The following is a 72,089-nucleotide window of genomic DNA, read 5'->3' on the forward strand; positions in this document are numbered from 1 at the left end:
ATAAATCATCTTCTTTTGCATAGTACTTAGCTTCAAAAAATAGCAGAAGAGAAGACAGATTATTCTCCAGCTTCCATGAGCAATCAGCTTAAGCTCAGAAGCCCGAAATGTGATTACTCTCATCATTGTCTAAACTTGCTTAGCAACAAATTTTAATAACAGTTATAAAGCTATACAGTCATTTGCTTAAAGTGACTACCTAAATGATCTCCTGTGGAAAGTTTCCTTCACACGTTAATCGATTAAGAAAGAAAATGGATTGGGGAAGATCTTTTATCCATACTAAATTTACACGTCTTATATTTTATCACATTCTCTTCTTTCCTGTGATACACTCAAATTTGCTTTCATTAAAGTTAATTGAAGCTTTGCTTTTGAAAGTACCATTTGTAAGGATGATATATTTATTTCCATCTGCTTATTCTGGTATCACATATAAAGCTGTCTAGTGGAAAGGAAGATAATTTCTTTTAAAATAAAAAAGGTGAAAAAATATTGAATTATTTAATGGATGTGAACAAAGGTATAACATGTCAAAGCTGTTTCTGAAGTCACTGTATATCTGAGTTGTCTACTATACAGAAGAAATTGTAATATTCTGTCCTACTCAGCATCCTTGTTAGTATCCTCCACCATGTGAATCTTACTTCCACCTTGAAGGGAATAATTAGATCCTCTTAATCACCAAACCAAAGCCAAACAAAATGTGACCATGTGCTTCACAGTGCACCTGAGTGATATAGCAAAACACAGTTAAATCATTGTATTAAATTGCAATTATCTAAAGGACCCAGGGAATAAAATTTATTTTGTTGTTAAAAAGGTGCTGAAATGATCTAGTAGGATCAAAATCTAAAGTCATCTTGATACAGACTGAACATGTGAATTAGAATTCCCACTGATTTTCATAGGATTCTGTTAATGTAAAGAAAGTACATTTTATAAAATAAACTAACTATGCTGTGCTTTAAATGATTTTTTTATGTTGATGATTTTCAGAAATACTGTTGAAGCAGTAGTTTCATTCCTATCAGTACAAACATCTATGACTCTCCCAGTGCATTAGTCTGTGGCAACAGTGTAATTCAAAATAACTATCATTAAAGAGATTTAGTTTCATTACCTTGAAACTGCTCACTGCTAATCTGTAAAGTCCTGGTAATCTCTGTACATGTTTGAACAATATAAAAAATGATGGAAGTGATAAGAAACATATAGAACCATTGTAAACAATTCTTTTATTTTTCTCTTCTCTCTTTCTTTCATTCAGATCTCCAGCATTCTAGAAGTTTAATCCATTTCTTCTGCAGTCACTGAGAATTTTTTTAGTAATTTATCTAGTTTATTTCTTTCCATACTCTTCTCAGTAGATAAAAATGATTGCGGTGACAGGAGTATATCACAAAGGAGGCACTTTTCTCATGGTGTAGTTTGAAGATACAAAAATGTCTGGGCCAAAATATAAGCCTCTTTATTTCATAAAACAGATCTCTGTAACAATGATGGTATTATAAGTAAACCTACAACCAAGCAAGAAATAATCTCAATTCAAATGAAATTCCACGGGTAGAACATTATAGATACTTAATTAACTAATCAAACTAAGCAGAACTTTTTAATTTATAAAAGTGAAGAGTATTTTTTTTTATTAAGAATAGTTTTTGTTTTTGTTTTTGTTTTTGTTTTTGTTTTTGTTTTTGCTTTTTCCTGACATACTAGCTCATTAAAAGCAGGAGTTTTTTATTACCAGTATCTAGCTCATGGTTTTTTCTTTATTTCTTACTTTATAGATTTGGTACTTGAAGAAAGTCTGATTTTCCTTTTTTATTTTTTATTTTTTTAATTAATGAAACTAAATTCAACACTGTTTAATAAATACAGTATACCTGATTTTTTATTTTATTTTTAATTTTTAAAATGAAATTGCTGAAATTGTATATATTGTCCTAAGCTTGGAAGTTACAATAGAGTTCTGGCAATTTATATTAGCTAAGAATCGTCCTTGATTTCTAAGTAGCTTCATGAGTTTCCATACTTACTATGTTTCAATGATTTCCAGATTTTTATGAAAATTGCTTAATACTTATGAAAAGTCAAGTCCTACTACTTTCAATTCTGTTTTAGTTTGGTAATTCTAGAATATTAAACAATAATATTTTATACTCTTAAATCTCTGGTAAAGGATTCATAAGTTATGTGAATCTGGATTTAGGAGTAGAATGTGTCTGAATAATAAAGATAGTGGCAGTATGCCTAATAAGAAAACGTGAAATAAATTTGGGAAGAAAAAAATGCTTGAAATGATATGTAGCCTCTGGAAAAATCTTCAAAGAGCAAAGCCAGTGTATAAATGTTAATGAAAGGAATGCTACTGAATTCTTTGCAGCATTTTACAGAAAACTCCAACCATGCACTGAAATATGATTTTTAATGTGTTTAGTTAAGTGCTGTATGGTCTTAAGAATATTAACAGTCTAATGTTAATCATCTCGAGAATACAATATCTATGATGTCCAGAGGAAAAAAAGAAAGGAATCCTGAATGAATAATATTTTTTAACTACAACGCAACTTCTAAAAAGACTTATTAATGAAATGATGACATATGATAAATTCCACTCATGTACTTAACCAACATAAGCAAACAAGTAATGACTTAGCTTTCTTGTTGTTTCTAGTTTAGAACAGACAAATCCCTTAACATTTATTTCAGATAAGCAAAGAGGAATTTTGTTCCTCAATACATGGAGGTCTCATATCCATCAACAAAGACAGGATGAAATTACTGGCTTGGAAGATTTGAAAAGAGCCATTACTCCTATGAGGATTTCAACACTGAGCACATAGTGTGGTTAATTGAAAAATGGCTGAATGGACAGGCCAATATTGTGGCACAAAGTGGTGTATGCTATAGGTCTACGTTAGCTCTGATTCTGTTCTGTATCTTCACTAATGCACTGGATGATGGGTTAGTTTGTTCACAACCAAAAATTTGAGGAGTGACCGACATAACAGAAGGTTTTGTTACTATCCAGAAGGTCATTGAAAGGTGGGGCTGACAGAAATCTCATGAAGTTAAACAAAGAGTAGTACAAAATCCAGCTGAGGAGAAACAATCCCATAGATCAGTACGTTAGGGAGTCATAGGTTGTCTTAGGTTGGAAGGTCATCCAGTTCCAAGCCTTCTGCCATGCACTGCCCACAGATTCAGGCTACCCTGGGCTCCATCAGCCTGGTCTTGAACCCATTCTGGGATGGGGTCTTATTAGGGTAGAGGGGGACAGTTATCTCCTTTCACTCCTCTTTAGGAGCAGCCAGGCTACAGTTAGTCTTCTGGGCTGAAAGTGCACACTGATGGATCACATAAACCTTTTTGTCCACCAGGATCCCTAAGTCCTTTTCCACTTTCAATGAGATCTTCTCCCAGTCTGTACACATACCTGAGATTGCTATGACCTAAATGCAACACTTTACACTTGGCATTGTTAGACACATTATGTTATTGTGGGCCCGCTTTATAAGCTTGTCCAGGTCCCTTTGGATGGCATCCCCTCCTTTTGTAGTATAAACAGCACCACTTAGCATCATCAGCAAACTCGCTGTGGATACATTCAATCCCACTGTCCATTTCAACGATAAAGATGTTTAAGAGTACTTGTCTTAAGCCACTGTCCACCACCTGGCAGTAGAGCTCTTGACAATAACCCTCTCACTGTGATCATCTAACCAATTCCTTATTGACTGAATAGTCCACCCTTTAAATTCATACTTCTCCAACTTAGAGATAAGCATGTGGTATGGGACCAAAACAAAGGCTTTGTAAAAGCCCAGGTAGATGACAACAGCTCCTCTTTTTTTTTCCACTGCAAGGACAATCCCCACAGGACAATTTGTCCTTGCTGAAGCTGTGCTTGTTGTCTTAGATCATCTCCTTGTCTTACATATGTCTTAACACAGCATTCAGGAGAATCTGTTCCACGATCTACCCTGGCACAGACTGTGTTCCAGGTCTTTCTTTCTTCTTCCTTAAAAATGGGAGTGATGCTTCCCTTTTTTCAGTCACCAGTGATTTCACTCAATAGCCATGATTTTTCAAATCTAATTGATAGTAGGTTGGTAACTCCATCAGCCAACTCTCTCAGGACTCCAGGATGCGTCTCATCTGGACCCTTGAGTTACGATCATTCAGGTTCCACAGATGGTCATGAACTTGGTTTTTGGTTACAGTGGGAAGGGCATTGCTCCACCAGTCCCATCTTCCAAATCATTCTCTCACGGGCTTTGTGAAGAGCAGTTGCCTCAGCAAAGACTGAGGCAAAAAGTTTATTGAGTACTTCAGCCTTCTCCTGGTCCATTGTTAGGGTTAACAACTGATTTTTGAAACATATCAGCCAAGTTTTAATTCTTTAAATTTGTACACAACATTAGTTCTGAATCAAATGAAATAGTTATGGCAAAAGTGCAGGATATGAGTTAAAGATGGAGACTATGAATTTATTAGTATCACTTTATTAGTCTGACTTGTTTTTTCTTCTTTCTTGCTACACATAGGGCATTTCTTACCCTTTATCAATTAGTGAAAGAAGAACCTTCAAAAAAATCATCCGAAGTAACACCATGTGTGGCAGACATTTCTTCTGCTAGTTCATTTTTGTCTTAAAGATTTGCGATAGCAGTTTTACATGACCCAGGCTGAACCTCCATTAACTGGTTTCCTGGAGGAGTAATTAAAAGGAAATGATTTGCTTTTCTGGTCTCTGCTTAGAGTTTACCTTAAGTCTCAGAGGTGAAATGAATAAAAGTGGAAGGAAAATAGGCAAAGCTAAAAATAACACAAAATCACACATTTTCCTTAGTATTTGGTATGTATTGAATTTTATGAGATGGAATTAGACAGTACTATAGTAAAATTCATTCAAATCCTACCGGAATAATCAGCAAAGAACACAAAACAGTTTCTCAGCCTAATGTATCCTTCTTTTTCCTTCTTCTTCTGGCTTTCCAACTTTGCAAGACTATCACTGTATCAGAATAAAATAATAATATGGTTTTAAATATTACCTCCTTTTATGGAACCTTCACTCAAATAGAACTTATTCTTGTTTCCAGAAGCTTATCAATTACTTTACTGTTTACTAGATTCTGGGAAGTAATCTTTACTTTCATTTGGCTGGTGCACTCCACTTGCTACCCCTGCTTCAATGTAAGGAGAATTGTAGCTTCGAGAGTATGTATACTTCGAGAGTATGTGCATGTGTATGTCTATTTCCCTTCTCCATATTCTGAGCTCTGACTGTGGTCTATTACCTGGAGAGAAACTTTAGAAGCTGTATCACAGTTCAGGAAGCAGGAACTGGCTTTTGATAAAAGGCTTCCTTTTTCTCTTCCACAGTACATCTGGGGCCTTTCATAGTTGATTACTGTAATTCTAGCCTAACACAGCACTGACATACAACTGAGAACTTTAACAAAATTTTAATGCTGGAAAGAAAAAAAAACAAACACTAGAAGCAGGTATATTAATAAGCAAAAGGAGGCTTGCTTTGGTTAATTACTAGTCCAAAGTTCCTCATCAGTATTCACTCTATCAGTTTTTTGTTTTTGTTGTTGTTTTGTTTTTTTGAGATTTGCTTAGAAAATAGTTGAGAAATCAGAAATATCAGCTTTCCAGAAAGACATTTGATGCAGTAGAATAATTTTTGTCTGAAACTCCAGATACAACAATAAATTCTACACAATTGAAGAAAAATAAATGCAAATATCTCTATGTAAGCATGAATATATTTACAAGGAAAGGTTTTAACTGCTGATTTTAAGCTGTAGACTTGAGCAAAAAAAAATCTATATTCATTTATAGTAGATAATATCAGAGTAATTTAAGGCTGGGCAAAATACAAGGTCTAAAAAAAAGAGAGAGAAAAAATGGATTTATATTTTTTTTGCCTTAAGTTCTCACAATGGTTTTGTATTTTCACTTTTTCTTGAAAAGCTAGAAGTACATTTCATTCTAATTCACACATATCCTCATATTCTGGCAGAAGAAAATTTTTACCAACTAAAAAAACCTCAAAACATTATAAAACTAAATAACTCAGAATTTCAGCAAACAATTTGTGTTCAAGCAATCTGTCCTTTTGTTACTGTCTCAAGACTTTGTCATAAATTCTGACACAAATTTTTATCTGTGGAATTTATCTGTATCCTCCTTTACTCAAGATAAAAAGTTACATGCTAAATCACATAAATTAGTTGCCTGTCCCTGGGTTTAGGGAACTCATCTTCAGTGTTTACTTGTACTTGGAAAAAAAAATCATGCCTTAATTAATCAACAAAGTGTTCCAGGTAAGCATTAATACAAAACAGGAGAAGAGTTAGCTGATGTTAAACTGATTTGGAGTACATAAATTAAAAGCTAGCAAAAGAAATGTCACTAAATGTAGTGTGCAATAAACTCAAGCTTAGTACTGAAAAGTTCTTGATTTCTTGATGTTTAGAACTGGAGTGGAAAATAAGCCAAAGAAAATGGATGGAGCCCTTTTTTAATTTTTTATTTTTTTTAATATACATTGTAGAATAATATTGAATTGGCAGCAGACTTAAGAATGAGTTGTATCAACTTCAGCTTCATGCTGGCTTCAAAGGGACTACTCGTATATAATATTAAGTGCATGTTCAAGCATTTTGTCAAAGCAGGTCAGAGGTATTTTGTCCATGAAGGATTAAGTCTTGACTTATTAAAAGGGACATAACTCTAGTTAATTAGTAAAGGACTGCTAGATGTCAATGGAAGGAATATTTTTCCGGCACATTTGTCCCTTTTGTATGGGTAGGGAGTGGAAAAAAAATGCTTTAAAACTGCCTTGAGTTGTCAGAGCGTTCAAGTACTAATGATATTGACTCACCTTTCATTGCTTAGGCAATATTTTTGAACTGGTGAAGTTTTTCTTTGAAAATCAGTCTGTTTCAAGAACAGAACTTTATGCTTCATCATTTCCTTTTTTAAAATTAATTCAAAGATACTGAATCTTCCTGTGAACTAGATTTTCTGTCAAATAACACACAGAAACAGCATATTTTGAAAATGATGTTTCATATATGCACTGTAATGTCTTAATTCCATCCTAAGGCAAATATTCCTGTTGATTTTACTTCCATCTCTGTGGTATATATAACAAGAGTCTATGCTGAGCTCCTGCCAGAGTTTGCAGAACATAGATTGAGAATGTATTGCAACATGAGTTTCTTCCGTTCTCAAGTCAGATGTCTACAGGATTTACTTTGAAAGGATGTACTCAACAAACTTTTACTATTCATGGCTAAATAATAAGGAACTTATGGTGTAACAGGCACAGGACCTTCTGCTAATGTCAGAAAGACTAGAGAGATGCCTCTGGAGTCACAGACAGATTCTTAACCTTAGGCTAGGAACAAGGCAGACTTCTGTATGCTACCTGCCTGTAATTAATGCATGTAATTGATGCATGTTCATGAAAATATTAGTGTTTTTTAGTACATGTCTACTTCATTTGAAGTTTCCTAATGAATTATCTTTGAAATGAGCAAGTGAGCTTGTGTTCAAAGATACCAGTCTAGGAAGGTGGTTTAACCTTAGAAGGCGCCTAAGCACTGCACAGCTACTCACTCATTTTTCTCTCATAGGGATGGGAAAAAGTATAGTAAAGGTAGACATGAAAGAACTCATATGTTGAGGTAAAGACAGCTTATTAGATAAAGCAAAAGCTGTGCACACAAGCAAATCAAAACAGGGAATTTATTTGTTGGAAAGCAGATGTTCAGCCATTTCCAGGAAAGCAGAGCTCATCATGCATGATGCTTTATTGGAAAGACAAAGAGATGCCCTCTTCCTCTTTTACCCCAGCTTTGGTAAACATGACACAATGTGATATGAAATATCCCCTTGACAGCTTGAGTAAGCTGCCCTGCTTCTGTACCCTTCCAACTCCTTCTGCACCCCCATACTTGTTACTGGCAAGGCAGTATGGGAAGCTGAAAAGTCCTTGGCTATGTGCAGAACTGTACTACAAGGATTTAAACATTTGTGTTGCAAAGGTGAAAAACAGCATCATACAAGCCTCCACAAAGGTTAACTCTATCCCAGACACTGAACAAGGTGAAATCAAAATGACATTAGAACACTTATGGTAGTTTACTAAAAATACACATAGAAAATAGTCAATGGAAGTTATGCAGGAAGTTATATGTGGGAAAAAAATTCATTTAAATAAATATATATATATAATGTTACTTTAAAATTGTGCCATGTGAGATGCAAAATGCCAAAATACAATATAGTGACAATTCCAAACCACTTTGCAGTTATTCTATAAAGGCTTTAGTGATGATATTGGAATGGAGCATGGGAAAAACAGCCATTTTCTTCAGTTTGTCAGCTGTTTTCAAGCTTTTCTATTCAGATAGGTTTTGCTAGCATTTTAACACCTTGCTTATTTTAAAGTCTACAGGCTTTCTTCTCCCCTTAAAATTTTATGCCCTCTGGCTGCTTGCAATGTTTTTCCTGTAAAACTGATTTCTGAAAAGCTACATAAATAACCAAAGAGTAATGAAACCAAGAGCTTTATGAAAAAACAAACAAAAAAAAAAAAAACTGTCCAACATTGTTTTCTTTCTTTTTTTTTTTTTTTTTTAATTAAAGATAATAACAATAATAAATCCTAAAAACTAATCACAGGTAAAAATAAATCGTTTTAAAAATTTCAGTTCATGATGCAATTTTGTTCTTTTTCTTCATGTTATACTCTTTCATTGTCTATGTCTAAGTTTTAGAATTGGAGGTTGCACACCATACAAAGTATAATTTGCACATGTCTGTGTGCAAATTATACCTATGTGTCTAGGTACAAAATTGTTCCAGTGTCTATGGATTTTTTTGCATCAATCTATGCCTGTAAGATGCTAGATGTTAAAGAAAAGTAAAAGGTACATTTTTATCTCCAAATGAATGTAAGAATAGTGATGTTAAGAACACTGCACTAGGTTTTTAGTAGTTATTGAAGGATTACTCCATGGCTGACAAAGCAGCACATGCTGATTAGACTAAATGCTATCTTATTGGTTGCAGAGTTTTCACTCATTTAAAATCTCTTCTAATTTGTTTTAAACAGTTTGTAGAATCACATGAACTGATTTTCAATTATTTGGGAACATGTACAATAATATTCTTCATTTACTTTAGCTTCTATTTCTCTTTTCATAAGAAATCAGTAGGGAAGTATACCAGGCAGAGAAATAAAGCTCAGAACTATTAGTGAAAAAAAAACACTAAACCTACCTGCTGAAACTTTCTGCATCTTGATAACTAAAGCAGAGAACATATTGGGAAGCCCTTTTGTACTTTAAAGTTTTTAAACTGTAAATCCTCTTTTCTGGCTTCATTTATAGTACAAGCTAATAGTTTATTTTGATTATCACAGATGGACTTTATGCCAAGGAATACATTACTCAAGAAAAGGAGAAAATAAATCCAAAAGAAAGTTTCACATAAATCATGTGCACTTTGAAAGTACAAGCAGCATTAAATTGCCTTCCCTGGGTTTGGATGCCTGAGTGCATAGAAGCCTAAGCTTTTCTTATCTCAGACTTCTTATGTCTTTGAGGCATAATCTGTCATTCATATTCAGTGTCTAAAGAATTTTATTTCACATGTGCAGTTTAGAAGAAACAGAATTTAACTATACTTCTAGCAATCCCTAGAGAAAGCGATCATTCTATACTGGGTCAAGACTATCAGATAGATATTCCTCATGGTACAGCAAAATGTTTAATCTTATGCTTAAGTGCATCACTGTTCTGCAAAGCACTTATTAGGGCATTTAGCCATATGCCTAAAATCAAAAGTTTGAGCACTTTGACGACTATGCAGTTACTACAAGAAGGCAGGGCAGCAAGGTCTTGGACTAAGATGAAGGGTGGCCTGCTTGGACATAATAAGTGTAGAAAAAGAGAAAAGAATTTACTTATCTCAGGAAGGCCTGTACAATCCCGGAGTAGGCAGAGGTCTCCAGACAAGATACTTCTGCCTCCACTACCAACCATTAGATGAGGTCGAGGAAAAGGGGGTGAAGCCAGGGATCCGCCCCTTCTAGTCACTCAGATGCACAGTTTGAACTTGAGGTCTGCAGAGTTGGTCCTTCCTTCCCTCCAGGGGAATCACTGGTTCAAGCTGTAACTTAGAATTTCTATTGTAGTGATGCCTACCAAATCAATGGCTAAGTTGCTGGGTATTGTTTTTGTTTTCAACTATTTGTGAAAGATAATGTCTTTCTTAGATCATTCTCCTACCTGTGTGAACTGCAGGAGTAATAATGTAGTAATCATTTACTTTGAAAATGCCCTCTCTTCCCCATTATCTGCAAAATAAAAACACTGCCAGGCTTTAGGACTTTTTAATTCTTTTCTTATCCTGGAAAAAAAATTCCTATCTTATTTCTGTTGTCTTCTAGAGTTCCTGAATTTACCTAATACTGAAATTGAGTGGGCTAGATAAAACCTTTCAGAATTCAGAGTATTCCTTCAAAATACCTAAATAAATTCCATCTTAGCAATGATGCCTTTCTGACCTGGTCTGTAGATAAAGCATACTCTAAATTCATACTAAATTAGCACTGTATTGTATTACAACAAATTACTGACTAAGAAAGTTTTACCAAAACTGCTCAGCTGAAATGTATGCAGTTAAATCAACAAGCAAACCTTCTAATAGCATCAGATAATCTGATCACAACTCTTTTAGAGCTTTTATGATGGACTAAAACATCAAGCTGTCATTTAAAATGAACTGAAGAGTCATTTTGATAACTTTCCACCATATATTTTACTTAACAAATCTATAAAAGCCACCAAATTTAATATAGCTGATATAATTCACAAAAAGAGTTTCATCAGAATATTGCCGAATGTAGATCTGTTGCAATTTGAGGTGCACTGAACCTAAGGATTGATGTGAGTGAGAATTTTGTTCAATTTTGTATCGTTTCTTCAAAATTAACGTTCATAGTTGTATGTCTTCAGCCTTAATGTTCTTCTATGAACTGTTTTCCTTCACATTGTTTCCCAGTTTTCTTACCATTATGTAAAGACTGTAAAGAACACTGTCAGGCCTGCTTTGCTTCACTCTTACCAGCGTAAGGACATTGCTATTTTGGCAACAGCTAAATCTGAGTTTCTCAGATCAAGGAGGGTACAACTGCAGATCATTTTAGTTGTAGAAAATGCGTACCTACACCACTTGAAATTATGTGAATTTATGCCAGATTCATGAAACAGGCAGGAATTTAGTTAAAATAAATCAAATTGTTTTCCTGTGACATTTTTCAAATTATAGAGTTGTATCTCTACAATGAGAAGGAAATCTTTTTAGGGAGACACACACATGCCTCTATTTTAACACATTTTCTTGGTAGTATGATGATTTATTTTGTATTATATAATTAGACCGGAAAAGTTTACTTTGAGAAGCTTTTGTCTACTTCAGAAAAACAACCCCTCAGCCAACTTTGATGTGATCAAATTAAAGCCATTATTTTTATGTTTGTTTGTCTGTCTGTTTGTTTGTTTGTTTTAGTAGTGAAGCAAATCATCAGCTGATCTACATACTCATATCCAGAAGTGAGAAAAATATATTGTGCGAAACAGCCCTGCAGATACTAAGGTTAGAAAATGACAAATGAGAAGAAATGCTGTAGGTGCCAGAGATTCCTCTGCAGACTGTGTAGAAGCCCATGGTGGAGTAAATACAAATGGTCTGAAGGAACAGCCCATTCAGGAAACGGGGCCACTAGAGAGGAGGTAATGAAGGAAGAGAAGAAAGCATTGAGGAGGAGAGACAAGCAGAGGGAAACTGTAATAGACTGACTGCAACCCCCCCTTACTCCATCTTTCCTATGCCACTCAGGTGTGGGAAGGAGGTAGAGGAGTTGAGAATGAAGAAGTGAAGTTGAACCTGGGAAGAAGGTGGTGGAAAGATTTTAATGTCTGTCATTTTCACTGTCTAAATGTATTCTAACTGGCAATAAATGCATCATATTTGAAAAGTGATGGCTGCCAGGTGAGGTCCCGGATGACTGCAGGGAGGGTCACGTCACTCCCATTTACAAGAAAGGGAGCAAGGAGGACCCGGGGAACTACAGGCCAGTGAGTCTTATCTCTGTGCCTAGGAAGATCATGGAACAGATCATCCTGAATAACATGCTTGATCACATGAGGAATGAGCATGTGATCCAAGACAGCCAGCACAGCTTCACCGGGGAAGGTCACACTTAACCAATCTGGTGGGCTTCTATGATGGAGTGACAGCATTGATGGACAAGGGGAAGGCGACTGATATCATCTACCTGGACTTGAGCAGGGCATTTGACAAGGTCCCCCACGACATCCTTATTTCCAAATTGGAGGGATGTGAATTTGATGGGCAGATGACTTGATGGATAAGAAACTGGTTGAAAGGCTGCAGACAGAGGGTGGTGATTAATGGTTCTATGTCCAGGTGGAGGCCTGGACAAGCAGTGTCCCCCAGGGGTCTATCTTGGAACTGGTGCTCTTTAACATCTTTATCAATGGCACTGAATATGGAACCGAATGCACCCTCAGCAAGTTTGCTGATGACACCAAGCTGAGTGGTGTGGTTGACACAGTGAAAGGAAGGGACATCATTCAGAGGGACTTCAACAGGCTTGAAAACTGGGCCTGGGTGAATCTAATGAGGTTCAACACAGCAAAGTGCAAGGTTTTGCATTTAGGCTGGAAGAATCCCAGGCATCCATACATATTGGAAGGAGCAGACCTTAAGAGCAGCCCTGCTGAGAAAGACCTGGGAGTCTTGATGGATGAAAAGCTTAACATGAGCCAGCAGTGTGCTCTTGCAGATCGGAAAGCAAATGGTATCCTGGGCTCCATCAGAAGAGGGGTGGCCAGCAGGGACAGGGAAGTGATTGTCTCCCTCTACTCTGCTCTTGTGAGGCCCCATCTGGAGTACTGCGTCCAGGTCTGGAGCCCCCAGTACAAGAAAGAGAGTTATTGAAGAGGGTCCAGAGGAGAGCTACAAAGATGACCAGGGGACTGGAGCACCTTCCCTACGAAGACAAGCTGTAGGAGCTGGGCTTGTTCAGTCTGAAGAAAAGAAGGCTGCAGGGTGACCTCATTGCACTCTTTCAGTACCTAAAGGGAGCCTACAAACAGGATGCATATTTACGTACTTTTTTGCCCATAAAACCTCATATCCACGATATTTGTGAATGTTTTAGTGCAAAAAGAAGAAAAAAACACTGAGAAACAGAATAGACTTTGCACTTCAACTTTGCTGGTTTCCTGAATGCTTCTTTAGTATAACTGGGCCACAATTTAAATTTGATTAAGAAATAGAAATTGATGCTAGCAATGAAAAAATTACATAATGATCTCAATTATTAAAGACAGAGTATCTAACTTACTTAATTCTTAAGCATACCAGACCAACTGAAATACAGACTAAGCCATACTTCTTTATATGCTACCAGTATTAAATTGTTAGATCTCTACTACACACCATTTTGAAGAAAGTCAGCAAATGAATGTGTTCTTTCAATAACTACAAATACAAATGACTATAATAATTCACGTCTTGAAAAATGAAAACTGTTAGACAGATATATTGATTGTAACATGCATATGAAATTACTTAGGCAAGCAGAAAGAGACTCCATACAGTAACATCTTGAAGACATATTTTATTGTTTCAAATGAAGCAAGTTTGTGGAAGCATTGGGAAGCAGCCATTACTGCTGCTAACTTCAATGATTGCTCACAAACAACAAAAATATTGTTAGTTTCACTGCATCATCAGTGGGACATTAAGCTATCTAGCAATTTAAAATTTTGAAAAAAAAAAAAAGTTTAATTTTTCTTTGCTTCTCATGCAGTAGAACTTTTAAATCTCAGCCCTCTGATCTCTGCCAGTCAGCAACCAGTTATTATCTTACTGCTGTTTTTATTATCAAAAGCAAGTTTGATTGATTGAACTGGAAGGGTTTTATTTTATTTTTTGAGATTCATAAAAACATAAATATTCAACAGGCATTGAGACAAGTTATTTTGTGCTTCAGACTTTGTAAACTATAAAGTGAAAATGCATAGAAATGACAAAACATAGAAGACTATATACATAAGAAGCCACTTATGTATATAAGAAGCCTATGAACAGGAGGGGAATCAACTCTTTGAAAGGGTAGATAACAGCTGGACAAGGGGAAATGGTTTGAAGTTGAGGAAGGGAAGATTTAGGTTGGGTGTCAGGGGGACTGATACCCTGTCTCCTGTCCTGTTGAGGAGGAAACCTGGATAGACTTCTGATTGCAGTTCAAAGTCCACCTACCACATATAGGTGAAATTTTTGTGCTGTTTCTGTGTTTAAGATTAATAAATGAATTCTTATTATGAATTCTTATTGTGTATTTCTTGACATCCTGCTTCCTGGTATTTATCTTATTTAGTTGTCGCATGTGAAGAGAATGCTAAACCATTATACAGAATATTCTGGAAATAATACTATTACTCTTTATCCTGGTGTTACTGATTCATTATTAATCATTGCATTTCATGCTCTGATTACTCAGGTAAAAAAAATAAGATTAAATTCAGTGTGTTATATTTGTCACCACTGTGGTTATTTCTGCCTTGTTCCCAAAGGAACAAAAATCTGTTAGAGAAATCTGCATTATAAGATGCAAAGATTCTTTAATTCAACCATCTTAGGCAATTAAATTTATATCAAATAACACAATTAGCAATCAACCACTACAGTTTAAGGCAAAGTATTTAAAACTGATGACAACCATAATTGTTTAATAACTGTAAAGATCTAATTATGCTGCTAAAACAAATCCTAATACCTGTACCAGATCCTCTTAGTCTTACTTTCCTTTATGTCAAGATAGGTAAATAATTTAAAACTTTACAATCCCTTGTGACAGTAGTGTTTCCTGAACATAAAATTTGTTTTAGAGAACAGCGTTGCTCAAAATAGAAAAGAGATGTGGGGGGAATTAATATTGAAAACATCAATAACAGGTTTAATTTAGTAGACAGTGTGTAATACAAAATAAAAAATAGATGGGATCTTTTTGAATGGTATCTTTTTCATGTTTGCTCCCTAGCTACTTCCTCTATGGTTTGTATGTCAATTGTCTGTGGTTAGCTTAGATAAATGAGGCTGACTTGTCGCACAGAGCAACAAGAGCACTGGGAGGTCTGTTGGCAATGCCTTCTCAAGTATATGGGGAGAAAAGTCCAGGTAAAGAAGAGGGAGGTAGGAATGGGGATGTGGGTGCAGGAAGGCAACAGCCGCAGCAGAATCTGGGAGACTGCTAAGAAGAGCATCAATTAAATGTATAGCCAAAACTCAGATGTAATGAAAAGAAGCTTTTTCGAGGTATGAAAGGAGAAATGCTGCACTTCAAGATGCCAGTAGAAACAGGATGAAAAGAAATGAAGACTGGAAGAAAGAATATAGCTTACTTAAAAAAATACTTAACAGACATAGGTGGATACTACAAAAAGTCTTAAAACATGAGATTTTGAGGGTGTTCACAGTATGGATCTTCAGAAATAGATCAGAGATATTCACATAGTATGGAAGCTCTGAAACTTCTGAGTTAGAGCTGAATAGGGGTTCCTGCACATTGTGCCAAGCAAATAACCTCAAATAGTTATCTTAGTGCAGGAAGAATAAATAATGAGGCCATATCTGGAGTGACCGAATCTGAGCTTCCCAGCTCAAGACAAAGAATTACTGGAGAGAGTCGAGCAGGGGGACACAAAGATGAATGGAGGCCTGGAGCCTCTCCGTTATGAGGAAAGGCTGAGATATGAGATTGTTCAGCCTTGAGAAGACAAGACAGAGGCATTTATCAGTATTTATAAATATCTAAAGGTATCAAGAGGATGGGGCCAGACTCTCTTCAGTCATGCCCAGCAGCAGAACAAGGGGCAATGGGCATAAACTGTAACACAGAAAGTTCCATCTCAACATGAGAAAAAAACTGTTTTACGTTGAGGGTATCAGAGCACTGGACCAAGCTGTCCAGAGTGGTTGTGGAGTCTCCTTCTCTGGAGATACTCAAAACACACCTTCCCACTGTAGGAAACCTGCTTCAGCAAGGGGTTGGAATGAATGATCTCCAGAGTTCTTTTCCAAGCCCTATGATTCTGTCATTCTGTAATGACTTCGCTTGAATTTTATAGAAGATGTTATATTTATTATTTCTTCATCAGTAAGTAGGCATTAATATTCATATTCTCGCTGTCTGGCATTCTGTGAGTTACTGGACTGAAGTACCAGAAAAGGTTTTACTGACAGAAAACTTTATAGAGCTTTATCTGTAAATCCAACCATTTGCTTGCTATACATTCTAACTTATTGTATGAATTCTTTATATTCACCTTTATTCTCTTTATGAAAACAAGAACCTGAGATATAGGCTATAATGTGATTTCACATGATATGATTCAGCCAGTAAACCACCTGGTCTTCTTCCATGGAGTTCTCCTGGCCTCCTTACTGGCAATCAAACACACCCATCTTTTTAAGATTGGGTGTTTAATCAAACACAGTTTGATTTGTGATCAAACACAGTTTAAAGAGTGTGTTTAATCAAACACACTATCTTTTTAAGTTCCTGGCAAGCACTGAAATTATTTCTTTGTTCAGACTTCTGTCTAGTTCAGCAAACAACACCAACAGCCAACAACAAAAAAGTAAAAAAGGCCTTCACAGGTTTTCTTTCTAGTGAGGATATAATGAATTATGAATTTTAGGCTGCATTTATCACTTTTTTTTTAATTTTATTTCTTTCAGTTAAGCATTTAAGAAAACTGATCAGTTTGTTCTTTATAAACCCTTCCATGGAATACTATTTCTCATAGTCCTGAATTTCAATTGTTTTTTGTTTTGTTTTGTTTTGTTTTGTTTTTGTAGAGTTAGTTAATGTGGAGATGAAGAAACAGGCAAAGGGAGCTGGATTTTTCTCATAGCTCTTATATGGTACCAGGTATTTCACTTTCACAAAATGAAAAATATCAGTGATTTTAATTCTTGTTGGATTTTTGTATGATTTGCTGTTCTTTAGTTTATCTGTGTTTCTTATATCCTTGAAATGGAAACAACTTTGGCATCTGGAGATTTTTCACCACAGGCAATTCTAAATGTTTATTGTGTTTCTCTAGTATCAGTTATTTTTCATTCTGATCTTCCTCCTTTGCCAATAACTTATATTAATTAGCTCTATGACATTTCTTATGTCCAGGATACAGCATCTTATAAATAGAAAACATTTTTATTCCAATTTTGTGTTCATTTGTACACATCTATGACTCACAGTCAAGTAAAATTTCTGATCAGTAAGTATCTCACTGAAACATTCAGTGATGAAAATCTCATTCTTTCTGACTAGAAATAGTATGGTAAATCCCTCTCTACTGTCTGTCTTGAATGTAGGCAGAAAATATGACATGATTAGGCTTCCATAACCATGCAGAATAAGTTTAGACTGATGGCTCACTGGCACAAGAGTGTGAGTGAACTCTGAATACATGTTTTGAGAGAGTGGTGAAAACAACAAAAGGCTGGTTAAATTAGTCATATTTTCTGAAAGAAGCACATTGATCTTTCTGTTGCTGTTAGTTTATGTGAATAGCAACATATATGTATGTGAATGATTTTTCAGTATAAAAGGCGCTCAAATGATAGAGTGGTTAGCATAAAAAATTAATGATATTGCTTGTACCAGTTACTAGGAGAGTAAGAGATAACCCACTTATCAGTCATTCATTGTTGATTTTTTGAGAAAACTGACATTGCTTTGCTATGGAATTACTTAATCAGAAGGACACTGGTTTGCATTAACCATGTATTTAAATTAATTTTTAATGAATATCAGCTTTTCCAATCACTTTTATGAAGGATATTGTAAATCCCTGGAGAAAAGGACAGATTTATTAAGCTAGACAAGCATTTCTTATATTTGAGTGTGTGCTTACTTCAGGATTAATATAACATAGTGAGAACTATTTGTCCTTCCTCTGAATAGTAGAAGGTGAGATTTTAGATTAAAAGAAGACACGCTGAAGGCTAACTGCCTCCAAGTGGAATAGAGTAGAATAGTTCAGTTGAAAGGAACTGTCCAGATCATCTAGAACTGCTTGACAATTTCAGAGATAACCAGAAGTTAAAGCTGATTGTTAAGAAAATTATCCAACTGCCTCTTGAACATGGACAGGCATGGAGAATTAAACACCTAATGTGGAAGCCTGTACCAGAGTTCAGTAAATATTATGGTAAAGAATTTTTTCCTGTTATCCAGTTATCAAGAGATTCCAAATGAACAATATTGACATTTTTTTCTGTTAGACCTTTATTCATTATGAAGATTGCTATTTTTTATCATGACAAATTTCTGTGTACACAAATTTATATACAGGAATTCTTTTCACATTGTTGCTTAAGATTACAGTAAAAAAACATCCTTTCATAAAATACATATTTAATGAACCTATGCTAGAATACCTCTGGTGAATAGGTAATGGAGGCAGTATTGTACAAACACTTAAAAAAGAGAAAGAGCAAGAGAAAGAGAAAAAGAAATATGACCACTGTATTTAAATGTTTTGTTTTGATTTTATGTGACAAATATTTTTTTTTTGCAATTATTTTCAATTTTTTTTTTTCCATCCCTATAGCTTAAGAGAAATTCATGCAGTTCCTGATGGTTATGGTCAGCCACTGATCCTCAACAAAAACTAAAAGGGCTTAAGCTACCTGCCCAGTTATCCTTAATTCCTTGTACTTGCAGCATTACTGCAAGCTCACATGTTAAAAGTATGCTGTGTTGAATACCTCAGCTGCTTTCCAGCTCTTAAAAACCACAAGCCAGGCCCAGATAATTGGTTTCCCAAATAAGTCAAAGAAATGCTTCTGCCTATTTTGGAAATGACCACTTTTTAACCTGTGGCTGACCTGTCAGGCTGAATTACATTTGCTAAGACCACCACAGGCATGATGAGAAGGCAGTAGCAATGGAGAACAAGGTTCACTGTTTTACAAGTAGTCCATTAAATGACTAAATCTGATAGTACAGTTTCAACAGATAGTGAGTCCAGGAACAGGAGAGGAATTGCAATAGTATTCAGCTCTTGAGAGTACTGTCGTGGCACACTGCAAGAACATGCCCTCAATACATTAACTTTTCTAGAAATGCTGTGCTGTTCACTGCCACAACACCTGAAAGCCTTCAACATAAAATCAACATCATGTTCCTTTTGAACCCATGAACTAGGTAATGTCACCATTTTTACTCTTATAACTGTGTTTTTACTCATACAACTGTGATTTTGTTTCAGTATGTAAATCCTATCAAGCTTTCACACAGCTATAGGTTTTCAGATCTGAGTTTTTCATTTGGTCCCAAATCTCTTTAAAAGTCTATAAAATACATTCTTAAATTCTGTGATTAAGAATTCATCCTGCAATGTGCTGAATGCTCTGGCTCTAATCCACTAAATCAGTTAAGATTGTACATAAACAAAGAAGTATCTTTGAAGTCTTAGAAAAATTAGACATGCATTTAGGTGGTTTGTTGGATCACACACATAATACTCAGCATTTTGCAGTATTGAGCTCTGTGCTATGTATATATATACTCACACATATGTGCATACACAAAAGTACATATATGCATATACAATGAATTTTAAAAATCAGCACTGTAATTTGATTTAATTTTACTGATAAAGCATTCTCTGAGCACAATAATTTCTGCTACTCACATACTGTTGTAGGTAAATTTATAATAAGATCCAGAAATTTCAGAAACAGTCTGCTAGCACTTGTTCACTTCTCACGCAATAACTCTAGCTAGATCTAAACAAAATGAATGCTGCTTTTGAGAACCTGAATTCAATAAATTTCCTGTGTCTGAATACAGGAAATGAAGTGGGATGACGTTTCTATCAAATCAAGACAATGTGTTGTATAAGGAAATCCCAAAGAACAAATCAAACCTACTGCAAGAGGACATGCGCTGGCCTGCAGTTTACATTCGACAGTGACACACTGAAGTTTTGCAAGTATATAAAACACTACATTGCCATATTTATTTAAACAATTTTATATCATGTACATTTTCTAGCTCCTGCAAGACTAGCTTCACAATGCAATATTGTTCAGGTTTTATGTCATTTATATCATTAACTGGTTGTTTGGGTTTTTTTGCTTACTGTGTTTTGCGTAGTAAATGTATACAATAAAAGAAACATATTAAGTGAAACAAATAATTTTTCAACTTTTAAAGGCTTTGACTGATAACAACAATCTTCTCTTTTCTTTGGAAATTCTCATTATTGCCGATTTGTAATTAGTTAAATATCCATAGTAAGCTTAACATAATATTTATCAACTATTTTGTCCAGATGAATAATTTTATCTTAGTTATTTTTTGAATCCACTTCCATTTTCATCCAATTATTTGTTCTGGAAAACAAGCACAGTATTAACCCACATAGCCTGCTGTTTGTGGGAGATTCCAATTTATGCTGCTAGTTCTCTATTAGGCAAATGAGAAACTTGAAAATGGATCTCTCTGTCCAATGTAGCCTGTTATATCAAGGTATTATTAAACTGAATCCCATGTAGGCAAGGCAGGCTTCTCTGTCATACAGCTGTGCAAGTAATGCAGATGTGTTTTCAGACCTCTTCCTGGATTAAAGTCTATATCCAGTAAAGCCTTATTTGTTTGAAGTCCTGCAGGGCCTGAGGCATGGCACAAGGTACTGAATAGCTCAGGCAGCCAAGGAGAATAGGGGCTTTGCTAGGGGACTGTCCTGGTTGCCATTGGGATAGAGAGCCAGGTTAAACCTCAACAGACTTAGGTAGAAATATGTGTACCTCAGCCTGCATCCCATGCAAAACTCACTGCTAATGCACACTCCCATGTTAGGGAAATACCAAAAGATGTAAATAAAGAAAGTTGTGCATAGAAGTCACCAAGCATGATTGACAATCCCCACATTAAAAGAAGTTGAGAAGAATGAATTTGTTAACTTCAAGAATGAAGTCATTATCTGTCAAGATTTACAGTCCTAAATCAAGATCAGATTGTGGGAACACTAATAAACCATATTGATTCTGATAGTCTTTGCCTGGATCCTCCATCCAAATGTGAGTTATGTGTAGGTATACGTGTTTCTAGGCCTGTTTCCTGCATTCATTTTGGATGTGACTTGTTACTTTGCTTTTGCCCTTTTGCCTTGAGAGACTGCAATTAGGACTGTCACCAGCTGGCTCTGCTCACCTGGCTTAGACACTGTGGGGCTGTGCCTGGTCCAAATGACCATTACTTACCTGCTTTGCAGCCACTCTCAGCTTGCCATCCTGCTGCTGACATTCACATTCTGAAGGCCACCATGTTGTTGCTGTCACATATTCAGAAGGGCAAAAGAGAGTGAATAATTTGCTGCCCAGTACCTAAGCAGCACTGGAATGAGTAGTTTTAGTCTGCCATTGGTTCGTTTGCACTTTGAAACAGTGTCTTAAATTTTTAATGGTGAATGCTGCACCCTCCTGGAATTACAGGGAATTTTAATCTCTGCAATAAGACCGGGCTTTGCATTTCCCCATTTCACTCAAAGTTCATAAAATAATGTCATTTGGAATAATGACATTAATGAAATAATGACATTAATGGAATAATGACATAATGGAATCTGTAGTTTGAGAAATGGAATTGATTCACCAGCTGTGAAACTAGAAGTTTATATCCTGTAGTTAACAAGATGAACCATTTATTACTAATTATTACTAATTATTACTAATTAAATCTATTTATTTCATCATAGTTTTATGCAGGGGTCATGGGGGCAATTATAGTACAGTGGCCACAAGTTTGGAATTATACTACCCTCTGATATATATTCTAAATTTTTATTGTATTGAACAAAATGATTATGACAAGTGGATAGTGATTTCTGTTCCGGGATTTCTGTTCTACAACATGTACTGAGTACATACTCACATGATCAAAGTTATGGTCTGGATAAACCTGAATACTCCACAAACTGAGAAGCAGCAGCCACTAACCCTAAATGCAGGATGAGTCAGGTCCTAGCTGGCAGACTGGCCCCTACATGTAGGAGTTCCGTGTTGGACTCAGTCTTCTGCACTGTGTTCAGCATTTGTTCGTATGTGAGTTTCCATTTGTAAGGGACTAATGTTTTATCTACCTGCTGATTTCTGAATTGCATTGTGGATATAAAATGTCAGTGGCTGAATCAATTACGTAACTTGGTGACCAATTTCTTTCACTTTTTTTACACAGTTATTGACAATGGGACTTTATCACCTTTTGGTCTCCTGCCTTCAATGTACTTCAAACATCTGGAATGAGCAACAGTTATGTAAAGCTATCTGTCTATCACTCTTTTTTTTTTTTTTTTCTTTTTCTTTCCCAGTTCATGCTGGATTAATCTGGTTAATAAGAGATAGGCAGGTGTAATGAAAATCTACTTAATCTAGTGGTGTTTTAGGTTTTAACCCATAACATTTGATCCTATGGTGATAATTTAAAGAAACTTCTGCCTGACAGCAAAGAATGACATGCATCAAATGACAGAAGTCTTAGTTTTGTATTACTTTTTTCAATACCACTGAATGGCTAGGCCTTGATAATACCCACACAGAATCAGAATCACAGGATTACAGAATGGCTGAGGTTGGAAGAGACTGCTTGTATGGGAACTGCTGAGTCACGGCATGAACCTCTGATTAATCACCTGAGGTGAGCCATGAGTCAGCCAGAGGAGCACAGGTGAAGGCAATTCACCTGTGCTGCCGGAAGGGGTGGAGCCAGGCTCCACCCCTCCTGGACCTATTTAAGAACTGGCTACCAGAGGGGAAGGGTCTCTTCTGGAGATCTTCCTCTTTTGGTATCTTCTAGTGAGCTCAACCCAAGGGTAAGCTCTTCTACTTATTCTCTTTTGTGATCCTTGTTTGCTTTGCCTTACTCTTTTGATTATATTGCAATTATAACATTTTGATATCTATTGATTATACACAATTGTATTGTGATTATAACATCTTGGTTATACACTGCTGGATATATAATCTGAGCCAATCTCTCTTTTCGTGTGGGACCACCTTGAGTAGGTTGCTGAGGACCATGAAGAGAACCATGTCCAGAGCTATTAGTGGAGTCATAATTTCAGGAGATTTTAATTTTATACAGTAAACACTGAACCAATTAGTACAGACATATAGCAATGGATGGTTTGGCTCAGTATACTATCTTTTAACTGAGCAGTAGCCCAAACTAACTCTAGTTCTGACTCTAGCTGCAAATATTTTCTTGTTATTTAATTCTCTACAGAGGTTGTTAGACTCTAAACTGAAAGCAGGCAATCTTCTTCCAGGGACTATTCTAGATTGGTAGATTAACGCATATCCTTTTCTCAATTCTCAGACCTCACATTTAGAAATACCTCATCTCAAACCTGAGCATTTTCCTTCTGTGCCTGTCATGTGTGATTTTGCATCTTATTTTTATTTCTTCCTGGGATGACTGAATTATACACACTTTGTAAGGAAATAAACAAAACCAACTATTTTGCTTTTTCGGGTAAAGTGAACTGGAAGGTAGTGATACTGATGTGGAAAGAGAGAAGCTGATGTTAGCTGGGCTTTCTCATGTTATTCTAACCATTAAACTCATCTATTATTCCTAGGGATTAAGAAGATGCAGATAGTATTTGTATGGAGAAAAGGTTTTTTCTTCTATTCTTTTCATTCTCATCTCCAACAAAGGACATTCAACAAAAGACACTGAAAGAAACAGAAAAAGGAGACAGAAACAGTGAAAGTGAGATGGAGATTCAAAAGGAAGGTAGAAAAATATGCCAGAAAAAAAAAAAAAATCAGCAGGAAAAAGCTGATAGCTCTTAGAAATCTGACTAAATACAAACGAGTCAATAAAATACATGACTAAGAAATATAGATGATATGAGACTATTCACAGACATTAAAGTTCAGCATGTGGCAGGTATTCATTTTCCCCAGAGGAGTTTGCACAATTCTTATCTGAGCCTGGGAAAACTTATTTCAGCTGAAAGAGTAATAATACAACAGATTTTTTGAATAAATATATCAGATCATATTCAGTGACCTTTCTTTCCCCGAGGATGACACTCTTAGGCAAAAACATAGTAATACTACCTTGAAAATGCTTATTTCATCTCTTCAAGACTTTCTTGAAGATTCAAAAGTTGTTATGCAGTCCACTCGTACCTGCAAATGAAGACTTGGCATGGGAAGAATGACTGTCAGATGTCCCGCTCTTAACACATTAAGGAAAAAGGCTTAATGTCCTCAAAATGCTCTTTTCCTAGCAGCTTTAATTTGTTTTTTTAACTGTTCCTACGTATAATTTCATCCTGAAGGAGCAGTGTTGATTAGATGGTTCTTGTTAACTCATTTTTGTGTATCTAAGCTTTCAAAGCTCTGTTGTGGATGTTTCACAAGCAGCATTTCTCACCATGTACAAGACACACTGAAAAAGAGTTTTAATTAAAATATACTGTGATGTTTCCACTTAATTTAGGTAGCAGCTGGCATTATTTGTGATACTGACAGTGTAAAAGAAAGAGGTCAGGAAAAGAAAACTGATCTCTATTTGCCAGTTGAACTAGTTAAAGCATTAACTTTTTAAATCTCTACAACTTTAGCTCTTATGTAGGACATAAGAGAAAAACTATAAACTGAACTGGTTTTCCATGATTAAAGCAGTCATTACACCAATATAATAAGATAAACATTCTGTTAAAATGGCAGTAACCAAAACATAGTTCTATTTACTGGAATTAATGTATCTGGCAGAAAATTTATGGTATGGCATCATTATGGACAGATTTTATTGGTAGCCTGTGTCTACAGTTACCTTTCACCTCATAAGAGAGACCGGAGGGAATTGTTTTTATAGTGATTTTCAACATCCAACACCGTGTAGAGGAGGTGTCAAGAAGGTGGGACCATTACATGTTTGGGATCAGCCAATCAGCCAGAACATGATGCTGAGGCTGATCTGAGCTATTGCCATGTTTCCCTCAGACATGATTGCCAACCCACTGCTGTGGCAATTGTTGTGGACCCAGTTTTGTCTACGTTTGTCTTTGTGAAAAGATTTTCATGACGCAAACTTTCCTTTGCTTAGTCCACTTAGTAAATTGTCTTCAGAAGTGTCATGTAGTCTAGCATTCTTTTTCTCCTTGTAGCACTCATTACAGATGTTTATCTTAAAATGAAACAAATGGCCCTCTGAAGAGGCTTAGTTAGGCGAGCAAGAATAAAGCAAACATGGTACTTCAGTTATAGATATCAATGCTATCTACCAGTGTCTATTCTCTATACATACATATTGCATGAATCAAAGTATAATCAATAACGCATAGACTTGATAAAGACTTTTGTTTTTCCTCCTAACACTCATTAGAATTTCCTCTATCCTTTTCAAAATAGCAGTCTCCTTTTATAGAATCATGATGACTACCCAGAAGTGAACATGAAACTACAGCTTCTGAAATATTTAGGGACATTTTTCTTATGTTCCTTCTGCTTTGTTTCCCTTGAGCTCCTGGTATTAGATTCCCAAATAGCTACCTCTTGTATGGAAATTCCTCTACTCTGGTTAGCAGACATTTCAAATTAGTTAGAGAGTAAAGACCAGGACAGTCATCTCATAGTGGTCTGGTCACCTATTCTCACTGAAAAAAATTACTCCTGAGGCAATTTATCCTCCTAAATGCTCACACAGAAATAAACATGTAGGGAAAGATTTATATTGGGCCTTAAAAAGTTTCCTCTCCAAACGATTATGTTCTTCAGACTGTTAGGCTCTTTACCTTTCATGGAGAAACAAGTCTGTTCATTTAATAAAATATGCATGTTACATTATGTTTCAAATGATTTGTTTTTTGAAGAGTGAGAAAAAACATATTTTTCTATGTAAAATTTTATATATTTTTTTCAACACAATTTCTGTATTTCCTGTTAGTCCAATTTTTTTTTTTTTTTATAACGTATATTTAAGTCAAGTAGATTGGATTCAGAATATAGAGAAATTGTGAATTGTGAAAGAAATAAGTATTAAGTGAAGAGGATGCAACCATCACAAAACCACCAAGCTTCATTTAAAGAGCAAGAATTAGACCTTCTAATTGGCATATGAAAGCAATCTTATTGTAAAGATTCCTAAAGTGTGCGTGTGCATCTCAGGGCCAGATAGCTGCTGTATGCTTGTGAGTATGCTTGTGAGTTGACTGAAGAATGGTACGAATCCTCTAAATAACAAGAAAATAAATTAGAAGCACTACAAAATACATGCAACGTGATTGGCTTCTACATTTAACTGCAAAGCAAGCAAGGATGTAAGTAAAACAGGAGAAAAAAAGTAGTATTTTTCCATAGTTGCAGCTAGAGTTTTATGACTGTTTCAGACCGTTTACTGAAATGGAACAGTGATTGAAAATATTAAGTTCTAATCTATATTTCTTTATCTTTTGGAAAAGGAAAGCAATAAACTTAGGGATGAAGAATGACTGAAATTCTTTCTGTTGTGTATGTGTGTCACTTATATCGTATCTCTAAACAAGTGTTTCAGAACGATAGCCATTGAATTTCCATCAAGGAGAGTATAAGATATGTCATGAATTACCTGATTATCTTCTTGAAATTTAAATTCAAACACCCCTTGCCCGGGGTATATAATTTGAAGCAGATTATAGTTTTTAAAGCAGCTGAAAAGATTGAAATCATCAAAGAGGATGTTAACTGCAATCAAGTTGAATGACTGGATAGATTAGAATTCAGATGCTGAATTCTGGAAGAATGCCTCATGCATCCTGCTGGTGACATTTTATTTCTGTGTATTAGCCAAACATTTATTGAGTACTTTTCATCCTGATTAATAGTGTGACATTCACGGTGACCCAAACACAGGTTGAAGAAAAAATTGCTCATTGACTGTTGTTAAGGGAATAGTTTAGCTTGAGAAGAGAATGCATTAGCTATGCAAAATGAAGTGTGTGTAAATTCCAGAAAATAAATATCAAATCCACAGCTTGCCACTATTTAAATAAATAAAAAAAGAACATATTTTTGTGAGGTGCAGAAGGGAGAGGTAGTCTAAGCAGATAGCTATTGGTTTGAGGAGTATTCTTGGTATTGTAATGCAAACTAGTCCTTCAAAAAGTTATTTTCATTACATGTTGCAAACCAGAACTGTGGAATTAATTGGTCTGTTCTTTGTGGTTTATCCATAAAACTTCTGAATGTTTATATAAGAAAGTATTTTATTTCTTTAATTTATTCTTCTAACACATTTTCATATATATCCAAGTAAACTTTACATTACATGAAATGAATGGACATGAAGGAGTGTTAAATCAAACTACAAAACTGATTCTAGGCATTTTGAGATACACAGAATCACAGAATTGCAGGGGTTGGAAGGGAACTCAAGAGATCATAAGTTTCAGCCCCCAGATACAACCAGATCCATATGCACAAAGATATCAGCAAATGTATTAAAAACAAACAAACAAACAAACAACAACAAAAAAAAAACAGCTGAACAACACCACCACCACCCAAAGAAAGATTCTTTGCAATCATGGGCAAAAAAAAATAAAAATAAAAATAAAAATAAAAATAAAAATAAAAAATCATGGTTGTTTTTTAACCATCTTTCTTCATTTTAGCTAAATATTCTTTTTCCAACACTGCGGGCAATATTTTGTTCCTTCATGTAACTCATAAATGTATTTTACATGTTACATATAACCTGTTATATATCATGTGTTTTGTAGATTATAAAGTATATACAAAAATACCTCTTTAAAAAGTCCAGATCACAGTAGAAGCACAAAGGTTATGGAAAGTATCATTTAAATTGGCAATGCATTTGTCTCTTTTTCCATACTTATTCAGGAAGTGAAGACATTTTTAGCAATTTGAAACATGAGGGATAGAGGATGCTTCATTTCCCAGTCAAAGTCTACATTTGCAAGAAGGAGATATAATATTCTTATCTCAATCTTAGAAATTCTTCTTCAACACTCCTAATATTATATGAATAATTTTATTAAATTAAATTTAATTTTATTAAATATAAAAATGAAAAAAAGATATTTATTCATTTAGAAAGAGAAATGAAACAGAGTACACTGCCAGTAGCTCAACAATAATCTTTCTTACTCTGATTTGTATTGATTTATAGAAGTAATTACAGAAGATACTCTGTTAATGCTTGCTCGCAACAGCGCAGTGGTCTTCAGATATTGCCGATGATAATTGTGATGTAGTATTGTAGATGGAGAGACATGATGTAAGGCTGGCCTGTTTTAACAAAGCAAAAGAAACAACAACAGAATGCCTAAAATGTGACAGACAGCATCAACATGTCCCCCTCTGTCTTTATTCCCGTGTTCAAAGATTTCTCTATTGTCCTTGCATTCTACAGCAGTCTTCGGGACAAAAGGACTGTTGGGAGAAGTAAACGACGTCCAAGGACTAACAATGGACCATCAAGATGATAGAAGGACTTTAGATGACATCGAAGATTGCCAAATAAGGCTATGTCTGTTAGGCAGTCATTGGAGGTGGATAGGCAAATGAATTTGGGAATGTAATATGTAATGCCTGTGAAAATATGACCTGTTCACGAGCTATCAACTGGTGGAGTGTTTTTGGAAAGCTATTTTGATGCTGTGCCAGTGCTGCCAATGAAGTATACCTTGCTTAGTGGTAACTTTGCTGTTAAGTTTCTACTCATTGATTTCTTTAAATCAATATCCTCACAAAGGTAAGCAGTTGAAATAGGCATGATACTTCCTAATCAAACTTTAAGAACTCAGTGCAATTGTTTGATACATTATAATTATTTTAAAATCACATTTACAAACATTGGGTTGCCAGCATTTGTCTTTAAATAAATAGATAGATAAGTAAACATGATTTTCAAAGTTGTAAGAGAAGTTTGGGGGAATTGCCATTTTTTTCTGTCTGCCAAATTTGAATGACTCTTTAGCTTTACAACAATCATCTCTAAGCCTATTGTTAACAAATTCTTAACAAAGAATCTTAACAAAGAAAGCGACAGGCCCAAGGGAAAGGCATGGAGCTGTGTCAGGGCTGGGTCAGGTTGGGTATTGCCAGAAGGGTCTTCACCAGAGGGCAGTGGGCATGGCCCCAAGTCCCGGAGTTCAAGGAGCATTTGAACAACACTCATACACGTGGTCTGATTTTTGAATAGTTCTGTATGGAATCAAAATCTGGACTTGATGATCCTTGTGAGTACATTTCCAACTTGGAATATTCTATGTTTCTATGAATAAAGAAACCTGATACTTTATGCTTTGGATGGATTAAAGAAATAGGGTTTGTTTTTTTTGTGAGACCCACCCAAAAAGATACAGGTTTTTTTCATATACACTCCAGGTTACAGTAAGACAGATGATGGGTTTTACCCCCATATTGCCTGAGTTTTATTAATAATATTGTACATCCTGCTTGTGATTCCAACCCGTTATGCACACTACATGCATATTTGTAAAGAAAGCACTTCTTATATAGGCAGCTGAGATCAGTAGATTGATTTCTCACTTGAAAAATGAGGTAGTTGCTAGTTCTTCCTCTGAGAAGAAGTCTGAACTCTGGCACTCTTCCTTCCTACCCCAGAAGATTTTCCAGAGGCCAAACTTTTAGGACACAGTGCATTTTCTGTAAGTTCTGAGAGAGAAGACATAATGAATTTTGGGCAGTTTGACTTAACCTTATGGTAGATGTATATTTATTGTGCTGTTGTGCATTTTCATGTAAAAGTAATGCACTGAAGCACAGGACAAACAAAGATTTTAAATTCATATAATAAATCAAAGTAACGCTTTTTTTTTTTTTTTTTTTTAAACTAAGTCTCTAAGGGAGAATTGTTTTATCAGGACACTAGCCAAAATAAGCGAAAAATAAGCACACTATCTCAAGAAAATTAATTTAATTTCTCGTGGATTCCTTTGGAGACTATTTTACTATAAAAATTTATGAAAAACTCTCTCCAAATATATGACACACCCATAATACGGTGATATAGTTAAAAATAATATGATATGCTTGATACTGGATGCCTGCCAGATCTCAGTGTGGGATGGTTATGGATCTGTTTTGACCATTACACAGCAAATAGTAACATCTGGAAATCTGAAGTTCACAGGTTATTTTTCTCCTAAAGCTAAACCAGCATGATTCATAACAATCTGATGCTGACCTTCAATTTAACAAAGTCCTGCTGCTAATATTGTATTGTAAAATACATGGTTTTTCCTTCCTGAAGTTTTTTTTTTGAGGGATTTCAGTAAACTTTTTTTTTAATATGACGTAGAAAGGGGCATTTGAAGATAACCTGTTCTTCTGATTATAATGCAGGTGCCTATACAAATAGATTACTGAAGTTGAAAGCACCCACGTATGCTAACTTACACTGTAAAAAAGCAAAACATTTTATCACTGCCTGGGAAGCCCTGAGTTGCTGCATTACACCTCCAATTATTTATTTATTTATTTATTGCTTTGTTGTTGTTTTTGTCTTCCTCATATATCATTCTCATCACAGTATACTGTTTAATGATATTTCCCTCCTGGATTTCTAATGCTTGACAGAAGATAGTATTAAAAATAATATTAACATAAATTTATCTCATTCCTTTGGGCTGTGGGGATGTGCAGTAGATTAAATGATTTCCTTAGTGCTCCTCCACAACTAGACTCCCTTACTGCCTACACACCTCTGCTCTGACAAACAGTAGTGGGCATGGAACATGTATTCAGTTTTCCAGGCTATAGCTAAGTTCTGTACAATATTTCCCTTCGGGTATGTGTGACAGGGACTGCATGCTACCTCATATGTGATACAGAACAGCAAGTATTAGTAGAACCAAATATACAGTCAGGTAATCTAGGAATGCCCAAGAGTTCAAATACTGGTTTTCTCCTTTCCCCAAGCTTTCTGTGTTCAGCAGAAAATCCTTCCCTGATACCTAATGGTATTTGTGACACTGCTCTCCTTTATTTCATTTGTGGCCTTCTTAAAATTAGGAAATTGGGCAAGCAGACCTTTACATTTAATTGAACAATGGAAAAGAATATTTAAGGAAAGCATCTGTTATTACAGGGCTAAGACAGAAAAGCTGATTTGGAAAGAAATAGTGAGCTCTGGAATGACCAGTGTTGTATTAGGCGACAACGAGGCATCGGGTTGTGAGGCATTTAGGACCCTCGCATGCTCTGTTACGTAAATTATGACGCATGCTTTAGGGGTGTAGACGAAGCACATAGGGTATATAAGTTGTAGTTTTACTGCAATAAACGCCATTTGCTTCTCCATCATGTTGATGCATGTGTCGTTAATGGCCCTAATGAGGTGATGGCGTTACTCCTTAACAGAGCAGGTTCCAAAAGCAAGGCAACAGACCAGCAGTGAATTACCACTAAGTATAGTTTCTTACTTCCGTATTCCCTCTTGCTTGCAGATTGGATAGGAAATCCAATATTAAGTTTGGAATTCTATGGAAATGAGAACTATCGCATACCTAATTTAATCCTCCTTTTAATGAGGCATACATATAATTGAGATGACATTAGAATGTTATATTTAATGCATGGAAAATTGAGAGATAGTTTGGTCACATTAAACTTTCATTGCTACTGAAAGCGACTAAAATTAAAAGAAAAAAATAAAGGAAAAGAAAGCAGAAAAAGGGAAAGCGAAAAAGAAAAGGGAAAGGAAGAAAACACAAAATCACTAGCTAATATCCTTATTTATCTCTTTTGAGCAGCAAAGGAGTTCCCCACAATTGGAAGAGAGGAAGGTTATCAAGCGTAGCCAACATGGATTCACGAAGGGGAAATCATATTTTGACCAACCTGGTAGCCCTCTATGATTTCATCACGGTCTGGGTAGATGAGAGGAGCGCAATGGATGCAGCATAACTTCACTTCAGCAAGGTGTTTGATACTGTCTCCCACAGCATCCTTGTTATGAAATTCAGAAAATGCTAAATAGATGAGTGAATGATGTGGTGGTTTACAGCTCAGAGGACTGTAATCAGTGGTGCAGAGTCTGATTGAAGGTCTGTAACTAGTGTTCCCCAGAGGTTGGTGCTGGGCCTGGTCTTGATCAACATCTTCATCAATGGCCTGGCTGAAGAAGTCCTCTCTCAGCAAGCTTGCTGAGAATACAGAGCTGAGAGGATTGGCTGACACACTTGAAGGCTATACTACCATTCAACAAGACGTAGGCAGACTGGAGAGTTGGGCATGGAGGACCCTGCTGAGGTTTAACAACAGCAAGTGTAGAGTCTTGCACCTGGGGAGGAATAACCACATGCATCAGTACAGATGAGGGGATGACCTGCTGGAGAGGAGTTCTGCAGAGAAGGACTTGGGGGTCTTGGTGGACAACAGATTGGCTGTGAACCAGGAGCGTACCCTTGTAGCCAAGAAATCCAACAATGTCTGGAATGCATGAAAAAGCATGGCTAGCAGGTCAAGGGAGGTGATTCTCCCACTCTACTCTGCCCTGGCGAGAATACTGTGTCTAGTTTTGGTCTCCCCAGTCCAAAAAAGGAGAAGTCCAGTGGAGGGCCACAAAGACAATAAAGGCACTGGAGCATCTTTCATATGAAGAAAGGCTGAATACCTGGGTCTCTTCAGTCTGGGGAGAAGAAGACTGAGGGGGATAGATGTTTATAAATATCAAAAGGGTGGTAGGAGGCAAAGGGATGAGGTCAGGCTCTTCTCAATGGTGCATAGCAATATTACAAGGAGTAATAACCTAAAACATGAACACCGGAAGTTCCACACCAACATACAGAATAGCTTCGTTATAGTAAGGGTGATGGAAGACTGGAAGTAGCTGCCCAGAGACGTTGTGGAGTCTCCTTCTATGGAGACATTCAAGACCTGGCTAGACTCATACCTTTGTGACCTATCGAAGGGTACCAGGAGTGTTGGACTTGATGATCTCTTGAGATCCCTTCCAACCCATAACATAGTAATGATAAGTACTTTCAAAGTAAAAACATTATAGAAAACTAAAGTGTTGTGTACAATTCTACATAAGAAATGATAGCTGCTACCTTTTTTAGGATCTGAACTTCAAATGAAATTCAAAAAGCCACAGATAGTTAAAAAAGTAAAATGAAAACACTTACTAAAAGTGCTTGTCTGAGTGAAAGGTAGAGTGATGTGCTTTAACACATCTTTGAATTCTCTTTCACACTGTTTTATGACAACTCCCTTAGAAAGAAGAGTTTAGAGCTGTAGTGATGACTTAACCTTCAGTAGATTTTTGTTATAATAGAAAGATAATTTAATTTGGTAGTTTTGACAGTATGTTTTGAAACCTTTTGCTTTTGATAAACACTTTCCCTAGCTGAAAGATATGCTGTCATTAGTGACTAGCTCCATATCATTGCAGTAGGTATCTGTCAGTTAAGATTTGATATTTTATGCTCTGTAAAAGTTCTGGCTCTCTACAAGAAGAACTTACAGTCCAAAGTAAAAGCATAACATGTACAAACTTACTTATTGTTAAGGAGATCTCACCGTGCAGATTTATTGCATATTTTTATATCTGCATACAATCAAGTTTCAGTGACAGAGTAAAGGACAGTCCTTCATATTTTTGAAATATTTTCATCATGAATGAATAAAGCTTCATTTATTGTACCTTTACAATACATTTTCAGCTGTCATGGTTTTATGATTTCTGTTATTAGTATTTCACATTATAACATCATGTAGTGTACTGGAAGTTAATGCTCCAGTTCTATGGGCTGTTGATATTTCTGGGTACTTCCTTCTTAGAAGAAAAGAACTACATATCTCAGAGGACTTTTCACTCTGTTCTGTTTCCATTTACTGTTCAGAAGGAAAGATAAAACTGTTTGTGGTCATGAGATGTCCTCTTTTCCCTTTCTGCTCATCTGCAGTGCATGCTCCCTAGTCATCTTGCCTTCAGCATTAGAGTAAGGCCTTCAGTTTTTGGACAATCTCTCATCTTATTTGATTTATTAGCTTCAATTCCAAGTATACGGTATTATATTGTGTTGTCTTGCATCCCGATATCATACTTAGTAAACCCTCCTCAGATCGTTGTGGCTGCTTTTTTTTTTTTTAATTATTATTTTTTTATTTTTATTTTTTTAGGCCCACCTCTCTACCCTTTACCTTTCTCCCCCTTTCCCTTTATCAGGGCATGGGTCCGTGGATCCCCCCCAGCCTGGCCCATTAGTGACAGAGCCATGTCGAACCAGTGCATAAATCATTGACATCAGCCCATACTTTCCAGGCTGAGTTTTGTGAAATTAAAGTACTGACTTCCCATTTACTTATTTTTCCTCAGCTTCTCTCTTAGTCTTTTTCTGTCTTACTAATTAAACTGAAAGAAACTTTAGTTGTTTTTTTCCTTTTCCCCAGACAGGAAAATCAACTTATGTATTGGTTGTACAGTGCGCAAATCTTGACTCATACAACCTTTTAGTTTTGTTTTCCTCAGACCTTTGTTCATTTTCTGAGGGTTTATTTACATGCAACTTTTGAAGCAAAAACATATAATCAGTGAAACATTACAGAAATGGAAGCAAATGATTTGTAGTTCAAAAGGAGAAAAAATTATCTACTGCAAGAAATATTCGTAGAGCTGGAACATGCAATCAATAGCAAGAAGCTTTAAAAGTTTCAGGCTGCTCATTCCAATTCTTTATTATCAAAAGGTAAAACTCTGTTCTCACTTATTCTCCTGAAGCTGATCTTCAGCTAGAAGAATCAATTCAGCTAGAGTAGAATCAATGTTTTCCAAATAATGCAAGTTAAACAAACATGAAATATTTTATATCATTAACAGCAGCTTACAAAGTGAATCACCTTGTTGACAGTCATTCCATTTCTGCGATCTTTACCTTCACCTGAGAAATTAAGACCTCCCTCATACATTATAAGTTACCCAGAAGATCTCAGTACATTTCTTATAAGTACTTACAGTGAGCTTTTCACAACAGTTTAAATGCCGTCAAGCCTGTGTAATTTGCTTCCCCAAACTTATAAGCTCACTTAGAACCATAAAGCTTGCAATCAAGAGCAAATAAAAAATTCTGCCACTAAAACACCAGGTTATCAATCCCATAGTAAAATCTAAGAGCTTCAAACATGACAGCAAAGACTGTTAAAACCATTAAGGCAGAGAGGAAAAGCATTGCTTTGCTGCTCCTAGCATAAGAAAGCACAAGTAAGCAGACAAATGAGAAATACTATCGTTAGAAGCACCTTCTTTCTAAAAAATTAATTCTTTTGAAACTCATGAATAGTGTTTTGATGCTATACAGATGTTGCAACCATTTCTGTAACAGAACAGAAAAGGGGAATATAAGAAGCTGATTTTTCAGAGATTAATGTGCAGTATTTAATAGTGCCATTCTAGTTATTATGATTGATTGATTCAATTTGTTGATCTAGAAATATGAGTCATCATGCACAATGCTAAATGTCTTTGAATATCCCCGGGAATTGATGAACTACTACAAACTGCACTTCAGGGAAACTGACTAATGATTCTATAAGTAAAAACAAGTTATTGTTTTAGATGTTACGCAGCGACAACAGAATCCTAAACACTGTGTTTTCACAGTTCGTGTTCTTAGGAGATTTAATGTTTCAGCAATATCTGAGCTCATTATTAGCTTCAATTTGAAAAGAAAAAAGCATAGTGAAGTTGTCCACTGTTGTCCATTGTGAGGACTAAAACAAATATGTTTATTCAGGTCTATTTGTTTCTTGCATCATTACTTGAAATTTATCAAAAAAAAGGTTTTTTAGAAATCTCTTGGGTACTGAGATAGTACAAAACTTTCAATATATATTTTGCAAAAAGCTTTACAATTTTTATCACTAAAAGTCTCCCTGAATACAATACAAAGAGGATAACAAATAAATAATAAAACAAATATATTCTTGACAGTTGTTTTTACATAGAAAATAAAGCATGGAATAAGACCACTCTGAAAGTAAATCTTCCTAATTATTTCCATGGGAATAAGCAGATACAACAAACACAATAACAGTGTTTGATTAAGAAAATTCTCAGCTATAAAACAGTATTTTTCAATATAGTCATCACCGTTAGCTCTGCATTTTTGACAGCAATGAACATGGGACTTTATGTCACACTTGTAAAAATCGGCAGCAGTAGAGGTGACTCACTGTTTCACAGCTGCTATGACAGTATTGTTGCTAGTAAAATGTTGTCCATGTAGCCCATATTTCATCAGCCCAAACAGATGAAAGTCATGAGGAGCCACATTCAGGCTATATGGTAGGCAGGCTCAGACAGTCCAGCCAAGATTGGCAATGTGCTCCATGCTCTTTGGAGTAGTACAGGACCTGGCATTATTATGCTTCTAGAGAAAGGTTGTCTTTTTCTGTGACCTGACTCTGGAAGTTTGAACCTTCAACTTAGTTAGAGTCGCTTAGTCAGAATCATTATGTAGTAGTCAGAGATAATGGTTCATTTAGGTTCCAGGAAAGCAGAAGGATCACTCCTGTCCTATCCCAAAAGAGAGTACACATTGCCTTACTTGCTGTGAGTTGTACCTCGAGTTTTTTTTTCTGACAGGGAAATCATATGTTGCTACTCCTGAACTGCTTGACTCCAACTCATAGTGGTGACACCATATCTTGTCACTGGTCATGATGCAGGAAACTGTCACCTTCAGCCTCATATTGTTTCCATAGATCCTGACCAACTTGCATACAATGTTATTTATTTTCCTGTGTGCATTTGTGTGACCCACCAGAACCAAGCTGTAATACTCCAACATTACAACTATCAAGTCTAATGCTTTGAAGCCAATATTCAGCTTCGTACACAGTTCCCTGGTAATAATCCACCAATTCATATGGATGACCTTGACCACAAAACTCTTCATGTTGTGACAGCTGTGCACGGCTGTGTTTCACGTTGCTGTCACCAATGCTGAAATGCACCATCCACCACCTCACTACGCTCACATCTACTGTTGGGTCTCCATAAATATTCAGCAAGTGTTGATGAATGTCAGTGGGCGCTATTTTTTATGCATGGAGAAATTCAACCACATGCAGTTGTTTCATAGGAACTTCCATGCCATTTCGTCAGGTTGCCTCTTGACTGCTGTCTGTTGTATGGCAATAAAACATAGTAGAATGTCAGTGTGAAGTTTTAGCCTCTACTGCTGTACCACCAACATCCACCCCTGACATCATGGGCCAATATAATGAAGAGGCACTGCCCTCAAGCAATTACGGAATACCTGCTTTTTGCATAAAGCACTTACTGTGTGATGATACCTTGCAGTGTACTGAGACTTATAGTGAAAAATGTGATAAGAATTTTGTAAGCCAACACACCAAGATGTTATTGAATGCAGAAACTACATAAAACTGTCAATGCATGTCAAATATAACATATATACAAGTTTGCCACTCTGATTGGATCTAGACATTTCTTCTTATTTTCAAATACATTTCATATCAGCAGCATAAAAGTTCCCAAACTAGAATGATCTAGACTCTCCTGTTGCTTTGGACTATGTGTAATACTAATATATTGTTTAGGAAAATATGGAACCCGATCTAAATAGTCCATAACTTGATCTCATTACAGTGCAGAAACCAAAGTGCATTGAGGATTCTACAATCAATAAGCGTACAGAGGTCAGGCTAAGCAGGATTATCACAGTGGAAAAATAATAAATGAAAAATACTTACCTACATTGTAGGCTCACAACAAACTCCATAAGGAGCAATCTCCAGGAAGAGATCCTTCCTCAGTGGCAGTCAGCACTTAAATGGGATCTAGGAGAGATGGAGCCAGGCTCCACCCCCTTCTGGTAGTACAGGTGAATTACCTTCACCTGTGCTCCCGTGGCTGACTCATTGCTTGCCTCAGGTGGTCAATCAGAGGTTCAAACCATGATTCAGCAGTTCCCATACAAAGATTGAAATAAAATACTGTCACAGTGCCTCTAGATTTCAATTATCCTAATCTGTATAAGGTAGAGAAAAACAAAATTTTTTGGTAAACACGTTCCTGTAGCAGCTTCTTATGAAGACATTTTAATGTAAATCAGTCTATCATAGAATCATAGAATAGTTTGTGTTGGAAGGTGCTTAATCATTAAATTCCAACCTGTCATATGCAGACATCTACCACTAGATCAGGTTGCTCAAATCTCCATGCAACCTGGCCTTTTCTTAATTTCTTAATTAAATTTATTTGTAAGGATTATAATAATATTTTAAAATGAACAGTTAAACATTATTCCTATGGATTCATATATATATATATATATTTTTGTAGTCTCTCACTTAAATTTACTTCTTCCTGTTAAAACAGTGAACAATACAATTTTGATTTCTAATAACATTATTATAGGCTAAGGGGAATTCTCTGTTTCACATGGACAGGTGTAGTACTTATGATGCAATATGAACTCTAGGGACTTCCTAGAGTGTGTTCTTTGACAATAAATGAGTAGTTTCTAATTACATTGTCATATTTGATAGGCTCTCTCAGATTATCTCTTTCACATAGAGGAGATCTGTTATTTGGATTTGGGATATTCTGAATTCAATATTCTGATTTTAGTGATTGGCTTTCTCTTCCACTTAAAAAAGTGATCTGATAACTAATGCACTTCCTCTTTAAATTTAAATTGAAAGATTTTATTATTTTATATTGCTTAATAATCCCATTCTATCTTCAGAAATTTGCAGAGAGATAAAGAAATGTCCCAGATTAGTTCCAGTACCCTTACTTCCTTCCTTGAATTAAATGACCAAGCATAGCCGACAACTTGGATTTGAAATAGGGACTTTGCAGTCAACAAAATCCATTTCTACTTATATAATTCAACATCTTATTAAATTCATTGAGAAGAAAATAGAAGCAACATGTTTTGAGTTACCCAGATGTCATGCCTCTTTTGAATTACTCACATATACAACACCTGTTATTGCTCTGTGTGTCAACACCCAAATAGACAGGGTTTGACTATAGGCAGAATTCGTCAGAATTAGATGCTCATAGAAATGAAAAAACTTTACTTCACATTTAAATCCATTAATGAAAGAGAATGTCCTTGATTTTTTTAAGGAGTGAACACTCATACATCCTTTTCACTATTCCATGTATACTAGTTATTACATAACTGCAAGTCTCCATGGAACTGCATTATTCTCACACTCCCTTTATAAATAAACCAACAAATTTAATGACTTGATTTTTGCAGAGTGATGTGCTTCTCAGTTGCTGGTTGTATACCTGTGACATAGATGAGGCACCAAATATGAATAGTCTCTTTGGTGAGTCATTTAGTAGTTTTGCACATATAATTTGCCTTATTTATATAAAATGCCTTATTTTTTATGAAAGGAATAGACGCACAACTGTGAAGATGCAGCCCCAGAAGGATCCATTATTAAAAAGTATCACAGTGAAAGAAAAACAAAACAAAACAAAACAAAAACTACCCCAAAGAGTATTTAGAAAGCTAGTTTTTGTTTAAAGCAGAATTTTCAAAACTTCTAGAACTTCATCATATGTTATAAGATTGGCTCTTTTTCCTTCTGCCTATGTCTTTGTCTTGCTGTCTTTCTGTTGGCATGCCTTTAAAATTACATGTCTTGAATATAAACGTAATACATTTATCAGAAGAGATTATTCTGTAAGCAAATCTTCAGAAACCATACAGCCTATCTCATGCTGATGCCCTATATTTCTGAGAACTAAGGAGAATTAATATTTTAAACTAAAAATATGCAGGACTTATATCATAAATGTATTTTTGTTTATCTTTTAAATGAAAAAAGAACAACTCATGAACACAAGCTAACCAAAGTAAAATAATAAAGAACAAATCTTGAAATTTAAACAAAATGTTGACAGAGAAAGGAGAATGTATTATAGCTTTGCTGAAAATTTTCTTTCTGAAAACTCCAGTCTTTAATAACTTAAATTGCTCCTTTATTTCTTTTTATTCTTCTCTCTTGTTTTAAATGGAAGGATGTAAATTCCTTAAATACATTGACATTATTGGTGCAGCTCTACTGAACAAGAACAGATGGTCAAGTCTGGTGGCAGCTGTGTACTTCAGATAATATACTACAGACAAAGATGAATGAGCTCAGAACCATCAATCTAGAAAGAAAATATGTGTTCACTCGGGGGACACTTATGTCACTAGCTTTCGTAAAAAAGGAAGGAGTCTAGACCGATACATGAAAAGTTCTCCTTTTTGAAAATTAACATGAAAGACACAATTATAAAATGAAGGCTTTTTATACATTCTATGTAAGTCCATTTCATATCATGTTGTTAATAATAATGTCCTATATGTTGCATCATCCTTTTGCTCTGCATAGATTTTTGTGGATGTGCCTCAATCTTTCACGAAATTAGTATACTTTAGTGCTACTTGGAATGTAAGTACTTAGCTCCTCTTTTTAAATACTTGACTTTTCAAACCTGCAGTTTGCTGTCCTTAAGAATCTAGAAGAGTGAATTATTACATTTCCTACTTGGTAGAACTATCCAAATAAAAACAGAGTATTTAAGGGATACCATCTTCATTTTCTGGAAAAATCCAGTTTGCTAAAGATGCATTAGATTCATTTACCAATAGAAGTGAATTATTAAATTATGGTACATTATATCTGATGATTGTTCAGACCAGGTGGTATGTACATGCCATAGGCAAATGGAGCTTATCTATTCTGGTATTTCTTGAAGGGAGATCTCAAATCATGACTTCAGTCATGAATAAAACTGAAGCTTACCTGTCATGGATTGGCTGTAGCTGCAGAATATTTAGCCAGATTATGTAGTTTCTTAACAGAACTTCTGACTCAAGAAAATACAGCTCTTTACAAGAGTAGGGTAGAGTTAATGATGTTATCAGGGAATATCTGTGTTTCTTCAAAAAATGTCTATCTTAATAGTAGACTTCAAAGACACATATATCAACGTACCTGTTTTTAGAAGTTGCTTCTGTTTCTTAGCATATTCCGGTCCTTTTTCAGATTGGAGGCTTGAATTGGTCCCTGTCTGTTATTCTAGCTAAGGAAACTTCAGGGGTATTCTATTCTGGGACAAGTTCTAAATCTTTATTGTTAAATTCTGTTCCTTTTATCAGAAGAAATACTTCTTTATAATTTCATGCTTGAATTACTCATATAGAAGGATTTGGCTACAGTTTTATTAATCAAACTCTTGTTATTTCAGCTTTACTTTCCCCAGTAAAAGCTTTTGCAAAGTCCATCTTGCTTGAGAGCTTTTTCATGATTTTATTTGGTGTTGTAGTTAACATTGTCTGAGAATAAGCATTTCAGTAAGTATTGGTATACTTTTTTTATTCGTCACAGTATCATGATTTATTCAATTGATTTAATATTTAGTTTTATTATATTGTATTTATTTATTACAATTAGATATTGTTTTTATTATTATGGAATCAGAAAATACATGTAGAAGGGACTCTAAATTTTTCATTTAAACCTAGTTATGTGTTTAGACCAAGAAATAACTTCTTGGTTATTAGACTCTTTATTTTCTGTATTAGGCATAGTCATTAGATATGTCTGTGCCATGATGTGTGGAAGTCACTGAGTTATTTCTCAATGAGCCAATGGGCAGATCCATAACTGCATTAAAAAACATTATATTTAGGCTAATTCTGTTTTGAAATGAAAAGTATAAATCCAGGTGGGCTCCTATACTACTAGTACTGGTGGATTACTGTGTTACTGTGCTACTGCTGAAATATATTCAAACTAAACAAGGATACTTTTATACAGTCCTGTATAATCAGATGGGTATAGGGCTCACTAGGTACAGGTAAGCTTGAAAATTTTATCCCATGTCAATACTAGTTGGGAAACTAGGATGTATTTGTTATGTCTGTAAAATCTGACATTCTGGAGGAGAATACAGGTATCTAAAAATGCTGCAGACCCTCCTCAATAGAAGTCACTTAGTTGACCTAGAAATGCTTTGAGGATTATATTTAAGTTTCGAGATGAGTATCTGGGGCTGATCTTGAATCGAAAGAAGAGAAAACATGTATAGCAGAAACAAAATCTTTCTCGAAGATAGGGTGCAAGTGAAAACATCCACCAGGTAATCCAAGCTGGCATAATTTACCATGAGGGGATATTATGGAAATTCTGGTGGATGCAGAAACTGGTAACCAAGAACCTTCTCAAAAAATGCAATAAATATGAGGTATCAGTTACAAAAATGCCAAGAGTGTAAGACATATCTTGGACTAGTTTCCAAAGAAGGATAAGAAAGAAATATGAGAAATGTGTTGTGCATTATATTTAATATTTCACGCACTGCCTTATTTTAGGTGTATCAGTGTATATGGTTCTACTTAATTTATTGGTTAAAATATTGCTACCTGACAGATTGAAAAGAATCAACAATCCAAACAGTGCATTATCTATCTCAGATTAACTCATATTTACCTCTAAGCCTTGGAAATGCAATCTTGATGAATGCATAATTATGTGAAATATATGAGAATTGGGCAAAGCAAGAAGTAAAAATATTTAATATTTAATTAATAAATTGGCCTTGTGCAAATTTATAGAAATGAAATCTGCAATGATGATATGAAATGAATGTTAGTGAACATAGTAAAACTGGTGGAATACTTGATTTCCCAAGGAAAACAATGCACAAATCTGAATTGTATCTAATAAAGTGTTCTTTTTCTTCTTTTTTTTTCTTTTTTTTTTCTTCCTTCCCCCCCCCCCCCCCGCTTTTTCTGTTCCTTTTCTCATTCAGCTCTTGGGATCAATCTGCTACTAAAGTTTGGATTCCAGGTACACTATACATTGAAAGTTAATTTCATTTCATGTAATTATTATAATGGAACAAAGACTCATTGCTCAAGTCACCCAGTAAGCATAGGAGAGTAAAACATCTGTTATTTGTTGAAATTACTATGCATTTCTCATATTACACTTCCTTTATGCTATCTTTCTGAATCCAGTCAGGGAGGAATACTGTCAGGGGAGACAAAGTAGGTGATATTTTAGTGCGTAAAATAAAATACTTCAGAATATACTTGTAAATAGAGCCCTGAGAATAGACAGACTAATGTGGTTTCTAAAAATAATTTGCATTCAATTTGTGCTCTTTCTGAATCTGAGAGTAAGGCTGGTACAATGCAATTCATCGTGAAAGCAACTTCTCAATTTGCAAGAAATTGTTTAATGTCTTATGCTCCAGCTGAGTGTAAAACTTACATGTAGTGTGGTTAGCTAGCATCTTTTTATTCCAATGTTCTGACTGTGTTAGTATATAACTTTTAGCATATATGTACAAAAGAAGCTTCCAGAACATGTTTGAATTTTTGAAATCTAATATTTTCTGCTGTACAGTCGAATTCTACTTGATAATCACATGAAATTTGACAAGGCCCAGTGCAAAGTCCTGCACCTGGGTCAAGGCAATCCCAAGCACAAATATAGCCTTGGCAGAGAATGGCTTGAGAACAGCCATAAGAAGAAAGACTTGAGGGGTACTGGCTGATGAAAGAGTCAGTGTGAGCCAGCAATGTGTGCTTGCAGCCCAGAAAGCCAACTGTATTTGGATCCAGGGCTGCATCAAGAGAAGCATGACCAGCAGGTCAAGTTACATGATTCTGCTCCTCTACTCTACTCTCATGAGACCCCTTGTGAAGTTCCGTGTTCATTTCTGCAGCCTGCAACACAAAAAGGACGTTGAGCTGTTGGAGAAGGTCCAGAGGAGGGCCACAAAGATGATCTGAGAGTTTGTCCTGTACAGGGACAAGCTGAAGGACTGAGAGTCCTTGGCCAGGAGAAGATAAGGCTCTGGGCTCACCTTATAGAAGCCTTCAGTATCTGAAGTGTGCCTACAGCAAAGCTGGAGAGGGACTTTTTAGGAAGACATGTAGTGACAGGACAAGGGAAAATAGCTTTAAACTGAAAGAGGGTAGATTTAGGCTAGATATTAGGAGGAAATTCTTTACTGTGGGGGTGGTGAGACACTTGAACAGGTTGTCCAGAGTGGTTGTGAATGACTCTACCCACTGGAGACATTGAAGCCAGGCTGGATGGGACTGTAAGCAACCCGGTCTAGAGGGAGGTGTCCCTGCCTATCACAGGGGTTTGGAACTAGATGATTTAATGGTGTCTTCCAACCTAAGCCATTCTTGTGAACTGAGGTGTTCTTATTTTCTGCTTGGTCGTGTTTAATTATATCTGTGGTATCCAGCTTCAAGGGAAAACTAAATCCCTTTTTACCATTAACCTTTAAGAAAATAATTCTCAAATAGTTGTTTAAAAAAACATATGTATATATTTTATATTAATGGAAACATAGACTGTGATTGCACTTTATTTGATGTAATGTTCCAAAAAAAGGGAATAGTTTACATTTTCATATTCATTTGTTGACAACACTTAAACAGAGAAGAAACATGAAAATGAAGAAGTGGTGAGATGATTCTGGGACTCATCTAATTAAACAAAGATCAAGGGAAGAAGATAACAGAGCTGACCAATCATGCCTTCCAGCCAAGTTTGTTTCTCAAAACTAAAAGTACTATTTAACAATTCAGTCAAAACTGAATAAATCTAAACAATCCAAAGATTGAAATACCAAAGAAGCAACAACACATGCAGCTGCTTCAGATCACTCTGTCTTTAAATCCCTTAAGATTTTATGAGAGTGCTTATAGAAATAGCATGCCACCTATATATATACGTAGCCAAAAATCACTGTTGTCAGGCATTATGCTTCTAGAAAATCTCCTTCTCTATTTTTTATTAAAAGAAGAGACAGCTGTGACTATTCAGTCTAAACTACAACAGAGAAAAAAAAAAAAAAAAAGGAAAAAAAGGAACAACATAGACTACAGGAAAATCCTGTTAATTATACATGTGATTCAATTAGTCCTTTATTCTCCCTCTAACATCTCTATAAACAGATTCTGATTTCCTCCAGTTTATTTTTCATTAGATTTTATCCCATAAATATATTTAACCAGATTATTGCAAATGCAATCAGAAATGCTTCTACATTCTCGTTGATCAGAGATAGTGTTCCTTCTGTATTTGCTGTTTTAATTTCTGCAATATCAATGATATAGCTCTCCATACAATAGTCTCTCAATCTGTGTTTCTCTAAAAAAAGAAAAAAAGCTGGAAATATATTTCCTTTTTTAATCACCCTAAATTTGGTGACTATAGGCTTGTTTTTATTAATCACTAACAGAAGAAATCCACAAACAATAGAATAAAAGTTACTATTATTTTACTCTAGCTGTCCATGTTTGGTGATGCTATGCGGCCAGCCATCACACTTGCCCAGTCGGCTATTTCCTCACTACTGACAAGATACATATTCTAAATCAAGAGGTCTTGAAGTTCATGATACCAAGTGTTTTTAAAGAGCTAGCTAAGAATCCATATGGTAGAACAGTATTTTTTGTATTTAAGGTTATTAAGATTTGACAAACAGATCTCACTTTTTAGATTATATGCTTTAGTGAATAGGTAAATTTTGGGTAAAAATTATTATTGTGTCTACATACTGTTGAGAAATTACTATTACTATTATATTACATTTCGATTAAGAGGATCAACAACTTTTAATTATTATCCGTCAGGACCCTGAACTTTGGAAAAGCGAACTTTAAGCTGTTCAATGGACTGTTAGGCAAGATCCCTTCAGATGCTGTCTTTAAAAACAAAGATGTTGAGGAGAGCTGGCTTCCTGAGAGCACAAAAGCTCTCTGTCCCTCTGAATAAGAAAGCGGGTAGAGGAGGTAGGAAGCTGGTGTGGCTCGGTAAGGACCTACTGGGCATGCTGAGGGTGAAGAAAGGTGCGTACAAGCTCTGGAAACAAAGGCATATCACCTGGGAAGAATACAGGGATGCCATCCGGACTTGCAGACATGGGATCAGGAAAGCTAAAGTGCAGGTGGAACTGAACTTGGCGAGGGACATGAAAAACAATAGGAAGACTTTCTACAAGTACACTGGCCAGAAGAGACAGGTCAAAGCAAGTGTACCTCCTTTGGTAAATGTAAAAGGCTTCAACGGACAAAGAGAATGCTTGAGGTACTGAATGAGTTCTTTGCCTCTGTCTTCACTGGCGGCCAGGATTCCAGTCCCTGCATCCCTAAATCTCTAGGTGGGCACTGGGGTGGTAAATCCCCCCCCGCTGTGAGGACAGAGCAGGTACGAGACCGCCTCATGAGTCTGAATGTGTACAAGTGAGGGGCTGGATGGCGTGCATCCCAGGTTTCTGAAGGAGCTGGCTGAGGTGGTTGCTGAGCCGCTCTCCATCATACTTGAAAAGTGATGGCTGTCAGGTGAGGTCCTGGATGACTGGAGGAAGGGTCACATCACTCCCATTTACAAGAAAGGGAGCAAGGAAGACCCCGGGAACTACAGGCCAGTGAGTCTCACCTCTGTGCCTGAGAAGACGATGGAACAGATCATCCTGGATAACATGCTTGATCACATGAGGAATGAGCATGTGATCCGAGACAGCCAGCACAGCTTCACCAGGGAAGGTCATGCTTGAGGACAGGCTGAGGGAGCTGGGCTTTTACAGCCTGGAGAAAAGAAGGCTGTGGGGTGACCTCATTGCAGCCTTTCAGTACCTAAAGGGAGCCTACAAAGAGCAGGGGAATCAACTCTTTGAAAGTGTTGATAACTGCAGGATAAGCGAAAATGGTTTTAAGTTGAGGGAAGATTTAGGTTGGATGTCAAGGGGAAGTTCTTTACAGAGAGAGTGGTGAGTTGCTGGCACAGGCTGCCCAGAGAGGTTGTGGATGGGCCCATCCCTGGAGGTGTTCAAAGCCAGGTTGCATGGACCCTGGGCAGCCTGGTCTAGCATTAAATGGGGAGGTTGGTGGCCCTGCCTGTGGCAGGGGGGTTGGAGATTCATGATCCTTGAGGTCCCTTCCAACCCAAGCCATTCTGTGATTCCGTGATTAAGATATGCTATCCTTTGATCAAGCAAGTCATACACTCAACCAATTAAGGATAATTTGCTGATTGATCTAATACTTAATTGTCAATAAAGCATTTTTATTTAACATTGGGTGTTATATCTGTTTCCATAGGCCTGGACCAGACTACTATTACAGTTTTCATCATTATTTAGAGTGAATATAATAAAGCTAGTAAAAAAAAAAAGTGAAAAACAACAACATCATCAACAACAACACAAATATCAACTGTAAGATATAGGCATCTATACACAATAGTATAGATGAAACATAAACATCATAGGTGAAAACATAGAGATGGAGACAAGGCATCCAATATGGACTGAAATGTCTTAATAATACTGGTCCAATTTAAAAAAAAAAAAATCAAGTGTCAACAAGAAATGCAGATCAGACTAAAAAGACAGTGGACCTAGAAGATTAGGAATTGAATGTTTGAAGGGATAAATAATTTTTCTTCACAGAGTTACAGAATCATATCATAGTTGAAGTTGGAAGGGGCCTCTAGAGATCATTTGGTTCACCTCTCCCTCTTGATTAGGTTGACCAGGACCATGTCCAGACAGCTTTTGATTATCTCCAAGAAAAGTACAGTATAACTTCTCTGTGCAAATGCTTACAGTGCTCAGCCACCTTCATAGTAAAAAGTTCCTCCTAATGTTTAGATGGAACTTTTTCCACCTGTACTTTTGAGCTCCTAATGTAATGTTATGGAAAAAATTGCTAACAGGAGGAGCTGATTCTTGCCTCTGCTTATGTTACAGGGAAGCTTGAATTATGACTATATTTTGAGGTTGCTTTGAAAACAAAGTTTGAACTTTTAAGTTATTCTCTTAGCCTGAAATAATTGGTTCAACATAAAGAGGTAATCTCCTACTTAAAAGAGATAAATAATTGACTTTGTGGGTCTTTCCAAGTTTTGGAGAAAGTTCCATGAATATCAAGAGGTAGAAAGTAGATCTAAATAAAAAATGAATATAAGTGCAAAATTTTATATCTTGGAATATACACGAGCATATATTAATTTGGATGAAATCAGAAAAATAAGTGATATCACACAGTATTGAATTAAAAACAAACTGGGAAATAGTTTCTTGTGTTGTCTCTAGTACTAGTCACTGAAAAAAACTATGTCTTAATTCTGTAAATTCTGTAGTGAAGGGAAGTAGTCATTACCATGAGGACTGGATGTTTGGATAGGAAAATCTGGGAGAAATCTACAAGCTTTGAATAGCTGTAAATAACTGCTGCTCTTATTAAAAATGCATGTGAAAATCCAGAATGTATTCTATGCTACATAACACCACAGCACTGCAATAAAGTGTTGCCAGTAAAATTTTGAGAAGTAACTATTGATGGACAGAATGTAATGGGTTGCTGAGTTTCTGCCTATCATGCTTTTTGTACAAAAAGTATTGGAAGATGTTAGACCAAAAATTAAATACATTTAGGAGGAAATGTTTTCTATTTTCAATAAGCATTGGAATTCAACATATCACTATATATGAAAAAAAGAACAACAACCAAACAAAGCAAACTAATAAAATAAACCCACCGCAATAAGGAATAAAATTAGATGATGTTTCTTACCAGTACACTCATCAAATTCAGAATGATGGAGAAAAAAACAACCTAACCAAACAGATAAACACAGCTTCTTTTCCTACTTGTTGGTTATCCTGTTGCTATCAGTCAATAAACAAACAAACAAAAAACCTCAAAACACTACAAAGCAGTTTGTTTCTTTCTTTCCCAGATGTACTTGTGTGTGTAATGCTCTTTCTCTGTCCTTTCTGCATGCACCAGTTCCTTCATAGTAAGTTTTACAAGAGGATGTGCTGTCATATATCTCCCTGGTATTTATCTAAATAACATTGACTAAAATATTGTTTTCCAGTGATTGTGTGTGCCAAAGACTACCAGGCAACAAACGTATTTCTACAGAATTGCAATAGTTTGTTCTTTATCTAAATCCTCTCAACAATGAGTAAATCCATCTACACTGGAATTCAAATAAAATCTAACAGTTGTCATTAACTTTGGAAATGAACATGACTGCAAATATAGAAAATATTCCAAATCATAACAATAATGGAATCAAACCTCAGTTTACGAATATTACAAATAACATGGTAACCACCATGATTTCATGGTTGTACTAGATTTTAAGACCAGCCTTAACAAAAAGAGCATAACAAATTCTTTCTCTTTTTCAATGCTATGAGCAAGGGAAAAAAAACAAACAAACAAACAAAGAAAAAACAAACAACAGAGAGAGCTACCTAATGACAGAGGAAGTAACTCAGCAGGGAAACATCAGTCACTGCTGTCTCAGGTAAAACATATACAAAAGGAACAGAGGTAAGCAAGCCAAGAAGGTCAGAGAAGATGAACAAAGGAAACATGCCACAGAAATCAGAATAAGAGGAATCTCAGAAATCATCTTAGCACAACTTACCAAACAAAGGGTGGTAACAACAAAAATGTTTGCTGTTTGTTTTATTCATTTTAGATGAATAAACAGCAACTTTTCAAATATAAGAGCATAGCAGATTTGTGAAGATAAATCAGTCCTAACACACCTTGAAAAGACTGGACCAAAAGTTGGATTGGGGAAAATTGTTCCCAACTGTTAAACACTAAGAAGAAAAATACTTTCAAAAGAGCATCCAAAAACTACCTGAATATTTTTTGGAATTAATAGAGTCTTGTACATTGCTATATTAGCAGTAAATGATTCATGGAATTAGGAGCTGTTTCGCCTTTAACCTTATTTATCAAATCCCTAGTTATTGATGAGAAAGTTACAATGCTGCAGTGGTGAAAAAGACAAACTATGGTGGATAAAATGATCCAGCACAGTTAGAACTTTTTTGCTTTTTTTTTCTTTTCCTTTTTTCTCTTTTTTTTTTTTTTTTACAAAAATAAAATACAACCTACATAGGTTTTTTTGAGGAGGCTTGGTGCTGTAGGGTATTCTAGAGGGAGACATTACATTTTATAAGTGTATTTGAAAATACAGAAGATTTCTTCACTCCTACAGTTCCTCAGGAAATTAGCTGGCTGATTTCCAAATCTTTTTTTGTGTATTTAAAATTATGTTGCAATGGACTAGTGTTTTGGCACACTGGCTTAGCTAAGCCAGATCAGGTGGTAGTGTTGATTTACCTCCTTTCTGAGAATCACCTGTTTTGCAAGTGGTTTAATAAGTTACAAGAGACATTTGCTAACTATTGGGTATCAAAGCATTGTGTCAGTTCTATTAATGGAGGTTAATGTGTAATTTTTAAATAGAGTAAACTTGGAACAATAAATAAATATATAAGAATGTACATCAAACTTCGGAGAACAACTTTTCTTTCACTATAATGGTAAGGATTACTGACAGCTTAAAGTATAGTGGCAACCACTGGGGCAATGATTTGTTAAATATTCTAATAAAATGAAAAATCTTATCATTTATATATTATTGTTACTACTGCTTAGTGGTTTTGAGAAGCTTTTTTTTTTTCCAAAATAAAATAACTTGTACAGAGGAACTGTGAGAAGCTTTCTCCAGGCAGTGAAGCTCTTGACATGGAATCATAGAATCATTAAATGGTTTGGGTTGGAGGGGACCTTTAGGATCATCTAGTTCCAACCACCTGCTATAGCCAGGCACCAACCCTGTAGATATAACCCAGTAGACCAACTAGACTGCTCTAAGCCCTGCCCTACTTAGTCTTGAATGTGTCCAAGGAGGTATCATCTACAACCTCTCTGGGCAAAATGTGCACAATTAACATTCTGATTTGCTATTCCATTTGAAGTATTTTCATTACATGTATTTACTATTTGCACATAATCAATTTTCTTGTTCCTGACTTAAATTCTTCTCTGGAACAATTAGCAATTTGACCCTTTCACTTTCTTCCTACAAGTTATATGTGAAAAAAAAACATGAGCTATGAAATTAATATTCCTAAATTGAGAAAAAATGATGACCTTCTGTATATTTTCTGTCAAGTCCATTTTACAGCTTAAGTAAAATCCTCACTGAACTAAGGATGCTTTCAGATTATACGTTGCATTTCACAGGTACTAAATGAGGAGATGATTACTTGAAATACTATTTTCATGAATTATGTTCAAGGATTGGAATGAGAATAAACAGAAACAATCATTGGCATGAAAAACAGGCATTTAAGAACAACTAAATGTTTACTGATAGAATCATAGAATCACCAAGGTTGGAAAAGACCCACAGCATCACCCAGTCCAACCATCCGTCACCACTAGTTCTCACTAAACCATGTCCATCGACACAACGTCCAAACATTCTTGAACACCTCCAGGGTCGGTGACTCCACCACCTCCCTGGGCAGCCCATTCCACTGCCTGACCACTCTTTCAGAAAAGCAGTATTTCCTAACGTCCAGCCTGAATCTCCCCCGGCACATTTTGAAGCCATTCCCTCAAGTCCTATCACTTGTTACACAAGAGAAGAGGCCGACCCAAAGCTCACTACAACCTCACTTCAGGCAGTTATAGAGCGCAGTAAGGTCTCCCCTGAGCCTTCTCTTCTCCAGATTGAACAATCCCAGCTCCTTCAGCTGCTCCTTGTAAGGCCTGTACTCCAGACACCTCACCAGCTTTGTTGCCCTTCTTTGAACCGCTCCAGGGCCTCAATGTCTTTCTTGCAGTGAGGGGCCCAAAACTGGACACAGTATTTGAAGGTGCAGCCTCACCAGAGCTGAGTACAGGGCGGCAATCATTTCCCTGTTCCTGCTGGCAAAACCATTTCTGATGCAAGCCAGGATGATCCTGAGCAGCACCCTGTTCAGTCAACACAATACTTTTCATTTATCTCAGCAGACATTTGCGTTAGTTCAACTCCAGAAATTCTTTTCACAGCTTTTGTTGTGAAGGTGAGAAGGTCTTTGGAAATATATCATGATCTTCTGAATTTTCAAAAATAAATAGTGTGAAGCTTCTCAGGAAAGGTGAGGCAAAATCCAAGGAGTTAACAATTACTTATCATACGTTCTTCATTAATTTTCAAATATCACTTTGTCTTTTCAGAATCATTTATAGTAGAAAAGTCATGTATTTTCTCCTTATCAGGAAAGCACATCTGTTGGACTTAGAAAGGTCAGCAACGCCAGCCTGTAGGTCAGTCTTCTTGGACTCCATTATTGCTTACACAGATCAAATTTCCTAGCTGTATGGATATCGCTGTTTCAAAGTCTGTGGAAGTCAGCAGAATCGGTTCAAATTTGATCATGCCCTAGTCATATGGCTCCTGAATATTCATCTGGCACTGACGTTAGGTTCAAATTTCAATAATTCTCATTCCACTTTGTGTCTTAAAGAAGTGAATGCAAGCAAATTGCATCAAGGACCAGGGGAATGAAATTTGACAGACTATTATAATCTTGTTACTTTATGGAGACACTGAAGTAACAACACAGAGCTTTAACTGCAGCTGCTTTAAAAAGTCATTTCTGATCACATCCTCGAGAAGCTAAAGAGAAAAGCAATCACTCTGCCAGTCTTCAGTTTCAAATATTCTTTATTACTGTACTTAGAAATTTCAGTAACAGCCAGAATTTGCCAAAACCCCTGGAAACACTCCCATCCCAGCTGTATTTTTGGGAAACAAATGTAAGGCTTCACACAAATGACTGAGATTTGTTTTTCTATTTGCATTATTTGCCTTTTTGCCAGAAATGTATCCAAGGTATTACATAAAATGGTACGTGTAAATTTGAAAAGATTTGCTGCACCCTAGTTCTACACAGTGTATAGAAAGTCATATAAACACTACTGCACATCTTGTGATGCACTTCTGTCCAGAAAAATAGATGTAAACTAAAGTTACTGAAGTGAGTTTTGGCAAACAGAAGTGTGCTGGCATGCCAGTAGGCTCTTTGCCTAGCTTGAGCTGGTGGTGTCTCTTCTCTTCCTATTAGCATGGGCAGCTTGGTGCTTGCTCTCTCCAAGATAAGAAGTTATCTGAAATGGAGCAAATCCATCTACTATAACAGTCGTCCAAAATAGAGCAGACTTTTTATCTGCAAACATGAAACAAAACAGTAGATTTATACAACACATACCATATAGTTTTGGGCAAATTTGATGACATCAGGGTGTACCAGGGTTCATTTAAATTACTAGATTCAGCCCTTTAGAAAAAGAATAGGCTGTGTCTTCATACTTTTAGCTACCTGGCGCAAAATCTGCGTTCTGGTTTGTTGTTTTATGTCCTACTTCATACAATCCTAAAAGATGACAAATTATCTTTACTCAATGATTTTAAATTCCATACATTTTATATGTAAAAATGAACTCAATAATGTTGTTAGGTAAAAAAAAAATATTTTTGCAATTTCTTTATTATTACTCACTTGATGAAGCGGCCAATTCATCTTTATTCACGTAATGAGGAAAGAAAGACTGAAAATTCTATCTTTTCCTTTAAAACTTCTGAAAATTGTAGAGTTTAGAGAGTAGCTTTAAAGCCTTAAACCATTTACTAGGTTCAGTGTATGAGCAACATAAAAAAAAAAAAAATCGCATTTCTGTAAAAAAAAATTAAATCTAAAATAACTTACATTTTCTTATTTTGGGATGTAACATTCACTATTTTGATAGCATAAGATCTTATATACATTAGACTTGAAAAAGCTTTGATTTGGATATCAGAAACCCGGGATAATATCTGCAGTATCACAAAGGTTTTTGCTGTTGACTTTGAACTTTGTGTTCAAAAAGTTCAGGAGATTATGGTTGTCCCAGTACTCAAAATTTTCCAAATCTCCCTGGACTGAAAAATCTGTCATTCATTTTGCTAAAAATTACCCTTAGTTTAGAGTTATCTATAGATTTGCCTGTGGATACACTCTGTGTCAGAGTCCAAGTGGCTGATGATGTTGAATATAAATGGGACACAGCAACTTCTAAAACACTGTGATTGCTGCTGGCTGTCACCCAAACATCAAGCTGATGACTACTGCTACTTGTGCCTGGCAGTCCGGTCAATTTTCAAACCACCTCACAGTGCATTATTCCAGAGCAAGGTCTGTAATTTCTCAGCTTACAAATAAGAATGCTGTTAAAGATGGTGTCAAAAGCTTTACTTAACAATGATGTAGATAATGTACAACAGTCTCCTCCTATCCACGTAATAAACTTATTTTATTACAGAAAGTTTTGTGTTGGTCAAACCCTTTGTAAATGTGTGCTGACCAATCCAGATACCCTTCCTATCCTTCATGTATTTGGGATGGAACCTATGAGTAACTGCTTCATGATTTTTGCTGGGGCTGAGATGATGCTAATTGGTTTGTAATTCATTCCTTGGACTCACATGGGATACTTTGCCTTTTCTGCAAGCAAGACATAAATAGTATCACTGTTTTTTTTTCTAGTAGAAAGGCACCTCCCTCCACCAGCATTGTTTTTCTTCTCACTGCAGACAGTCTAATTCAAAATTTCAGCAGCCAGATTTTTCGGTCTTCTTCAGTGAATCTCAACATGTTCTAAGAATTTGAATATATCCATCCTGCTAAAGTATTTCTGGTCTGCAGTGTTCCAGCTGTTCATTGCCCTATTACATTCTCTTTCCAGGTCACTCTTCTAAAAAAGTAAATTTTTAGTAATTTCATAACCCTAAATAGATATGGCTTTCCTCTTTCCCATTGTGAACCTCCCATGGCTTTGGAGTAGGAAGATGTCAGGCAAATATCTGTTAACTAGAATTAAATATATCAGACCTGCTACCTCTTGCTACTATCACATTACTGCTGTTCTCACTCAAAACCAAAGAACTGTAGATCTCATGTGTGCTGGCAAGAAAGGTGCCAAAATGTATGTCTTCCAAATAACAACAGCTTTTCATAGCAAGATCTTGCTATTGGTGCTTTAGGAAATTGAATATCTGACAAAAAAAAGGTAAGATGTAGTTTTGAAATGAGAAGGATTTTGCTTATCTTCAGAGAGTATGTATGTTTTGACTAAGTTTAAGATATTTGTTTCAGTCCTGGTATGGATGAAGGTCAAAATAAAATGTGCCCACAATTGAACATACACATATATAATCAGTGGTTAGAAAGATGGTGAAGAGAAATGGAACTGTTCTTTTACAAAGATGTGACTATTGTATCTAGTGGGATTTCTAGTAGGCAACTCAAGACAACTCAGAAGTTCATCCAGCAGAATAATATAATTATCTCTCTGTTCAGGTCTTGTGAACAAAAAATCACTAACATAATAGGATTTGCTAAAATGTATGTACATGCAGAAACATATTTTTTTTTTTCCCCACTCGCTAGCTCTTAATTTGAAATTACTCACTGCAGTCATAATGTCTTTGAATAATTCCATTAAGAAAAACTGGAGTATACTTTTTTACAAAATGACAGAACTCCACGAGTCAGGTCCTACAAAAATGAAAAAAGATTTGAAAAGTTTATAAGGCCTTGCGGAACTGAATGGCAGTTTTCCATTGACTTCAACAGCACCATGTTTTTGGCACATATAGCATCATCTGAAATCCGGGAAGAAAACTATAACTCCACTGTGATGTTAGAAAGCAGCATTCCTTTATTCCTTGCCTTGTGGACCGGGCATCTTGACAAATAAGCACACGTTCTCAGAGTTCAGTTTCTACATTTATACAGTTAAGATGCAGTACACTGGCATACATACTCATTCTTTTTCAGGGTCTCATAGATATGCGCTAATGTCGCTATGGCCACTCTCAGTGGTATTTAGGGTAGTCACATGGCCACATACTTCCCCTTTTCTCACCATCAGCTTATTAATTGAAACCTTTGACTCATTTTCATTAACTTTTCCCCAGTTTGGAAGATTTCCATTGCCTATTAGGCAACAGTGATCCACTTTTTAAAAACAATGTCTGTGGAACCCAAGGAAAATGTCCTTGCACATTTTGAGGCTAAAGATAAAAGTGTTCTATTGTGACTCCAATACTTCTTGTGAGGCAAAATCAATGAGGTAGAACATAAAAATATTCTATTTTGTCACCAGTGCAAAGTTATTCAGGAAAAACAAGTCTGCTCACCCACATCCTCTGCTCACTGAAATGGAAAGATTCAGAACTATCACTTATGGATTCCTCTTGTTAAAATAATATATTGGTTCTTAAACTAATGTACTAATCCCTAATGCTAAACAAACCAAACTACGTCAATAGTAGTATATCTGCAATTGTGTGAAATAGAGACAATTGCATATTTTGCACTGTTATTAATTCTTTAGCAGTTGATACTATTACTAAGACCTTGAAGTACTTATTATGGCACTGAATCTTTTACAGAGTGAAGAAGATTGAATAAAAGTATCAGGTAAACAGCATTAGATAATTCACATTTTCCTTTCTAGGGCACGTAAGTCTTGCCTGAGGCAATGCTGTTGTAAAAAACAGAGTTCTGTAAGATTTACTGGCTGGGTACAGAGTTTATATGTAATGTGTCAGAGTGCTGTGAAGTAATTGTGTATGCATGCCTGCTTGTAGTTGTAAACGATGCAAGGATGCAGTCAAACTCTTGTCTGCCTCACTTAACAGCCTCTGTGTCAGGAGTCTGAGGGGTCTGGGATTCTTACTGCCCCAAATATTATCTCATTCCACAAAAATTATAACCTTTCGAGTGAGGAATCAACTGTGCAAGCTTAATATTCACTTCTACCAGTATCTGTGCAACTGTTTATCAAGCATTAGAAATTATTCAGTTCGGATTTTAATGGTATGGGTTTGAAGCAGAAAGAAGAGAAAGCTTTTTGGTTTCTTGGGAAACAAGTATATTTTGTGTCAAGGGTGAATGCTAATACAGTGATTTCATTACTGTTCTTCCTAGTTTAAACAGCAATTTTTTAGAGGATTAAAAGGATTCAGCACACTGCCATGAAGCTGCTTAATTGTAATGCCAGAGACTGAATCATAGGGTTGTGCAACATAAACCTTTTTTGTTAAGAACAGAGATTATTTTAAATAGTTCATACGAAGGACATACCTATTTTATGCTTCATTCACATACATTGCAAGCTATAGTTCAGAGAGATATTTTTCTCAAAGATATTTTATTGATAGTGATTTAGAAGGATGGGGTACACATGAAATAATATTTGCCCTAGTTCAAATCATGAAAACAGATTTGGTTTAGTTCAAATCAGTGCTTTCATATGCTTTCAAAAGCACTTTCGAATATTGCAGTCTAATGCAGTCTAATGTCTGCATTAGAAAAGTTATGAACTTTGGACTGGAGAAGAGGAATTTTGATGAAATTATAAATTAGCAAGCATTATTTCACAATTGGAATAGATCAAGAAGAGTTTGTGTTAACACAGAACTTACAGGAACACAGCCATATTAGGTCATGCCAAAGATTAATCTAGTCTGGTATTCTGTCTTGGGGGAAAATAAAGGTAGTGGATGCATCCAGTTAAATTGCTTAGTGATACTTCCCCAGATAAATCCTTCCAGCAGTCTTTAATTTTAGGATCTCCTGAGCATAGAAAATATCTTTCTGTATAACTGTAATCGATGGAACTTTCTTACAAAATATTCCTAATCCCCTTTGAAATGTTCCTATGTTTTTGATAATCAAAATATCCTATGGCAAAGACTTTCACAGTTTAATCATGTATTGTGCATCCTTTTGTTTGCATTCTGCTATTCTGTAATACTCAGCCTATTTTACAGTCACAGAAGATTATGATGAACATCATAATCTAATCCAAATTACCTCAATAATAGTCAGGAACGTATCTTCTGTAGCAAATTCCAGCATATGGTAAAATAAAATAATACTGGAATTTTTTGTCCACGTGGCTTCCATTTTTGACCATTCAATTTAAATTCTGAAGAAAATAAGGGGGAAAATAGATGTCCTTTGAAATCTCAAAACAGACATAAAAACGTTTTACACATACTCCTCACAGATGGTTTTTGGACAAAGGAACTTCAAATACATTGTCATTCTGTGAAATTCAATAGTAAACATGTAACTCTTGTCTTCCAGAAATCATACAGTCTCCTTCATGGAAATATTTGGCAAAACCTGTGGAGGATACCCCTGTAGAACAGAAGAGCCCACAAAGTTTTTGATCCTCAAAGACCATCTCCTCTGATCACAGGAAGGATTCCAATGTCGTGGGGAAAAAAAGGGGGCTAACAGAGACCTGCTGAAGTTTAAAAGAACAAAATGCTAAGTCCTGCACGAGGGATGAAGTAGATTTATGAGAAGACAGGCCTAACTGGCTTAGAAGGCTCTGGCATCCTGGTGGCCAACAAGTTGATTATGAGTCAGCAGTGCGCTCTTGCGGTGGTGAGGACTCACTGCAAATTGAGCAACGGTAAAAAGAGTATAGCCAAGAAGATGAAAGAAGTGATTACCTCCATCCATTTGGCACCTAAAACTATATTTTGAGTTCCCTAAGAAATTTTAGGCTCCCCAGTATAAGAAAGAAATTGAAAAATTGGAGCAAGTCCAATTGAGCTCTACTAAGAAGGCTGAACAGTAATGTCATTTGAGAACAGATTGTGAAAACTGTTTTTCTTATTTTTTTAGTTTAAAAAGGGGTAAGTGCGGTCTTACTTTCCTTGCTATAAAAAAAGATGAAGGCAGAGTCTTCTCAGAAGTCCATAGAGAAAGTAGAAGACTGAGAAAGCCCTGAGCAGCCCATCTTTGGGCAGGTCCTTGGATCAGATGACCTCTGGGGGTACTTCTAACTAATTTATCCTGTGATTTTAAGTTATAGAAAACAATATCTACTGAATACATCTGAGATATCAGTGATTCATGTTACAGCACTGAGAAGATATCATTTTTAAGAACATAAAATATTTACAAACTTCTTTGTTTGTTTTTGCTCTTAAATATTTTCAACTGTGATTTTATGCGCTCATCTAGAAATTTCAATTCTCTTAAACCTTGCTATACATACTTAAAATTATTCTTCAGAAAGGAAATTGGGTTCCTTGGAGGGTCATATCTACTAAATACTACTAAACACACATGAAATATATATTTATTTTTTCTTCAAGACTGAGAGGTTTAAAGCTTCTAGTTCTATATACTTTGTCTAGCTACACTGGGCAGACCTTACACCTCATAAAGCCATGACACTGTTTTTTCTTTTTTTTTTACTTTTTTCTCTCCACAGTTTGTATGACTGTATTCTACTCCTTGGTAAAACAGTTTCAATTCTGTACCATGGAACATGCTTCTGTAACATATTAATTTAAACCTATGAAAGGAGCAAATGATAAAAACAGACTAACAAAAAGCTGTCATGGTTACTGTAATGTGTCTTATGTTTTCACAGTGCTTCTGATTTATCAGAGTGCAAACAGTGTTAGACTAATATCTGCTGTTTTCAATGTTTTACCCTAGCTGAGGGTACTGCTCAGATAAAGAAGATATACTGAAGAATATATACTACATATATATTTAATGGAATGAGGAGCCACACATAAAAGTATTTCAGAATATGTATTAACAATTGTGCAAGTAGCCATTAACCAATTAATCAATACTCAGTATACTGGTTAGAATCATTGCTAACATAAATTCTTCTCAGTGAATGAACTCTAAAAATTATCAGCAATGTAGAGTTAAGGGTATGAAGTAATTATTCTCTCTGAAAACAGTGTACGTGATTATGCCAATCAAGACTTCAATTCTCAGGCATGTAATTATCCAAACATCACTTTTGAACTTGGAAAAGACAGATATGGTTAGGGAGAAATCTTAATGTCTTTCACGCCTAGCAACTATTTGTTATAGTGCTGCTTCACACAGCCTTAGGACTTGCATCTAGTTATTGTACTGCATGCTCAACATGAACAGAAAGTCCTCACTTTGCTTCTTTTCACATTTCTCTCTTCTTACATTCTCCTTCTACTTACATTCTTTCCTCCTTCCTTTTCCCCCAGATTATCCAACTCATTTCTTTTTACAGAAAAGCATAGACTACATCTATTAATTCCATTAATCTCCATTTGAAAGATTGGCTTGAAAAAAAAAAAAAAAGTAGTTTATGTGTTTAGAAAAACTGAAATTAGGAATTTATTATATCTGTTTGCAAGCCTAACATGCAAATTTTCATATACTTAGATCTTGCTCGTAGCTCATATCTCATATCCACAATTATATAGGATAAAATTCACCAAAATGCAGAAAATAGGTTAATAAGGTAAATTTTGAGTGACACACTGTTACCATATTCTAAAATCTGAACAGCATCACTGAACAGTAAAAATGAGTTTGGTACTTAGTAGACAGGAATGCAGTACTCATTAGGAATTCTGCCAGATGAATCTGTGATCACTTCATTGTGCATTGTTTGGAAAGTAAATCTTCTCATATGACTATCTGAATTTATTGAACCAGGAAATTTGATTTTAGGGCTTTTGTCAGGGCTGTTATAATTATGTGCTGTGCTGACCCTCTGCTGTTAATTTCACTGTCTGGATGTGCTTTAATTTTCATTATACCAAACTTTATAAGATTGTATTGATCAAAACAAATATATTGCATTCATATTTCCAGAACTAATGAATAAACAGCCCTTAAACTTAATCACCAATTTTAGCTTTTGAAAAAAACAACCGCAAAGAGGGGGACTTAGTCCAGGGACAAGAAAAATGAAGTGAGAGAGGTGTCAGAGAGTACTGAGCAGTGAAAGGAAGAAAAATTAAGTGGAAAAAAAAAAGATTAGTCAACCAATCAAAAAACCAGCCCAAACAAAAAAAAAAAAAACCCAAACAGAGAGTAAAGAAGCATGCAGCTAAGAAGAAAAGCAAAGATTTCTTTTTTATATCTAAGAGTATTCATCACTGGAATTCATGCCTATGGGACGAACAGTACAGTCCATCAGTGAGGCTGAGAATTCACCTGACCTTAACTGATTAAAACATTTATGTGAGCCTTGAGACTACCCACAAAATTGATCATAGGCTGTTCTTTTCTTGTTAATAGTACTGTGACAGTAAGTATAAGCCAGTCACTCAAGAGCAAGAGTTAACAAAAAATACATTTATTTGGAGAAAATATTATTTTCCTCAATGTTTCTTAGTTTTTCTCCTGAAGTATGCAGAGAGGTGACATTGTGATATACTATATATTACAACTATATAAAACTATCAATAAATCTCTGTTTTGATAGTTTTTCTTGTTATAGGACATAATTTTCATAGATTACCCAAGAATTATTTATCTTTGCATGAATGTGGTGGACACTGTTCACTTCAGTCACTGTATTTGCAAAAGTTGTCTTCACATCTAATAGTTAAAAAGAGTTATGTGGGGCTAATAGTTCACTTACTAACACTCTGGGGATGTGATTATATTTCCTTTATGTTAAAAGTCATGTTGTGCAGGGTGAAAGGGTAAACTAAGACTAGAAATTACAGAGAAAACTGCTTCATGAATAGCCTCATGGAATGAGAGAAAGATTCAGCAGCTTCCTGCAACAGATACGAAACCAATTTGAATGATAAGCTACAACTAGGACTGAATACTTATAGATGCATGTTTTGTTAGAGGCTGCCTGTTCTTTTTTTGTATAGAATATTAGTAACAGGAAAAAAAAAAGAAAAAAAAAAAAGAAAAAAAAAGAAAACTTATTTTAAGCAAACATTTTAAATTTTAAATGATGCATGTATTTATTTACTTATATTATTCATCAACATGGAAGTAAATTGAGAGAAAGGGAAGGTGAATAACAATCTGAAGAGTCTGAAATTTAAAAATTCAGAAAATCATGGCTGTATTTCATTATAAGGTCAGATTTCATTTAATGAACATGGAACATGGAACATTCATCTAATTGCTATTCCTTGCTCCTCTTTGACAGAGCTGTCCCTGCCATGCCTGCAACAGCACGTAGTGCCCTTCCAGCCCACTGAACAGTGGCAAGCAGACTACAGGGCAGGCAGAAAAGACTGTATTGTAGAGTAGTAGAGAGATGCTAGTCCCACAGTGTCAGGCTACAAGGTCAAACAAGTTTTCAGACAGTATTCCACAGCTTTTTCCCCTTGTTTGAGATTACAAAACGGTCCTCACCCTATTGTCTCTTCCTCCCTCCCTCCCTCCCACTGCTTTCCCCACAGTCTAATCCTATGAGGATGGAGGAAATCAGAGTTTCAGGTATCTGCATAATCAGCTTTTAAATTGAAGGTAATGTGCTTGACAGTCAACGATGGACAATTCAGGAAAATACTTTAACTGGGCTTATATTTCAACAAATGAAGTGATTTCCTGACCTACTGTTCTGCTTTGACAAATGACTCTTGGCTGAGCTTTTAAATAGCAGTACAATATAACTATCATGGCTTTCTAATCTGAAGATTTTTGGGAGATGAAAATTAGTATAGTTAGTCTAAAATGGAATGTAAAGTACAACTGTAAGGAAATTAGTGGATGATGGTATATTGAGCTTACATGGCAAGGTTTTGGTAGTGAAGGGTCTGTGGGCATCATCTCTGTGAGCAGGGCCCAGCACTGCCACATGTCAGATCAGATTGAGCTCCAGCTATTCCAAAAGGGACTCACTGCTGCCCAGAACTGAGGTCTGGGGTAGTGCTGTAGTACTGTGCTCCTGAAGAGTGGGCTAAGTGAGAGGGAGCCGTGTTGGAGTAATGCTTGGAGAGCTGAAGACTGTGGGAAACTTATGCAGGATCAGTTCAGGAAGGATGGCATCCCATGGGAGGGATCTTATTGTGGAGCAGGGTCAGAAAGTGACCACAAATGAGTGTCAGAAACAAAATGATGTGGACTGACCACAGACCTCGCTACATGTTCCCTTGTGCTATTTGAATGGGGAAGTTACAAGACATCAGATGGTGAGAAAGATGTTTTGAGTATGCTTTTAATTCTCTCTTTTCTAATCTGTTATACACGGGCAATAAATTACTTTAATCTCCCTATACTGAGTTTGTTTTGCCTGTGGTAGCAGGCAATTGGTGGGTGATCTCTCCGTCTTTATCTCAAACCACAATTTCTTTTCATCATATTCTCTCCTCTTGTCCTTCTGAGAAGAAGTGAGAGAGTTGTGTGGTGGTACTGACCTATGGATCAGCACAGCTGGAAAGATCTCCCATCATTTGTTCACCTACCAGCAAGAAGAAAACAGACAGGAAACAGAAACTAGCTCTTTCATCATAGCAGGAGGCTCAATCACAATTACTGTGAGACATATATCAAAGTTCTAATGATATAAGTACTATATAATATGCAAATGATACTCTAAATTACTGCTTTCATTCTCTCTGTAAGATTTCTACTATATACATTTTCCAAAATACCAAATTAAAATACATGAAAAAGCATACCTTTCTGGTGTTCATAGGAATTACTTTTCTTCTTTGTTACAAGGATTTGACAAACAACATCTGATAAATCATTTAAATAATATTAATTGAAAACATCCTGTGCTATAGTAGTTTGTTATAATCTCTCTGATGTATACTTTTGAACTAAAAATCCCAATGAGCAGTAAATTTTTTACTTATTTTTATTCATTCCATCTTCTGACAGATGCAGATATTAATTCTGTCAGATTGTAATGTGCCATCCCCTCTTGCTTTCAAGACTTGACTTTTTGCTTTCAAATTGAGTCAATGTCAAGAAAAAAAAAAAAAAGAGGCTTAATCCTATTTTGAAGAGATCTCTACATCTAACGCTTAATTTTACTTTCCTCTAGGAGATCTTAGAAAAGAAATACAATGTATATTATGTATAAATATATAAAAATATATAAAAAATTATAGATATATAAAATATATATTTTATCATTTACTTACTGCTCTTTAGTGATTTAAGAAGCTTTTAAATAATGAACAAAAAGTAAGTATCAAAGAAGTTTTAATATCTCCTTTCTATGCTGTACTTGTTTTTCTCCAAGTTAGGCATTTGAATTCTGTTGTTATCAAATGAAATAAAGGTATTTTAAGAGTGCAAATTATTTCACCTTAATGCATAAATCTTTACTAGAACAAGATTTTTTCCCAATGTAAACAAAACAAAACAAAACAAAACAAAACAACAACATTTTTTCTCCACTGAAAAATTGTATTCTATATGGGTAACTCAGATTTAGATACAGTCTTTAACTGAACATTTGCATATAGATCCACATAGACTTTTGCAAGTTTTCTTTTACTAGTGCAGTCCGCTTACACTTTATGTCTCTGCACTTAGAACATCATATTTCTTAGTGATATTTATGCAGTAAAAAGTAAACCCATTTTTTGGCATATATTTTGCTCTGCTCTATTCTCAACAAATTGTAATGGCATTTATGGTTTTAAAAAGGTTAGTAAAAAGTGTCATCAAATATTCACATAAGTAAATGACCAGAAATTTTGCAGCTGTCAAATGTAAGATCATATGTATTGAGCTGATTGAGATAGAAGAAAGGAGAAATTGCACTGGACATGTGAGAGGGATTATGTTTTTCCTGGCTGAGATTGTAGTCTATAAGATGCTAGACTGATTACAGTCTAAATGTTTTCTGGCTTTTCAGAATAAGTCTTCATTTATGCAACAAACCTAGTTATCAGCATAAAAATTCTACAAGAGGGTTGTTCAGTGAGATCAAATAATCTTTCTGTTTACACATGATAAGATTTATTCTGAAAGATCTTATCAGATGAAACTGATCTATTTGACTGATCTACTCCAAATAATTTCTTTCCAAGTTGTATGCTGAAACCTTGGTTTCCTCATCAATAAAAGATGGATATCAATATAACCTTTCTTAAAACACTTCAAAAGCTATTGTGCTCTGTGGTTACAGGACCCAATAGCTTAATATGGGCATCAAATTTTGTGTTTAAAATATTTTGCAATATAATCTTTTTGTCTCATTCATACTAGTGTTTTACAAGCTTAAATACTACTTAGGTGGAGAACTATTAATAAAACATTCCAAAGCAAGTATCTAGATTACATGTACTACATGGTGCTTTAACCCAACTAATTATGAACAAGAAAAATATCAAAAAGAGCTCAAAGGTACAACTTCAATGTGTAGCATCAATCAATGCTAGCTCTGATAAATTCTTAAAGAACAGCATGATTGTCATAAAGATACTTTTCTTACACAAAAATATTTTTTATGCAAATGAGTTCAATTCTGAGAGTAACAATAGGAATAAAGAAATCAGAAAACTTTCTGTTCTTGATAATCATTTTGATATTGTCTTCTTATGGTAGTGTCTAAAAAGCCTCACGACAACTTCCTTGAGAAGTGATCACACTTTAGAAAAATAGACTGACTCTTTTAGCAAAAGACTAACTTGGACCACATTACCTTATGTCGCCTTGATGGAAGCTGACACACTGTTGGAAGCAGAATAGAAATGAGCCAGGCTCATTTAGAAAGCCTTTCTTTGTTATGTATCTCAATAAAAAGAAAGTGATAAAATCTCATAAAAGCCTCAAAAGGATTCATAAACGCAGCCTAATTTCAGTCAATACCTGTAACTGCTGGAAGATAATTTGTTTCAGATGTGAGGAGGTAAGACTGAGACTGGCAACCCTTCTGGAGATTTTAGCATAGCTCTCTGCAACCACACGCGGCTAAAGATGCTGTTTACCCTGCTGACGGCTGCTCATCTCACCCAGATCCTGCTACATGAACTTCTGAATTTCTGCATTCAAATGACCTCACTGAATGCATGCAATGTGTTCAGGCTGGGGCTTGATTTTCCTCAATTTCCTATACCAGCAAAACCACAAGGAATAAATGTTCCCCATGAGATAAGATTTCTTTGTGTTCATTTGTTGCAAGTGAGTTTTACAACATAGAAATGCGGAAGCAATAGAAGCTGTGAAGTCTCCATCACCAGAAATATTATAAGCAGATTGGAAAACTGTCTGAAATACCAGCACAGATAAAATTAATTTTGCCTCTGAACAAGATTGAAACTTCAGTATATTTCATTAGCACTTTCATCCTGTGACTGGAGTGTAGCCCGGCTTCAATATCTTAGAAGGTTTCAGATGAACACTTTTCAACACAGGACCCTAGTATCCAACTCTTTACCATATTGTGCCAGCATAGTTGTATAAAATCTTTTTTAATTTTCAGTCCCACAAACCTTCTTACTGAACTTTCTTATTGCTGACGGGGTATTATTATTATTAAAACAGAGGTCTATAAACAAAACCTATTTTTGTGTGAGTGTGTGAATTTTATGTGAATTTTAAAAGAAAAAGAAAATTAAAATGTGAATTTTAAAGAAAGCAATAGTTTCCCTGGGTACTGACCAAATTAAATTTATCCAGACCTAATGAAGCTTATGACCTCTATGATCTAATATGTTGTGTAATTCTAACAATGTTTCTGTGACATTAATCGGTCCTTTATGCAGTTGCTATATTAGCCTTTTCATAGACAGAAGCTTCTGCACTGGTAGTTGACAGTGAAAATAATTTAAATCATTTCTCTACTGTTGTCATTGCTCTACAATTCTCCAAACTTTTATAAAATATTAATAATCTCATTTATAATGTTATTTTCTCCTACTTCCAGCCTTTCAAAACACTGGAGACATGGTTAGCATGATTAATAATGACAAATAATGACAAATTTAAGATTCTCACACTGCAGGAGAAAGGAGAAATCTGTGTGTTTAGATAATCTTGAGATAAACAGAACAACAGTGATATTCCAGAAAATAGTAGGAAGAAAAACAGAGCTATGAACAAGCATGTAAACTGAAATCTTCTTCAGTTTGGAAATTAATAAGTTTTTATATCACGTTACATAACTTTCCAAGAAACTGAACTGGCTGTAATTACAAGTTATGACTGCTTCTAATACAAGGTATTAACCATCATGGATCAGAATGATATTCTAAACTGTGAAAAAATGTCATATTCTTGCACTCTGTTTGAACAAATTTTAACAATTTTTGGATTTTTTGATAGATAAATGTTTTCCCAAAATTTTAATCACTGAAATATTGATTTTCAGAAAAAAATCTTAACGATTTTTCACCAATGGGATAAAATACAAAACTGACTTAAGTTTTTCATGTGTTTTTAATTCTTAATATTATTTTTATTATGAAACTTCTGATATGCACATGCACTCAACATCTAATGCAAAGTTCTGCAAAGTCTCAATATGAGGAATTGTCATTTGCTCTCAAGAGCATAGCGTATGAAGTCTTATCTTTTATACCTCTGTAATGCATTAAATTAGGTGAACTTAGATTTTGTGTCTGGACTCTGTCATACTACTGTAAAATTGAGTTATTGTGGTTTGGTTCATGCTTGAGAATTTGTATTGAGAAATAACATTATTTTTATATCATTATGACTTTCTGTGTAGAAAGGGACTAAAAAAGGCAGGAAGGAAAAAGACAGGGAAGAGACAGGAGAGTTTGTCTGATTTGATACAGATCATGTCTATTGTATTTAGTCTGCAAGGAACATGTATGTGAGGTGAAGTGAAGCTTATTGCAGTGAGACTTCGGGGCTGTCCAGTGGCTGCTGGGGCCAGGGACCTCACAGGTCTCTGTGACATAAGCTACAGCAGATTGGTGTAATGTGAGACCAGGACATGAAGATTTTGGGTCTAGCGTGGATACCTTGCTTCTGGCAAATGCATCTACTGCCTTCTGGCACTTCAGTGAAGGAAGTTGCCATAACTTTTGACTTTTTCTTTCATTGCTGGACAGTGATTAAAGAGTTAGCCTTTCACTAGTCCTGTGTATAACTTGTATCAAAAAAAAGTGTGAAGATAATGAATGTTTCAAGAATACATTTTCTTGTGAATTTATTTTGTTATTGTATGTCTTAAATGTTGCTGGTTAGTTGGCTGTATTCCCAGCTCTCATAAATATATCAGGAGTCTCATGATATTTTTCATATTCATAACGCCATTGCAATTCAAATTAAAAGATTGCAGGAGATCTTTATGTCAGAAGATAAAGTTTTAATGCTTGTTTAAAAAACGTTGATAAAATGAAACAATTACTCTGTAAGATCACATAAAGCAGATGGGTAATAATAAGAAAACTATATATGTTTTTTTTACACTTCTATTTTTAAGCTAATCCTGTGATTATCTGGGGTTTGACACACGATTTTAGATGGTTGAAATTGGCAGCAATGTCAAAACAGAAATCTTTCCAATTTCAAAAGTAATGGTCTGTTTTCCAAACTGTTCTCCCAGACAGTTTGCTTTGATCTGTACTCAAAATGTTTATTTGCTCATCCACTTCATTTTAGTGTATAAACAGTAGTGAAATATGACACAGATGTTTTCTCTTTCTTTTACTTTTTGTGTATGATCAGATCACTAGATTTTGTTTAGAAATAGTATTAACTGTGTTCCTAAGTATTTTTTAATAGATTGTCATTACTGCATTCTGAGAATAGATAAATTTCTAAAGATTTGGATGCTGTCTTGATGTGAAAGTATTTAACATCTACAATTTCAGCAGGTTGTTTAAAAGCTTTTCAAATGATTCCCTGGCAAACTGAATCTTATCTTTGCAGTAATTATCAATTCAATTATTCATTAAATATATCTTCCTTTTTTTTTTCTCAATGCTCCCAAAGTGAAAATGTTTAACAGCTTAATCAGAATTGTCACATTACACTGAACCTTGTATGCATATATGACACCTATTGATATTCACTGACATTTGCTAAATGGTTGTGGCGAGCAAACTATAGATATGAGTCTAGTGGGGAGTGGGTGGTGCATTTCAGCAGTGGCAACGGTGATGTAAAAGATAAGCTGCATTCTGGATGACCATGCACAGCTGTAACACTACAAAATGAAGACTGTCTCAAACAGCTAATCTCGTGAATCAACACATTATAACTAGTGAATTGTTTATGGAGTTGAATGTTGGCTTCAATGCACTGGAAACAATGGCGGCAACATTGGAATACTGCAAAGATTGCACCAGGTGGGTCCTACAAATGCACACACAGCACACAGGAACAGAAAGAACATTGTATGGAAGTTTGTCAGGATCTATTGAATGGATATGAAGCTGAAGTTGACACTTTTCTGGATTGCATCATGACCGGTGACGAGACGTGATGTGACCACTACAAGCTGGAGTCAAAATGGCAGTTTTTGCTTGACATGTGCTACATGTGAACTGAAGAAAAAGCTCAAGATATAGCTCACAACAGGTAAGGTGATGTGCGCTCTCTTTTGGGATAGGAAAGGGGTGATCCTTCTGGATTTCCTGGAACCAAGAAAAACCATCACCTCTGACTGCTACATAATGCTTCTGTCTAAGCTGAAGGTTCAAACTTCTAGAGTCAGGTCACAGAAAAAGACAGCCTTTCCCTAGAAACATGATAATGCCAGGTTCACTCTTAACAGCATGGAGCACGTTGCCAACCTTGGCTGGACTGTCCTACCACGCCCATCACATGGTCTGGATTTAGTGCCTTCTGACTTCCATCTGTTTGAGCTGATGAAATACAGTCTACATGGGCAACATTTTCCTAGCAATGATGCTATCATAGCAGCTGTAAATCAGTAGGTCATTTTCACTGGTGCAGATTTTTACAAGAGTGTCATGTATAGCTAAAATATAGCTAATGCCATATCTAATGGGCTGATGGTGGCTGAAAAGTTGAAAAGTAGTTTTGTATCTGAGAATTTCTCAATCTAATAGAGTTACTGATCTCTTTGTTGTACTTTCTATGGAAACAAATACGAGGCGTTACTTTTGCAGTGACCTACACGTTTCTTTACCTTTCAGCTTTTCCTAGTCTTTAAGTACAGTAACAGGGTGTCAGTGAACCCTGCATATCTATGGATATGGAAAATGGTTGTTTATAAATGCCTGTGAAGTACTCATGCTGTTAATTAGAGTCAGTTGTCAGTCAATTTATTCATTTTATAACATCAGGAAATGTACTTCTATACTTTATAGGAAGATGTGTATGTATTTTATAGGTTTTAATTTAAAAAAATCTTTTATTCACAAAATAAGTGAAAATTGCTTAAGAAATTCTAGAAAGCATCTATGTTTGAGGAAATAACATAAGATTAAACTCATTAACTGACTTCTCATGCATTTCCCATAATAAATCATTGCTAGCAGATGTTTTTTACCAGCTGATAAAGTTAGAAAGTACAATTTACATTTAAATATAATATTGCTCACAGATAATTCTGCATTTAGCTTTTTACTGAAAATGGGATTGGGGAGGGTGGAAATGGAGGACAAGGTCACTGAGCTGTTTAATGTTATTTGGCTTTCTGCAGCCAAAGATTGCATCAATGAAAGGAATGTATCTATAGTTGATTAAACTACATATTAAACTACATTTGACATTAAGTAGTTTGCATTACATGAAATTTATGTTCTATGATGTCACTTTTAAAAAAGGAAATTTACACTACATTCTTGGATAAAAATAGATAGAAAACCTCTACTTTCAATCGCTTTACAATGTCAGAGGATCTCAGTTTTGGAAATAGCAATTATCAGTTGATTATAGATATTAAAGATGTTATTTTATTCATCATGAAGTCAACAACAATATGTCAAATCTTGTTCTAATGAACACTGTTAACTACTAGTTAAAGTGGTAATATATCAGTAGGATGTGTTTTATCTTCAATACCATTCACAATTTAACAAATGACAACTTTCAGGCATAGTCATAAGGCATTGCAATCACAGGGTATTATCCTGCTAGAGTTTCCAATCACCCTGACATCTGTAGAAAATATAGCACGGCAAGCTTTGGGCAATGAAGAAGGCATCCCAGAGTCCTAAGGAAACTGGCTGATGCTGTTAAGTTAAATTTTGCAAATCAGGTATGTTTTGCCCATGAAAGTGACTGGGAAATGATTTCCTTGTTGTGATATGAACTCAAAAGAAACATCTAGTTTGCACTAAAATTGCTTACAAAAATCCAAAAACATAGGATATTTATACATTCCATTCTACTTAAAACTTTTCTTCTTTTGCCTTACAGTAGCCTCCAAGGTGTTTACTGTTAAGCTTAGCTTAATTTCATGCACTTTTGGTCATTCTTATAAATTAAGTAGGCTCAATAAACCTAGAAGAAATCTGATAAAGTAAAAAAACAAACAGAATACCAGGCAAAACAAATTCTATGTGGATATTTACAACAAAACTTATAATATCATGATGTACAAGAGCCTGAGCAACCACAGGTTACAGGATTACTGGCTGTCTGGTGTGTTATGTCACCATTAGGGATTACTACAGTATGGAATAAAGAATTGAAGGAAAATAACTAGTGGAACACTGAAAAAGGCTTTTACTAGAAAAAGATTGGTAAATTCATTTTTTATTTTTAATCCACTTGAAAATTCTGAATTTGAAATGTCATCTCAGACCTGAGTGATTGGATTTGTACACTTCTGAGGAAAGAGCAAGATAAAATGAGGAATGACAGAAAAACACCGATGGAAGAATATGCAGTGAGTTTTGGAAAAAAACAGTGGCTAAGTAAAATAATGATATAGCTGATATTTAGCAGTTTGTTAAAATAAAAAAAAAAAAAAATGTCTGCACATGATAGTGTTTACAGTGAAAGGATTAGATTGAGATTGTTTATTTACAAGTTCACCTCTATCTCACCTTTTCTCCAATTAAATCAAGCCCCTTCTCTTGGCACTTTTGAAATCAGCATATGGAAGATGTACTTAAACAGTTTCACACAAAGCAAGCCTCCTTTGTTGTATAGCTCTCTTAAATATTGAGCAGGAACATCTGGATTGTTAGCGTTAACTCATACAACTTATTACCCCTTCATAACTATTTTTGTGTTAACACCTTGGAATTCATTTTCTTTATTAAAAAGAGATTGTATCAGTATGACCTAACCAACTTGGACATGCCAAGTAGATATACTCAATTCCTCACTAGCGTTT

General features: G+C 35.6%; 1 long non-coding RNA gene across 1 annotated transcript; it reads right to left on the reverse strand.

Annotated features, from left to right (window-relative positions):
* Nucleotides 1–35,855: 35,855 nt before the first annotated feature.
* LOC125685625 (uncharacterized) lies at nucleotides 35,856–37,947 on the reverse strand. The gene is made up of 2 exons (XR_007373491.1): nucleotides 37,903–37,947; nucleotides 35,856–37,310 (listed from the first exon to the last, which is right to left on the reverse strand). It is a non-coding gene; the product is annotated as an uncharacterized LOC125685625 (long non-coding RNA).
* Nucleotides 37,948–72,089: the final 34,142 nt, after the last annotated feature.

Source organism: Lagopus muta, chromosome 1 (assembly GCF_023343835.1).
Source record: "Lagopus muta isolate bLagMut1 chromosome 1, bLagMut1 primary, whole genome shotgun sequence".
In the NCBI taxonomy this organism is placed as follows: Eukaryota; Metazoa; Chordata; class Aves; order Galliformes; family Phasianidae; genus Lagopus; species Lagopus muta.